Source organism: Malus domestica, chromosome 10 (genome assembly GCF_042453785.1).
Source record: "Malus domestica chromosome 10, GDT2T_hap1".
In the NCBI taxonomy this organism is placed as follows: domain Eukaryota; kingdom Viridiplantae; phylum Streptophyta; class Magnoliopsida; order Rosales; family Rosaceae; genus Malus; species Malus domestica.
Genome location: NC_091670.1, coordinates 24,662,032 through 24,734,120, shown reverse-complemented (window position 1 = coordinate 24,734,120; position 72,089 = coordinate 24,662,032). Strand labels below are relative to the sequence as shown.

At 39.3% G+C, this 72,089-nt stretch overlaps 4 protein-coding genes, 1 long non-coding RNA gene and 1 other non-coding gene across 10 annotated transcripts; 4 read left to right on the top strand and 2 right to left on the bottom strand.

Annotated features, from left to right (window-relative positions):
• The first annotated feature begins 9,170 nt into the window (after positions 1-9,170).
• Positions 9,171-9,701, top strand: LOC139188629 (uncharacterized). The gene is made up of 2 exons (XM_070806258.1): positions 9,171-9,519; positions 9,571-9,701. Exons 1-2 carry the CDS (start codon positions 9,171-9,173, stop codon positions 9,699-9,701), a joined length of 480 nt encoding a protein of 159 aa, XP_070662359.1.
• A 3,560-nt stretch (positions 9,702-13,261) lies between these two features.
• LOC139187714 (uncharacterized) lies at positions 13,262-28,083 on the bottom strand. Of its 5 annotated transcripts, none has more exons than XM_070807273.1 (12): positions 27,894-28,083; positions 21,269-21,951; positions 19,959-19,983; positions 19,761-19,785; positions 18,623-18,700; positions 18,321-18,392; positions 18,042-18,159; positions 15,916-16,070; positions 15,666-15,788; positions 15,410-15,536; positions 15,174-15,321; positions 13,262-14,022 (listed from the first exon to the last, which is right to left on the bottom strand). In XM_070807273.1, the coding sequence occupies exons 2-7, from the start codon at positions 21,326-21,328 to the stop codon at positions 18,105-18,107; spliced, it is 315 nt and encodes a 104-aa protein (XP_070663374.1). In that variant the 5' UTR covers positions 21,329-21,951; positions 27,894-28,083; the 3' UTR covers positions 13,262-14,022; positions 15,174-15,321; positions 15,410-15,536; positions 15,666-15,788; positions 15,916-16,070; positions 18,042-18,104. The 5 variants fall into 5 exon arrangements, with proteins under 5 accessions (XP_070663374.1, XP_070663370.1, XP_070663373.1 ...); XM_070807269.1 differs by having other exon boundaries at positions 15,666-15,729; positions 27,894-28,041; XM_070807272.1 differs by having other exon boundaries at positions 15,916-18,159.
• A 1,380-nt stretch (positions 28,084-29,463) lies between these two features.
• On the top strand, positions 29,464-29,618 carry LOC139189082 (U1 spliceosomal RNA). Its single transcript, XR_011572585.1, has one exon. It is a non-coding gene; the product is annotated as a U1 spliceosomal RNA (small nuclear RNA).
• Positions 29,619-34,604: 4,986 nt separating this feature from the next.
• LOC139188352 (uncharacterized) lies at positions 34,605-35,714 on the bottom strand. Its single transcript, XR_011571734.1, has 2 exons — positions 35,369-35,714; positions 34,605-35,188 (listed from the first exon to the last, which is right to left on the bottom strand). It is a non-coding gene; the product is annotated as an uncharacterized lncRNA (long non-coding RNA).
• A 591-nt stretch (positions 35,715-36,305) lies between these two features.
• Positions 36,306-36,749, top strand: LOC139188628 (uncharacterized). The gene has a single exon (XM_070806257.1). The coding sequence runs from the start codon at positions 36,306-36,308 to the stop codon at positions 36,747-36,749; it is 444 nt and encodes a 147-aa protein (XP_070662358.1).
• A 17,649-nt stretch (positions 36,750-54,398) lies between these two features.
• Positions 54,399-55,446, top strand: LOC103413484 (DEAD-box ATP-dependent RNA helicase 52A-like). The gene is made up of 2 exons (XM_070806256.1): positions 54,399-54,503; positions 54,781-55,446. Exons 1-2 carry the CDS (start codon positions 54,399-54,401, stop codon positions 55,444-55,446), a joined length of 771 nt encoding a protein of 256 aa, XP_070662357.1.
• The last annotated feature ends 16,643 nt before the right edge of the window (positions 55,447-72,089 follow it).

Genomic DNA, 72,089 nt, shown 5'->3' with positions numbered 1-72,089 from the left:
GTTTCCCTCCAACCAGGAGGCCAATCATAGTGTGACATGTGTCGACATCAGAAGCCAATCACAGCGCGACACGTGTCAACATCAGAAGCTAATCACAATACAACACGTGTCAATGTCTGAACAAAGCTAGAAACTCTTCTATAAAATGAGATCATTTTCCCACAATATTTTCTAATGTCATTTGTAGTAAATCATTCACTAGTACTCACTAAAGGAGAGCTTTAACCTATGTACTTGTGTAATCCTTTCACAATTAATGAGAATTCATCTACTTCGTGGACGTAGCCAATCTAGGTGAACCACGTACATCTTGTGTTTGCTTCCCTATCTCTATCCATTTACATACTTATCTACACTAGTGACCGGAGCAATCTAACGAAGGTCACAAACTTGACACTTTCTGTTGTACCAAAGTCCTCACTGATTTTGTGCATCAACAAGGAGCATACCTACAAGCATCAAACAAGCTTCTCAGTTGCATAGACTAAGCTTAGTCGGGTGCAACAACTTCAATCATTACCAGAGCTCCCAGTGCTATGTCATCTTCAAGCTCAAAGTTGCATGTCGCTGAAGACAATGTCAAGTTTAAGGACAGCACTCACACAAGGTTGGGATAAATACACATTTTTTGGGAAACGTAATTATTTTAATTGCCGAAATTTGGTTCGTAATGCAAGAAGCAACATAATGGATAAAACACAACTTAAATTTATGCGAGTGGCAACTAAGCCAAGAAAGGAATATTGGATGCATTGGTTTTAACATTGTATGTCTGGGAAAAGAAATTCCAAAGTGGTTCAGCTTCAGCTATCAAAGTGAGGGATCTTCAATCCATACCAAGCTTCCTCTAGATTAATTTTTAGCAGGTTTATTGGGTTTCGTTTTCTCTGTTGTTGGTTCTTGTGTTTCCAACTGCAACAATGTGTTTGTAATAAGAGTTAGGTGCAATGTCAAATCCTTGGGTGAAAGCCATGGACTGTTCACTTCTTCCTTAATTGTCGGACGATACAGCCCGATATTGAATGACTGTTGTGACAACCGACAAGATCACGTGTACATGTGGTATATGGCCTTTAGAAGTAGAGAGGTAGCAGAAATACGCTCCCCTAATGTTTAGAGCAACTCCAGAGTTGCAAAGGCCCCCTAGGGTAACTCACTATTGAATCCACTCAGTGAATATTAACTGTCTTTTACATCTCCATCCATAAAACTGAATAGCCATGGTAATAGACAATAAAATATTAATAATTTTTCCTCACCCAATCCATCAGACATCCCTATCACCCTTTCCTTTTTCCCCTCATTTGACCGGTTCTTCCTCTCTCTCTCTTTTTCTCTCTCTTTTCTTTCTATCTCTCTCTTCTTTTTTCTTTCTTTCTCTCCCTTTTTTCCAGCTCACTCTCGTGAGCTCTCTTCCTCTTCCCTCTTCAAACCTTCAACAAATCAAGCTCAAAAATAATATTTTTGGAATCCCTGGAACTCAAGGAACCCAACCATGGCCTTACATGCGACATCGGTGGAACTAAAGAACACATTTAGTTTTTGGCTTGACGCTTTAAAACCCTTTAACGCCAGCCTCTTAGCTCCCAACCTCAGCCATTCATAACCTCTGCAAAAAAAAAAAAAAAAAAACAAAGCACTTCCACCACAAATTTCAAAACCCCATCATTCCAAAAACAAAAGAGTAAGAGATAAGAAAATATAGAGAATTTCACGAAAATGGCTAGTTTTTGTTTTTGTGAAGAGGAAGTAGAGGAGGTTGAAGAGAAAATGATGTAGATGGAGCAGTCTCAGTCGGCGTCTCAGTCAGCGGCTCAACCGCAGCAGCGGGTGGTGCAAAACTCCGTCGGAAGTCTCAACTTCAACATCAACATGTCGAATGAGGACGAGGAGATGTCAAGGTCGGCACATGCACCGATGCCGCACATCAGCCACACGTTACACAACCCTCAGGCTCTCGGGCTGTCAATTCCCGCCTGGCCTCTCGCTCGGGCCTCCCCCGAGCCCTATTGCCCGCATGGGCTAGAGCTGCTAGCTGGGGCAGTTGGGTTGGAGCAACAGCTGGTCCACCGGGCTATTGAATACGGTGGAGCTGCTATAAGTAACTTCAACGTTGCAAAGGCCCCCTAGGGCAACTCACTATTGAATCCACCCAGTGAACAGTAACTACCTTTAATGAACAGTAACTGCCTTTTGCATCTCCACCCCTAAAACTTAATAGCCATGGCAATATGAAATAAAATATTAGTACTTTTTCCTCACCCAATCCATCAGACATCCCCATCACCCTTTCCCTTTTTCCCTTCATTTGACCATTTCTTCCTCTCTCTTTCTCTCTCTCTCTTCTTTCTCTCTCTCTTCCTTTTTCTTTCTTTCTCTCCCACTTTTCCAGCTCACTCTCGTGAGCTCTCTTCCTCATTCCTCTTCAAACCTTCAACAAATCAAGCTCAAAAATAATATTTTTAGAATCCCTGGAACTCAAGGAACCTAACGGCCTTGCATGCGACATCAGTGGAACTAAAGAACATAATTAGCTACTGCCTTGATGCTTTAAGACCCTTTAACGCTGACCTCAGCCATTCATAACCTCTGCAAAAAAAAAAAACATAGCACTTCCACCAGAAATTTCAAAACCCCATCATTCCAAAAGCAAAAGAGAAAAAGATAAGAAAATATAGAGAATTTCACGAAAATTGTTGGTTTTTGTTTTTGTGAAGAGGAAGTAGAGGAGGTTTAAGAAAAGATGATGCAGATGGAGTAGTCTCAGTCGGCGGCTCAGCCGCAGCAGCTGGTGGTGCAGAACTCCGCCAGAAGCCTCAGCTTCAATAACAACATGTCGAAGGAGGACGAGGAGATGTCAAGGTCGGCGCATGCACCGATGTCGCACATCAGCCACACGTCACACAACCCTCAGGCTCTCGGGCTGTCGATTCCCGCTTAACTTCTCGCTTTGGCCTCCCCGAGCCCTATCGCCCGCATGGGCTGGAGCTGCTAGCTGGCGCAATTGGGTTGGAGCAACAGCCGGTCCACTGGTCTATTGAATATGGTGGAGCTGCTCTTACAAACTTACAAATGGGGCCTTTGTTGAATTCCGCGTGGAGGATCTTAATTAGACTCCCATTTTCAGCGTGAATGTGAAAAAATGTGGTATATGCCCGTTGTATGCGGAAGATGTTGAGAAATTCAAACTCTTTCGTGTCTTCATATCTGGGGAACCAAAAATACTAGAAGAAACAAGAGAAGATGAAACTTGGGAAGCTAGTGGATCAAGTTATAAGCCACAACTATATGATAGTGGTAATGATTCATAAGCCAGTGAATCAAGTTATGATCATTTTGAGTTAAATGAAAGTGATGATGAGTCGGAAGCCAATGGATCCTTTTGGCTGAATGGGTCTTTTTGCCTGAATGGCATATCATTTTGAATTTGTCTATACCTTTTGGATATGTAGGCTTTATTGCCTAAGCCTGGTACAGGTTTGGGATTGCTTTAACTTTTTTATAAAAACAGCTACGAAAAAATCTGGAGTGTAAAATGTGTTTGGTAAATGCAAAAATAAGTGCTTCTTTTCAAAGTTCGAGCCATAATAATCAAATTTTAAGGCTCCACTTCCCGTGAATCCTAAATTTGGGAAAGTGGAGCTAAAATAAAGGAGCATGAATGTGAAACATGGAGAAATACAAGGAGAGTGGAACTTGAAGTCCAAGCATTTTATGCCTATAAAAAGACTAATAATCGCGCAAGAACGGGGGAAGAGAGTGGTAGGAGATCGCTCTATATTTTACAAGTATTTTGAACAAACACTAACTTGAGCGTTGAAGTGTTTTATTGCTAGTCCCCCTCCTTCCTCATTATGGCGAGCGAAGTTGGTGTATATAAAACTTCTCAATGTGTTCAAGATTACTTGTTGGCAGGGGCGGATCCACAGTGGGGTCGTCGGGGTCGCACGACCCCTTGGAAACCATGGAAACAACCTTGAAGCTCCCATATGCGACCTCTTGGAGCTGGGGTCGTCGGGGTCGTCAGGAAGAGGAAGAAGAAGACTCGGCAGGAAGAGGAAAGTGGAGAATATGGGTGGGAGGTTACTAGGAAAGTGGAGAATATGGGTGGGTGGGAGGTTACTGCTGTATGCTTTTTAATTATTTTTTATTTAGCCTTTTCAATATCTGGATTTTTAATTCTGTTTTTAATTTTGTTGATGTTTCACTCTGTCTAGGAGTTTGCTAGGTAGTGGTGTTAATGGAGTCGTGAACTTTGAGAAATTTAAGGGATAAGTCTTCCACTTTTCCTTTTAATAGAATCTTCCAAATGTGTTTTTTAAGTTGCGTCATAGTATTATTTTAGTAACATTTTTAATAAAAGAATGTCATTAAAAATTTTACCAAATGTCATTAAAATTTTTACCAAGTGTTAATAAAAGAGTTATAGACTATCACTGTAAAGAATATTTCTTTAGGGATGATGTTTTTTAAAGGTCCTTGAGTGATGGCTTATATCCATTTCAAGCATTCAACTCTGTAACTGATAGTCTTAAAGCTCTTGCTGCAATTACTAAAGTTTCAATGGATATTTGGCATCAAAGATTGGGCCTTCCATCTATTAAGATACTAAATAAATTGGTTTCTAACTCATGTATTTCAATATATAGTAGCTCAAATAAATCCTTTTGTTTAGATTTTGCCTTAAGGAAAAATTTTAGGCTTTCTTTTATATCTGCAACTTGTCATACAAGCAAGCCTTTAGAACTACTTCATACTGACCAACACCTATAGCCTTTGTCCATGGTTTTAGGTATTGTGTCATCTTTTGCGGATGATTACACCAAGGATTGTTGGTTCTTCCCTTTGCAATGTAAATCCGATGTGTTTTCAACATTTATGCAATTCAAAACCCTCATTAAGGATAAGTCGTGCACTAAGATAATTACTATTCGATCTGATTATGGTAGTGAATTCTTGAGTACTGGATTCTCTAATTACTTAGTTGAGCATGGAATTCAGCATCAACTTAGCTATCCTAATACTCCAAAATAGAATGGTTGTGCTAAGCGCAAACATATGCACCTAGTTGAAACTGTCATGAATATTGTTAAGGGTCCACTTAGGAACAAAATGGGAGATCAATGGTTGAGTGATAGCTTGCTTGTTTATATTGAGAGAGATATTTTTGCTTGTATTGAAAATGAAGCTATAATGCTTCGTTTTCAAAATATGAAACCTCGTCGTGGACAATTATAGTTTGTAATATTGTTTCCATTATGAATTATGAATGAAAGTACTATAATTTCATTTTCAATATGTTTTTCCATCCTAAATTTTTATTTGAACTTTTACACTGCGACCCCTTGGGGTAAGATTCCTGGATCCGCCACTGCTTGTTGGTAGAGAATTTGAGTACTTAAATCTTCTGCGCCAACATATGGATACTACTGTATGGTTCTTGGTGGTCAGCTTGACTTGCCCACTAAGCTTTTGCTAAGGCTGTTCATTTAGAGGCTCCCCATGCTTTCCTAGCTTTAAAATTTGATGCTCATGCTTTTCCGAGTATCCATAAAACCCTAATTTTTTCGGTGATCGTTAATCTGTAACTTTTCTGGCACTCAAGAGGAAGCTGCTAAGGCTTATGATGTAGTTGCGATTAAATTCCGAAGACTGAATGTTGTGACCAACTTTGACATAACACGGTATGATGTGATCGGATTATGTCAAGCAATACCTTAATGGTGATGGGGTGTGATGGAAGTTGCACTATAATTTTCTTTTTGATATAAAAGTACCAAAATGGTTACCCCGCACATGCCAATATGAAAGAATAGCTGAAAAAGAAATTATAATTATAAAATATGTGCAAGTATGGATTCCATTATTTGAACCCGTGCAAACGAAGATGAAAGGACCAGCGCTTGCCGAGCTACGACAACCTTGTTGATAATGTTCACATTTATGGTATATATGTAGTACATTACAAAGGTTATTACAATTTACAGTAAATTACATTTTACCCCATTTAGTTTCAGTGTAATTACAATCTCATATAACATCTTTAAAACATTTTAATTTTATACATTTATTATTATTTTATTTCAATTTCATACAACCATTACAAAGTCTGTTAAATTAACCGTTAAGTGATGACATGGCAAATATGAGATCCTCATTTGTGCTGACGTGGCTGCCATATTTGTGCCACATGGCTATACACTTAATAAAAAAATTTAGAATATTAAAATAATTAATTAAAAAATAAAAACCAAAAATCCCATTCGTCTCCCCCCCCCCAAGCCCACCCCCTTCTCCCATCCCCTTCACCCACCTTTTCCCCCATTCATTCTGAACTCCTCAAACCCAAAATTTGCAAAAAATTACTCACACAATGAAGACTTTCTTCAATTCGCGCATGGGTTAGCAGCGAGTTTAGATATAGGTGGAATTGGGTTCAGATTTGAGTTCTTCGAGTTGCAGGTCGGGTTGGCGGATCCAAATCAGGCAACGACGACATCGAGGGTTTACCGTGATGCTGGTGCGAGACTTCTGCGCTCCATCTCCATCAAATTCTTGAAGGCAAACGAGAGTTCTAGGGCTGGTTCGGTATGGGATACCAAATCGAAACCCTTGTCCCGATTCCCAAACCGAAGTTTTCGGGAATCCCAATTTCAAGATCTATCTCAAACCACATTTTTGGGAATCTCAAAATAATTTCGGGATTTCGGGACAAATCAGGAATCCCGAAATAAAATTCACACAAAATTGCAGGCAGACTGCTACAATTGTATCTAATATGCATCTGCAAAACTTAAGACACTCAAATTCCCAATCCAATTCAATCTGCAGAAACTAATTGCATCTGCATAATTCAATCATCTCAAAAGAAACTAAAGCATGAAACTTGCAACAATCACACAACAAATCATCATAAAACATTGCAGCCAACCAAGATGCTAACTTCTTTGAGAATAAAAATATAGACCATCCAAACATCCAAGTAAATGAAATTAAACCGCAAACCACATAATTTCACATCAATTTTCTTTGCAAAAACATCCACTAAAATCTGTTCAGCACAATTCGAGCCCCTAATTCAAAACCCTAAGCCCCAATTCAAAACCCTAAGCCCCAATTCAAAACCCTAACCTTATTCGAAACCCGAGCCCCCAATTCGAGACCCTAAGCCCTAAATCGAAATCCTAACCTTATTCGAAACCCAGATAGAGAATCGAAGGTGTGGATGAAGTCGTGAGGTGTGGTGGTGGCCGGAGCGGAGAGAGTTCGTCGGAGTGAGACACTGAGGGTGGTGGCTGCTGAGCTTCGAATTTGAATAGAGACAGAGAGAATCTGAGACTGAGTGAAGGGCCAAATATGAGAAATGAGAGAAAGTGAGTAGGGATGTGTCGGCTCTAGTTTGGATTGAGTTGAAGGAAGGTGGCTTCTGCCTTTCTAGGTTGCAGATAGAGATAATTCGAGAGAGAAAGAGAGAGTGAATGTTGAATTCTGTAGATAGCAATATTTTAAAGTATGAGACTGAGGGCTTGGTTCGGTACAAAAATTTTGGGGATTTTCGGTTTGGGTTTTTTTTTGTTTGGTTTCAGTATGGTTTGGGATTTTTGGTAATTTTTTCCACCCCTAGAGAGTTTTGTAAACAGTAACACTCTCGTCGGGGTCCCGATTAGTTTGACAGGTGCACATTTATTCGTCGGGGTCTCGGTTCTTGTCGACAAGGGCGTCCACGAGAACCCTAGAGAGGAATTTGGAATTTTGGGTTAGATGGAGTTGCAGAATTAATGGGTGAAGGGGTGGGTGATGGGGGAAGATGAAGGGGAATTTGGAATTTTGGGTTAGATGGAGGTGTAGAATTAATGGGGGAAGGGGTGGGTCATGGGGGATGGCAGAAGGGAGTGGGCTCGGGTGGGGAAGATGAAGGGGATTTTTGTTTTTGTTTTTTTTTAATAACTTTCCTTTAATTAATTATTTTAATATTCTAAATTTTTTATTAAGTGTTTAGCCACATGACACAAATGTAGCAGCCACGTCAACACAAATGAGGATCACATATTTGCCATGTCATCACTTAACGGTTAATTTGACAAACTTTGTAACGGTTGTATCAAATTGAAATAAAATAGTAAATGTATGACATTGAAATGTTTTAAAGATGTTGTATGAGGTTACAATTGCACCGAAATCTGAGGAGATAAAATATAATTTACACTAAAATTTAGGAGCCCAAAAAAAAAGGGGTCATGTGGGGTCACACACCTCGCACGACCTGCACACCCTATGGGCTGGCCCTGCCCTCGGGCTCTTAGACCAAAGCTAATGTCTAGCATGTTGAGTCATATCTAACCAAAGGAGGGCCAGAGGGCTCTCTTTGGCCCTATAGCCCTCCAAGAAATTAATATTTTAATGAACCGTATCAGACCATTTTTCTTACCATTTCCAACTGAGAGGCCAGAGGGCCATAGGCCAAACATGGTCCTGTGACAAAAAACCATCTCCAACCGAGGGGACCAAACATAATTTATTATTTTAATTGAATTAATGTGGTTATTTAAATTAAACTACCTTAATAATTTTTTGTTATGGATTGTCAATAATTTTACACCTTTTCGAGTGCCACGTGTAGATGTGTGAGTAACTTTGCATATTTCTTGTCGATAAGGAATTTCAATAATTTTACGTCTCGAGTTTCGAGTTTCACGTGTCGATGTGTAAATAACTTTGCAGATTTCTTGTCAATAAGGAATCTCAATCATTTTAGGTTTCAGATTTCGAGTGACACGTGTCGATTTGTGAGTAACTCTCCAAATTTCTTGTCAATATGTAATCTCAATGATTTTTTTATAGGATTTCGAGTGTCACGTGTCAAGATGTAATTGGTTGTGGGAAATTTTTGATAGGATTTTTATCTACGTGACACTTCTTATCTTCAGCTTCCAATGTCCATAAATATGGTGGATATTGGCCTATAACTCACACACCTTTAGCTTTGCCCTCTCCAATATCTCTTTCAATTCAAGTTTGCAATGAATTCCAACTTTGGATCCTCTTCGAGTTCCAACTGGGGGTCCTCTTCCAATTCCAAATTGGAAGATAAATAGGCACAGATGAGGCGAGAAGATAAGGAGTCCGATAAAGAAGATTAAGCATGGTGCAATACATCATATATGGCAGCCATGGCTGAGGTCATGGCTTGTCAGGCAACTGAAGAACAACCTCAATGGGGTGGCTTTATTGCTGGTCGTGGTTACAAGCCACGAAATAGAGAGATGGCGCATCAAAATCTGATGAACAACTACTTCAACCCCAACTCAGTGTACAACAAAGAAGATTTCAGACATCGTTTCCGGATGAGGCGTCATGTCTTTGAGCGTGTACTTCATGATGTCCAACATGTCAATCCATACTTTCGACAGAAACTGGACATAGCAGGTCGCCCTGGTTTCTCACCTCATCAGAAGGTTACTATTGCACTCCGAATGTTGGCCTATGTCTCCCCAGCTGATGCGATGGATGATACATTTGGTATGTTTAAGTCTACATGCCTTGATACTCTTGCTGAATTCTGTTAAACAGTTGTTCAGCTTTACAAAGAAGAGTACCTCCGTCAACCAAATCCAGCAGATCTAGATCGGCTCCTTCGCAAAGTTGAATACCGTGGCTTTCCAGGCATGATAGGGTCATTAGATTGCATGCATTGGCAGTAGAAGAACTGTCTCATCGGATGGCAATGAGGCTTTGGCGGAAGATCGAGAAAGCCAACAATTGTGTTAGAGGCGATTGCGTTATTTGACATATGGATCTAGCATGCTTACTTACTGTTATTTAATGTTGTTGAATATTATTTAATGTTGTTTAATGTTACTTAATGTTGTATAGTGTTGTTTAATGACTTAGGTAGTTATAAGAAAAAATAGAAATTTAAATTTTTTTTTAAAAAAAAATCAAATATAACGGCTAGCTAACATCAGCAACTAGCCGTTGGGATTCAAAAACCTAGACCGGCCGGGGCTGGCTGGATGGTTTAGGCCAGCTAGTTGGCCCGATTCTTCTGCTTTTGTGGATCGGTAGGGCCCACGAGCCTTTTGTATTAGCCTTCGGTTGGAGACGGTTTTCGTGTTATTTAGGGCTATTTTCGGCCCTATGGCCGGATCGATTGAAGATGGCCTTAGATGCTTGTTACTACACAAACGAAGAGATATTAAACTAATACATATATGATGCTTTATTCATGTGACTTGGTATGCTACTTTACTCAGAGCACTTCCACCCTTAACAAATGTGCTAGCCTAAAGTCTTTTTTTTTTTAGGCTAGCCCCTAATCTCCCCCCCCCCCAAAAAAAAAAAAAAAAAAAAACCACTCCACCCCACCCAATAGGCTGGCCCAAAGTGGAGGCCAGCATTGAGCCCAGCACATCATAAATTGAGTAAGGGACCGGCTTACATAACGCCAGCTAACGTCAGCCATGTGAATCTCTTTTTTTTTTTTTTTTTTTTTTTTGCAGCTAGTGTGTGGGCACAAGTTCTAGCATTTAGAAAGAAAAAAAAAATTCAGAATCTTATTGTGGGCCACGTGTCCACTTTTGGGCTATTGGATTTCATTTTTTTGAAATCCAACAGTTCAAAATAATTAACTTAATAAAAAATTATAAAAAATTATTTAAAAATACAGAAAAAAATAAAAGTTATATATATATATATATATATATATATATAAATACCTAACAATTTTCACAAAAATTTTACTTTCAGAAAATAACACGTGGCATGACAAAATTGATTAAAAAATTCTATCCGAAATTAAAAATAAAATTATTTTTTTATTATTTTATAAAAAAAATTAATAATATTTTAATACAAATTGACTAGACTCTTGCCCAGCTCATTTTTTTAGATGGAAATGCACTTGACCAATTACTGTTCATTAAAGACAATTACTATTTGAATGGATTAAATGGACGTTGAAAGTTTGAACTAGCTCAATTTTTGAAGGGTGAAGTTGCTTTCATGGTACTGTTTGTTTACTCCAATGATGGCCAGCTAGGAGGTCGCACTTGGTGCGATGACAAGTGCCTTCGGCCATGAGCGGTAGGTCTCAGGTTCGAGACTTAGAGCAGCCTCTCCATAAATGGAGGTAAGGCTAGCCGACATTCACCTCTCCCAGACCTTGCATAAAGTGAGAGTTTTGTGCACTGGATACGACCTTTTTTATCGATAGTGCTATCATCATGGTAGGCTATGTTGAGCAGAAACAGTGCAGGCAAAGACACGAGGGTGATGGATTTTTGAATGAAATGCAAAGGACGTTATTTTGTGCTGCTCAAGTAAAAGTTTCTTTTTGTGTGATACTTGTGTGTTGGATATTATATTCATGATAACTGACTGGTTAATATTACAAGGGGTATATATGGAGAGGAGAGCTCAGCACATGATGGTGCAAGAGAGCTGTCGAAACAATAAAGAAAGAAAAAGTTGTACACCACTACAGCACTACACTGGTTGCTAGACAACATGATAACATTACTTAATAGATAATAATAACAATATAAAAATGATTAAGGTGGGAAACATAGTCTTGGGTTTGAATTTTAATTCACTTATTTATTTTCTGTGCTTGTAATTATATTATATGCTTTTAGCTTGTTAGTTTTGGGTTTGAATTTAAAATGCTTTAAGCCAATTATTTTTGGGTTAGATTTAAGAGTATTATGCCTTTAGCTGGTTAAGCATTTAGCTACTTTAATGTGTACTTGATTGAAGGATATGTTATAATAAAGTCTATATGTTTTCAATTTTCATTTATACATTACAGATAATGAAAGAACGGAAGAAATTGAGATAAATTATCTCGTAAATAGTACATTGACTAGAGGACCATGACATGCGACTAGGCATTATCTATGAGATTCTTGAAGATGATCATTGTTGTCTTCACAAAGGAGCACAGATACGACATATGTCAAGCAATGAGGTATGCCATAGAGAGGCCACATAGAGTTTTGGGTGCAGAAGATTTAGACTCTTTACAAAGAGGTAGTTTAAAATATGAGTTTTAACTTTTATTATTATTATTATAGGCCACCAATTATAAATCTAACTTATTTGTAGTGATTAATTTTTAAATAGGTCACTACAGTTAAGTCATTATAGTTCAAAAGTGAACTTAGTGACCTTTTAGCAAAATGGTCAATAGATACATATTGTCAGTGACATTTTTTTCATACGGTCACTAAGAAATTGGTCACCACACGCCCGTTTTCTTGTAGTGAATCTCATTTTACATTTCATCATCCTATAAGAGCAAGTCCACCCCAAAGGACTTTGCGCCAGCATCCATCACATTTATCCACTCAAATGAACAGTAATAGACCCCAGTGAACAGTAATAGATCAAAGCATCTCCATCCCTAAAAATACGCTGGCACCCAGTCCATCTAATATTATATTATTTTATTCATATCAATTAATATTTTATCAATTCTTTTTTTTTTCTTTTTTCTTCCTTTCTCTCGAAGGGTCTTGCAGTTTTGTTTCCTTCCTACTGCTTCCATTCCCTCTCCGGTCCTTTCTATTCTTCTTCTTATTTTCCAACATCCAACTCTCTGCACTCGTACCCAACCTGCCATGATTTTCCCTTCGTAAAGAAGTAAGAGACCCATCAAAATCCCTTTTCCACCTAAAAAATCCCATCTCTAATCACCAAATTCCACGACTTTTTGGGGAAATCGAATTGGGTTTTTCCCCAAATATCCAAATTATGATTCTTTCCAGTCCAATCTTTCTTGTAGTTGTAACAATCTGTATATTTGTAGCAATCCGCGTGGCGCTGTACAAAACTAGGCTAGTTTACATCGTGAAAAAATGGTGGCGGCGGTTCAAGGATTGCTTCCATGTGTACCAATCGTTCTCCAGCTCGACCCCAATCAGATCGTCGAGGACGATTTCCGCGTGAAAGGCGCACGCCAGGCAAATAGCCCGGCTTCTTGGTCAATCAATTTTGGACTGGTCTGTTGACTGGCATGGGCTGTGTGCCAAGCAGCCCGACGGGCTGGAGTGAATTCCCTGGCCCTCAGCTTGTTATTTGGACAGGATGCTGGGCAAAAACCACTCCGGTGGACTTGCTCTAAGACTACGACAAGTACCACAGATACGACTCATGAAACCACAAAAAAAAAAAAGCTAGTGTTTTAACTTGAAATTTAACCTGCCTTTTTCCCATCAATATTCTTAACAATGATTAAAATATTGTGATAGACTATTTAATCATGTTTTCAAGAATCCGTCAATATTTGAAAAATGGGTGCAATACAGCACCCTCTATTGTCAATGTAAACACAAAAAGGATAATGCTTGCATTCTTTTTCTAGGAGATGGCTTATTTCTCCACTTGTAAATAACGTATCTTCACTGTAAAAATTTCATGATTGAAATCGTTTTGTAAATAACGTATCTTCATTGTAAAAATTTCAAAATCGAAACCATTCAATCTCAAAAGATCATCACTTCAAAAAAATCATTTGAATGGTATATTGTTTAGTCAACTAAATGTATCAAATAAGTCAACGGTTCATCATGAATATGTTACTTGGTACCTACACCGTTGAATCATTTAAAAAATTCGTATGACTAAACAATGTTTTTTTTCGAATGATTTTTTGGTAGGGATTATTTTCAAATGAAAATTAAGAGATTGAACAATTTCGATTATGAAATTTTTAGGGTAAAAATACATTATTTACAAGTGAGAGAATAAACTCATCCCCTAACCGATGAATGCAAGTATTATCCACACAAAAATAATATCGATCAACCATCCAAGACCTAATACCTAAACTAGAGTCCCCTTCAATGTGCAAGTAATTGAATTGAAGGCTGATAGTGGTGTGCTGGGAACAGAATCATTGAAAGTAAAAGGGCGGCTCTTCTGGGAAAAGCTACATCCTTGTGATGACCCAGTCCTGATAGGGTTGAGGCCGAACTCCCTAGGGTCAGAAAAGTAGGGATCCTTATTACTCTCCTGATCCATATCCTGCATCACACATGATTAAGAGCAATTACAGCACAATCCAGCATGCAAGTAATAACAACAAATATAAAACCGCAAAAACAGAAAGCTTGAAAGTGCTATGTAACCAACATGCTATTAGAAAAGAAAGTGGATTCATTGTGTTGATGCACAAAATCAGTGAGGAATTTGGTATAACAGAAAGTGTCAAGTTTATGACATTCGCTAGATTGCTCCGGTCACTAGTGTGGATAAATATGTAAATGGATAGAGACAGGGAAGCAAACACAAGGTGTACGTGGTTCACCCAGATTGGCTACGTCCACGGAGTAGAGGAGTTCTTATTAATTGTAAAGGGCTTACACAAGTACATAGGTTCAAGCTCCCCTCTAGTGAGTACTAGTGAATGATTTAGTACAAATGACATTCGAGATTATTTTAGGAGAATTATCTCCTTTTATAGAAGAGAATTTCTAGCTTTTTTCTGGCCTTGACACGTGTCATGTTGTGATTGGCCTCTTGGTGTTGACACGTGTTGAGCTGTGAGTAGCCTCCTGGTTGGAGGGAAACTCTTATGGATCTTTGACGGTATAACGTTGACCGGTGCTTGGTAGTTTCGGAATTGGTCAAGTATGGTACAAACACACTGAAACCTAGAATCCATGCCTACTTAAAAGGTTCCCATGTACAAGTGAAATGCAGCACCCTCGGTTGTCAAAGTAAACATAAAAATGATCTTGATTAACCAAAGACCTAACGCCAAAACCAGAGTCCCCTTCATTGTGCAATTAATTGCACCAAGAACAATTCCACAACCCCTTCTTTTTATATCTACAGTGAACCAAGACTGAAATCAGGATACTAGGTTTCGTCATCTTTGGTTGGAAGACCCGTACTACTAACTGATTTACATGATGAAACCATCATAACTGGAAACTTGGTGAAGATAGAAACTATCATTGCTTAAATTCTCAGAACCTTCTCTAATAACTAAACGCAGCAAGCATTAGGACACTTGAGGCTACTCTTGAAGCAAACGATACATGATCACCGCCACAAACAACTAGGTGACATTAACAGCAATCATGGAGCAAGATCCGGTCAGCATAAACACATGGTCAAAGAATTGAGTTCCATAAAATAATAAAGAATACTGAATGTACAAATCGGCTTACCTTGGTGGTACTAACTGCATTGAAACGCCACACCAAGTCAACGTCATCATTAGTGTCAAATGTCCCCCATGCTGGTTCATCGAAACCCTCGTCGCCAGAAAACAGAGACCCAGCACCTCGATGATCATAAGCACCCCAGTGATCATCACTGCACATGAAAGTTTAGAATTTAAACAATTTGGGCAGGTATCAGGGTGATCTTAAATATGTAGAAAACTACAGATCTAAAAGTATACCTTTGAGATTCTTGGGTGAGGCCTCTGTGCCTGTTGACCTTCCATAGTTAGAATCTGAAAATTCTGTAGATGGGTTTCCAACAATACTGCTGGCAAATGGACCGTTCGGAGCACTTTTTGCTGACTCCTTTTCATTTTTATCACATGCTCCATTTACCATAAGGTTAAAAGGAAAGAAAAAAAAAATCTAAATGCTACCAGAAATTTATTATCTCAGAGACAATACTGGACCTACAAAAACTCATTTTTGGCATACCTTCGTCTTCAAACTTATCCCAATTCTCATCCCAGTCAGCAGCTCCTTGGATGCCAGCCAACCTCTATGAAAACAAAATAAAATTTCAGTCAGCAGCTTCTTCTTGGATGCCAGGTTGGCAGCCTGTATGAAAACAAAATAAAACTTCAGATACAAAATGCAATGTTGTACAAATACCGCAGTAGTGAACAATAACAAAAAAGAAAATGACACACTCATGAAACCCTACGCAAAATTCAAATGGTCGTACCCAGTGCACAAGGCTCCCGCTTTACGCAGGGTCTGGAAGAGGTGAATGTCGGCTAGCCTTACCCCCATTTTATGGAGAGGCTGCTCCCAAGTCTCGAACCCGAGACCTACCGCTCATGGGCGAAGGCACTTGCCATCGCACCAAGTGCGACCTCTCTACGCAAAATTCAAATAAGGATAATAAAACAAATTAGAGTGATTGCAACGGTGAAAACAAGAGTTTCTGTGTAGGATTTTGATGATATAATGACTTTCCCCTTCTTGAAAGGCAATGCTATTCATAAACTGAAATAATTTGATTACCCAAAGCCAAAGTATATAAAATAAATAAAAAATAAAAAAGTGTTCTATTGTAAAATTGATAAGCTCATATTTATATATATTTTACATCAAATTCACTTGTCTTGTCTTAGTTAGTTCCTTATATTTTTGAGCTATTTACTTTGTTTTTGTGTTTTCTAAGATTTGTCAAGCAAAGAAAAGAAAAATAGCACAAGTGGGATTTTCAATAACAAATTCGCCAAAACTGCTTGTGCAGGTCAGCTGACTTAAGTTGCGAACAGCTCAGAATGAATTAGAGAATGAGCCTTATATGCTTGGAAGGTCACGGATGTCTATTTTCTGGAGCGTTTCGCGGATTGTTAATATCATTTGTCTAGAAGAAGTTATGGCCATTTTAACACTGAAGGGTTCCCAGGAGGCTGAGCAGTTTGTAACTGACAAGACTGCAATGAAAGCAATAAACCCAATAAATCTAACAGCCAAAACTGATGCAGCCAAGAACAAGTCAGCTGATACCTATTCAAATATCAGAGGAAATGGAAAAAAAGATGAGAATTAAGTGGGAGTAATTGGCATAAAGGCTACCCAAAGAGTTACAATTATTTTACAATTTCCTCACTTATTGTCATCACTAAATGGCTATTAGTGGGTGAGTTAAGGAGAAGAAAATGATGCACCAAGAATTGGTTTAAAAGCAGCGTTGGGGAAGGAAGGAAAGAGAGGAGGAGGCCTCGGTCGATTTCTTTCGGTTCTATCTTCTCAAACTCATGTCTATCTTTTGTTTTAACTTAAGGATTGCGTGTAACTAAATTTTTAGTAGTTAGGGGCTGCTTTGAAGCCCCTAATATGATTGCAAGTTTGTTATGACATTTTGTTTGAATTACTTTGAATGGATGAAATTTGGTTCACTACTTGTCTCATTGATGAATTCTTTATTTGTTTTCTATGGATGCATACTTAGCAAGTATATCTAGGATTCTAATGCTATGAATATGTATGTGCCTACCCTTGTCGAATGAGGACTTACATATGTTCTTTAGTAGTACTTGTTAATTGCGATTAACATGTGAACCAATTTCTAGGATAAGTAAGACAACGTCAGTACTTACGATGCCTTATGATGACTCAAACTCTTTTCGTTCTTAATGATTTCTACTTGTTAAATCTATGAACATGCCATTCTCGATTGCATGTTAAGGACTAAGTTAAGTTGAAAACGTCATTCTCTTAACATACTACATAAGAAAAGAGTAATAGGTTGAGTTCTAACATTGAGCCAACTTGAGCATCTTCATCCTGAAATACAAGGAATTTGAATGAAACATAACATGTTTACATGATTATTTGGTGGTGGATAGCAATTCCCCTAACTCGTTTTTCTTAATTTGTGAACTATTTAAATTTGTTTTCTGTCCTGTTTTTGTTCAATTTAATTTAAATCGCAAATCAACTCCAAAAATCCCAAAAATTTGTGTGAGTGTAGCTCTGTGTGTATAGTGTTTTCATATAAAATTTCGTAGACTTTAGATAAACGTAAGTCAGTCTAATAATTATTTTTCGGTGGCTGGTCAGTAGGGACAGCAACTAGTTTTTGTGACATTTTAAGTAGTTAGATAAAACAATCTTCTGGGGAAAGACCCTTATTTTCATATGCTACAATTGAAAAATCTTAGTGTTAATAAGGAAAATCAATAGGACATTTGTGTGCTACTTTGTGGTGTGCTTTTAATCCTATCAAAAATCCGTCACATAGTTTGATAACTAATAAGCTAATGGAAGTACTCTTATCAATATATATATAGGATTCTTAGATTCCTAATAAATTAGCTAAGGAAAGAGATCAACTTATCACAGGGAAGCTCAGCTAATGTTGTTAGCTTTCTGCGTAATCCGTCCTTCTTGCAGCGCTCATTGAGAGTTTTCACAAGCCAACGCGATCCAATTGGATGCGATCAACACGATCCTGAAAATTTCAGTTGGGATTAATCTTAGACAAGTTGAGCAAAGGTATTTTTTAGGGTTTAATTGGATGCGATCAACACGATCCTGAAAATTTCAGTTGGGATTAATCTTAGACAAGTTGAGCAAAGGTATTTTTTAAACAGCATGGCTGTGCAAAGGTACCTGAAGGGTGCCATCGGCATCATCTTCTTGCTCCATCTTGACAATTGCTCTGTACAGCTCCATTTTCTTTTCCTGCATATAAATCACATAAGATAATCAATCCGGTGATAATAAAAAGAATACACCACTACTAGGGGTATAACCATTCAACTGATTCTATCTATCCCACCAAGCCTAAAAACTAACATAAAATAATTTTTTCTTTGTTTCTCCAAAAAGTAAAACTTAAAAGTCCTACTCATACTTGATTTTGAATTTTGATTTGGCACTTATCTCATAAAAATAAAAGCACGCCATCTCACATGTACATGCAATTATGACTCAGATCTAACAAAACGAACAGCAAGCAGTTGGCACTTTGATCTCCGAATGAGCAAAACCTTTTACCAAAAAAGGAAAATAGATTAGAGCAAATATAGCAAGTTAGTCACATACATCATAGTTTCAACACCACACCATATATATGTGAGATCTAAAACAAAGCACTAGCATTCACAATGATGCATCAGCATTCAAAAACTGAAAGTTAAAAACATAATTTCCTTATGCTAGTAAGTAGATATAAAATTATTACATTTTTGAGTCAAATGCCTTTTAAAATATTCCAAGCCTACAATAACATAGTGAAGCCACCATGAAATACAGCATAAGCTGTCACCTTTTCTAAAACTGTATTCTAAATTTACAGTTTTACACACACGTGTAAATTCTCTGTTCAACGAAATTTGGATCTTTATTTCATCACCATTATGACGCATAAAAAAAATTAAGAATGAATGCTTTAGTTTCCTACCAAAGCTCCTCAACAAAATTTTATTCAATCAAACAGTGCATTTCTTTGGTTAAGTTGTCCCCACCTTAAAACGGACAACAATGAAAACTAGACTACAAGACCAATGCAATTTCTTCCTACCTACAGGACCTTCAACATAAATTAGAATATCCAAAAACAGCATCTTTCCAATCAAAGAATATGGCCAAGAAATATAGATCATGAAATTGAGAAATACGGAGCCAAAGTGGTGAACAATATCCAACTTTATTCCATAACTATTCCTCACCCAAATATAGTTTTCAAAAACCCTTGTGTTTCTCTCAAACCAAGAAACCCCAAAAACATTGCTGGCATATAGGACAATGATAAAACACATGATCTGCACTTTCTCCCAGTAATACTTGTGAATTCAAGAATCAATACTAATTCAGACCAGAAATATCCAAAGGTTAAATAAAAACATCTTACAACACTGCAAAAAGCAAATAATAAGAAGTCTGCGGATTTATTTAAAAGCAAAAAATGATTAGGATGTCCAAAAATCTATCACTCATAGAACAATTATATTCAAATGCAAAAAAGGAAAAAATTACTGAAGAATGTTCAATATGCACAACAAATGGCATACAAGAAAGAAAGGGCAGAAAAGAACACGAGACACTCACAAGTTCCTGCATTTTGTTCTTCTACCTGCAAAGAACAAACAGAATCACACCAAAAGGCTGAGGAAAGACAAGCTGAAAATGGAACAAAACTTCAATAAAGTATAATGAATGCTATATCAAAATTACTGAAGAATGTTCAATGTGCACAACAAATGGCATACAAGAAAGAAAGGGCAGAAAGGAACACGAGATACTCACAAGTTCCTGCATTTTGTTCTTCTACCTGCAAAGAACAAACGGAATCACACCAAAAGGCTAAGGAAAGACAAGCTGAAAATGGAACAAAACTTTAATAAAGTATAATGAATGCTATATCAAAAAGAAAGTTTAATGAATGTCATGTGCTAAAAACATGTCAAATGCCTATCATTAAAATTGCTAATATCAAAGAACTGTCATGAACTTCAAAACCCGAACAGCCTCCCTACTTAAACTTGATCAAAACCTTCTCAACGGAAATGAGCGATATTAAGATCAAAGCAAAATCCACAATCACAAGAATTCCAAGTCTTTGAGATATTTTGTTATGATTTGACACTTATAAGGAAGTAACAAGCACACATAACTTTGCTGCTCAAGCTGAAAAATTTGGGAAACATTAAAGGTGTAAGTACCCTTTTATCAGCTTTGGTTGCTTCTTTGAACTTTGAGTTCAGTGAGCTAATCTCCTCTGTACTCAGTTGATTTACAAGATGTTGCTCCAATTCTGGTACTCTGGGTTTCTGCTGATTGGCCTGCTGCCTTTCCTCAGCATGAGGGGAAGCAACTGGCTTCCGTGGCCTTCCTCCAGCTTTGGGTGCTATGTGCCGAGCACCGGGACCAGGCATCGGTTGCTGTTGTTGAAATCCTTTAAAAGTGAAAAATAAGAAACTATTCTCCATGAAAGAGAGACGTATGGTTAAAAATAAAAATAAATTGATTTGCTTCATGCTCGAAGAAGTGTACTATATGAGCTTTTAACGTGCCCTGAAATTTCATATGCAATAATGACATGTTCTCTTGCAAGATAATGTGGCATGATGGGTCATCATTCTATCAATCTAGACTGCACATTCAGACATGACTCAATTTTATAGTATTTATGGATGTTTGTATGTCAATTCTCCAGCAAAAAATTACTCCCAATTACAAATATTTTATATCTACAAAATGTCCATGGCGTAAAGTAAGTTTTTACATCAAATTACCAACACATTAAGCAAAGAATGAACATCCAGCAGCAAAGCATCTCGTAGAAAAATATGCTTGATCTAGCCTTTTATGTTCAGGAATTCAATCTAAACGCCACCAACTAAACATTGTGAGTCGGCCAGTGCCACCACCCAGAAGAGGAAAATTAAACAATAACTCCGGGATAGGGATAATACAAGTTTTGCAAGGATGCATGAGTTCAGTTACAAGCTAACATAGAAGAGAAACAAACAAAACAAAAGAGCTTCAATAAACCACGTGGCACCTGTGCCTATAAAACACAAGCCAAAAGATGAATTCGAAGAAATTATTCCTACCTCTTGGTAGTCCCCATTCCTGAAATAGGTCGCTAGCTTGTTCACCAGTGATTTTCCCATCTCTGTCTGTATCAACTTTCACAAAGATATTGGTGTACGTCTGAACATCAGTTTGAGTCATCCTAGGCCATGACACATGGGACTGACTAGAATTAGAGTTCCCAGCTCCAGGTGAAACTCCAGATGGGCTAGTCTGAGCTGAAACCTGTTGGTTTGGTTTCGCAAATCACTGGGCCTGCTGAGGCTGCTCACCAATCTGTGTGCTTGGGCTAGCTGAAGACTGGGTCCCATCAGATACTAGCACAATGGCTGATGAGACAGGTACGCTGCCAGGAGGAAAATTTTGGAGTTGCAGAAAACACATCATCTCCAAAAGAAGAGTCAGGAGCAAAGCCATTCCCAGATATATTTAATGGTTGGAATCCTTAGCCGGTGGTCCTGATGGTCTGATTCCAAAACCTCCCTGTGGCCTAGGTGGTAGGGAAGCTGTTGGTCGTGATGTTGCAAGCCCAAATACATCTTGTGTCGCAGAGGGAGTGATCCCTTTGTTTGCAACTTGTGAGGGTACCCTGGTCATTGCTCCACCTCCCCTTCCACCAACCCAAATCGTTTGACATGCTCAAGTTTTGTGGATGAAGCACAACCATTGAACCTCCCCTGGGAAAGCCGTGTGCAGCAACACCCTGTGTGGTTTAGGTATCCAAACTTCTGTTACAAGCATAATGAGAAAGTTCTTTCATTTAATCAGTATTTAGTATCTTATGCCCCCGGTTATCATCTTCTACGGAAACTCCTTCAGCAAACAAATATATTCAAAAACCTATTTTGTCATTATGATCATGACCCAAGAAAATTTCCCTTGTATGCTACAATCCTAAATATTCCGCAGTCGTCTTCTGCTGTTGGTTTTCACTACTGCATTATTGTAATGATAAAACCCAAGCCAATACCTAGCTGCAACCTTGACTGTGTGGTAATGGTGGGTACTGAGGAAAGGAATTGCACAGCAAGAAAAGGAAATTTCTAATTGTTTTTCATATATGCTTTTCAATCCACTAGCTGAGGCTTTTAACCCACAAGCCAGCCCTTACATTCGCGAGAGTGCCATCTGGCATAACAACAACTCAATTAAAACTAAAACCCACAATTAACAAGACTATTACAATCTAATCCTTACTCTAATACAATCTGACCCCCATTATTTAACTACTACTTCATAGTGATCCAAGGATTCACTAATAGGCCAATTGCAAGATCATAACATTTACTCCCGCCTTCGAAAAAACCTTGTCCACAAGGTTAAAGAGAGAAAGCAGGGAATCGAGCTTGGAAGTCTTGAAAGTCCTCCCATGTTGCAGAACTGGCATCTTGATCCTGCCACTGAACAAGCAATTGAATGCCGGCAGAATTACCCTTCTTATATATGCGCCTGGCAAGAATGGAGGCAGGAACCAACTGTTGAAGACCATCTTCTGTAACTTGGGGCAACAGGTTGTTGGCTACCACATTCGGCCCTAAGTGCTTCTTAAGACTGCTGACATGAAAAACAGGGTGGACTTTAGACATGGCAGGAAGTTCAAGTTTGTAAGCCACATCACCTACTCGGCTGAGAACCTTATAGGGACCATAGAACCTGGGTAACAGTTTATGATAACTGTGTGCAGCCAAGGATTGGAGTTGATAAGGAATAAGTTTTATATAAACCATATCGCCAACTGCAAAACTCCGTTCCGATCTCTTTTGATCAGCTTGTGACTTCATCCTTGTCTGAGCTAATTCAAGGTTCCTTTTCAGAATCTCCAAAACCTTGTCCCTCTCAACCAAACATTGCTCCACAGAAGCGAACTTTGTAGAACCAGGTTCATACGGTGTGATATGAGGTGGGGAATAACCATACACTAATTCGAAGGGTGTGAACTTAGAAGAAGTGTGGTATGAGGTATTGAAACACCATTCGGCCCACGATAACCATTGTACCCATTTTTTAGGTTGGCCTCCAACAAAACAGCGCAGGTAGGTTTCCAAGCAGCGGTTCATAACCTCAGTTTGACCGTCAGTTTGAGGATGGTAGCCCGAACTCATACACAACTTGGCATTGTGCAGTTTGAATAACTCTTTCCAGAAGGCGCTTATGAAGATCGGATCACGGTCACTGACTATAGAGTTGGGCATGCCATGGAGTTTGAAAATATGCTCAAGAAAAAGCTGTGCTACACTAGCCGCTGTATATGGATGTGCCATAGGAACAAAATGACTATATTTGGACAGCCGATCAACCACCACCATGATAACAGTCTTACCCTTGCAATTAGGAAGTCCGACAATAAAGTCCATGCTTATATCAGCCCAAATTCGTTCAGGAATTGGAAGAGGCATCAGTTTTCCAGGAGGTGCCACTGTTTCATACTTATGTTGTTGGCAGATGTGACACTCCGAAACGAAGAGTTTGACATCATTCTTCATACTTGGCCAATAAAAGTCCTTCTTAAGCTTGTGATAGGTTTTAATCACACCTTGATGACCTGCAGCAGGTATGGAATGATAAGCTTCGATAAGCTTGGTGCGCCAAGGAGAGGAAGGGCTTAACAATATCCGTGCCTTGTACCGTAAAAACCCATTCTGGAAAGAGTAAGTAGAAGATGTAGGGGTGGTAGCATTAGTCTCCTGTGCTTGGAAATACTCCTTAGCTTTACTCTGAATCCAAGAATCATGTTCATTATATTGTCGAAGTTCATCAAACCAACCAAAATGAGGATATGATATTGCTGCACATTCAGGAAGTAGAGGAGAGCCATGTACGCGAGAGAGAGCATCAGCTACATGGTTGTCACTGCCACTACGAAACTGGATCTCATAGTCATAGCCGAGAAGCTTAGAGACCCATTTTTGTTGGAAATGAGTATTGGCTTTCTGACTCAAGAAGTATTTGAGGCTGCAATGATCAGTTTTAATGGTGAAGTGCCTGCCTTGTAAGTAGGAGTGCCATTTCTTCACAGCATAAACGATGGCAATAAGCTCCCGTTCATAGGTTGAGAGAGATTGATTTTTTGGACCAAGTGCTTGACTGGTAAAGGCAATAGGTCTTCCTCCTTGTTGCAACACGGCTCCAATGCCATTACCTGAGGCATCACACTCCAGTTCAAAGGCTTTGGAGAAGTCAGGTAACGCTAAAACTGGTGGGGATGTCATAATATCTTTGAGCTGATTGAAAGTTTCTGTAGCTTCTTGAGTCCAATAGAATTTGTCCTTCTTGGTCAATTGATATAAGGGTTGGCAAATCTGACCATATCCAGCGATGAACTTACGATAATATCCCGTGAGACCCAAGAAACCCCGCAATTCTTTAAGAGTCTTAGGAATAGGCCAATCTCGGATGGCTTGTAATTTGGAAGGATCTGCAGCTACCCCTTCGCGGGACACGATATGGCCTAAGTACTCAACACACTGTTGACCAAAAGAGCACTTGGATTTCTTAAGGAACAAGCGATGTTGCTGTAAGATTTGGAAAACAGCCAACAAGTGGGACATGTGATCCGCCCAAGAGTGACTGTAGATGAGGATATCGTCAAAAAATACAAGCACACACTTCCTTAATAAAGGCCTAAAAATGTCGTTCATGAGTTGTTGAAATGTTGCCGGGGCATTAGTAAGCCCAAAAGGCATTACCAAGAACTCATAATGGCCTGCATGAGTTTTGAATGCTGTTTTTTCAACATCAGCAGGTTGCATCAAGATTTGGTGATAACCGGAGCGAAGATCTAACTTGGAAAAATAGGTGGCACCACAAAGTTCATCCAAGAGATCATCAATAAGAGGAATTGGATATTTGTTTTTGATTGTGAGAGCGTTAAGTTCCCTATAATCAATACACATACGCCAAGTGCCCTCTTTCTTCCTGACAAGAAGTACAGGGAAGGAAAAGGGACTATGACTGGGTCGGATAAAACCGGCATCCAATAAGTCCTTGACAGCTCGTTCAATCTCATCCTTTGCAAGAGGCCCATAGTGATAGGGCCGTATATTAGGTGGTTTGGCACCGGGCAACAATGGAATGTGGTGATCATGTGAGCGGGAGGGTGGAAGTTGAGATGGCAGCACAAAGAGGGACTCAAAGTCGGCCAATAACGCATGCAGTTGTGTAGATTGAGCTGAGGACAACTCACAGTCACGAACAAGCACCGGTCGTGTCTCCATAGAATACAACAAAAGGCCCAAGTTGGAATTAGCAACTTCCTTCTCAAGATGCTGTAAGGAGACTTCTTGAATAAGAGAAGGTGGAGCCGCAGAATGAAACAATTGGTAGTGCTGATTGTCCTTCGTGAATGCCATAGTCAAGTGATAGAAATCCCATAAGACAGGGCTAATGGAAGAGAGCCACTGAACCCCCAAGACTAAATCACAACCCCCGAGAGGCAATGAATACAAATCAACACTGCAAGTATAACCTCCTAAGGACAGTGCACCGGACCGCCAACAGCCTGAACTTTGGACTTTACCACCATCGGCAATCATGACCTCAAATGACTTAGTAGGATGAACTGGTTGGCCCCATTGTTTTAACAACCGAGTGTCGACAAAGTTGTGCGTGCTGCCGGAGTCTAACAAAATCCGCACAGAATGACCCTGGAGAGTGCCCTGCACTTTCATAGTTTGAGCTTTCGGGGTGGCGGTTGTCCCATAGAACGCACACTCACTGAGTTCCATGTGATGAACTTCAGGAGGGGAGTCCGGGGGAAACGCATCAAGCTCTGCTTGGTCAGCAACATCGAGCATAAGCAATTGCTTCAACCCACATTTATGACCCGGAACCCATTTGTCAGTGCAAAACCAACATTCGCCCTTATCCCGTTTTAATTGGATGTCAGCTGGAGAAAGCTTCTTAACAGGATAATTTTGGACCCGAGGAACATAGGGATTGATGGCAGTAGTAGTGTTTGGGTGGTGTTTAGGAACTGTGGGTGATGGTTTAGGGATACCGCCTTTGAGCTCTTGAAACTTAGTATCTAACTGAACCGCAATGGCAATAGCATCATGAACAGAATGAGGCTTCAACAATTTCACATCATACTTTAATTCCCGTTTAAGGCCACCAAGGAAACAACTCTTTAACAAGAGAGGACCAACATCACAAGTACGATTAGCCAGTTTTCTAAATTCAGCAATATAATCACGCAGGGTACCTGTTTGGCGAAGTTTGAAGAGTGCCTCAGTACTATCGTCAAACTCGGAAGGACCAAACTCCTTACACAGTGCTTGAGTGAAGTCCTCCCAACAGGGAGTAGTATTGGAACAATCCATCCATCGATACCACTGAAGGATCTCCCCCTCGAGGTGGAATGAAGCTGTGACCACGCGCTGAGAAGCAGGAATGCCATAATAAACAAAAAATTGTTCAGCCTTATAGATCCAGGATAACAAATCGTCACCATCGCCAAATCGGGGAAAGTCGATGCGCGGAGACCACGGTGGCTTGACCGTAGCACTGCCAGGGGTGACCGGACTGTGCGGCGCGTGGATGCGGTCCATGTCGCGATGTGGAGGAAGATCCGTGAAAGGAGGAGCAGAAGGACCCTCGCCGCCGCCGCGAGCAGCTTGCTCACGACGAAATTGCTCGAAATAGACAGGCAATCGTGTTTCAAAAGCATGATCAATGGCTTCAGCGAACTGATTGGGAAGGTTGGCTAAGATGGTTTCAATAGCAGCAACACGAGATTCCATGGCAGAGAGGCGGGCCGTGGTGGTGGAACGGGGCATATACAGAAGGGATACCAGAATCGGAGGGTGATACCAATGATAAAACCCAAGCCAATACCTAGCTGCAACCTTGACTGTGTGGTAATGGTGGGTACTGAGGAAAGGAATTGCACAGCAAGAAAAGGAAATTTCTAATTGTTTTTCATATATGCTTTTCAATCCACTAGCTGAGGCTTTTAACCCACAAGCCAGCCCTTACATTCGCGAGAGTGCCATCTGGCATAACAACAACTCAATTAAAACTAAAACCCACAATTAACAAGACTATTACAATCTAATCCTTACTCTAATACAATCTGACCCCCATTATTTAACTACTACTTCATAGTGATCCAAGGATTCACTAATAGGCCAATTGCAAGATCATAACATGTAATGTCATAAAAAATCCTTGGGTAGTCACATCTTACAGTCACTACCCATATAGCACCATTTCTAGAGTCTACTTACCACCTAAGATGGACCGGATAGACCAGAAAGTAAATTAACGACATGATAACATCCATCTCTTAACCCTCACAAACGGTAGCATAAATCCTTCATCTACCTAAAAAATTTCAACTAAATGAACATGAATTCCACATTTATAACAACACGAAATAAAAAGATCAGCTCCGATCAGAGAATTACGACATCCCCAGCTCACAATAATCACTTCACCAACAGTTAGACTTGAAATTCAAATCAATCTGATTAGGAGCACATTTCCACCGGCATCAAATCCCGATCAACCACTATATTCGCACAAATATAATCATACAAACCACGATACACATACAATTATACATATATATACAAGAATATACATATATACATATATATAGAGAGAGAGCGAGAGAGAGAGAGAGAGAGAGAGAGTGTGTGTGTGTACCTGCGCAAGGAGCTGTTTGGGGAGACCGGAGCCCTGGAAGAAAGTGACGGCTTCATTGCCACTATCCGGCCATCACGTTCCAAATTGGCTCGTCGGAAATACGCATCGAATAAAATTTGGGTGTAAAAGATAATTTAAAAAACTAATTTTGGGTGTAAAAAGTTAATTTAATAACTAATATTGGGTGTAAAATGTGTTACCTACAAATTACAAAGCCTACCGGTCGAGTAAGTATGAGCTTTAATAAATTTTTTCTGGTTATATAGGAAAACAGTTGTATTAGAGATTTTAAGTTTTAGTAAATTTCTTCATTAAAAAAAAGAGTAATTATGAGCTCTGAGTTGTCCTTTTAAGGGCTCAACATGTATAAATTCACGTTGTCATACAAGAACTTAACATATTTTTACCATTATAGCAAATGACCATTTTCGTTAAGTAACTATGAGCTAACTTCGTTTTTATTGCAAATACGACCATGTCAACTCATGACCAAAAGATGGTTGTATCGAGTAAAATACATTTGTTTGATTATTATTATTGGGCCGAGAACTATAACTTCTTCATTCTCAGCTTAAACTCTTATTTAAACACCGAACACATAGATAATAATAAATAAATAAATAATTTGCGTGTAGTGATACAAAGCGAGAACTATGCACCGACTCCAAGTTATTAGTATGAAGCCATCATTTTTAAAAGACAAGGTCCAACAAACCCATGTAATTGTTCACTAGTTTTTAAAACCTTATTTATAATTATTCACAAGTTCAATGGCATCTTGAAATTCGTCCTTATTTCATAAACTTGGACATTAATACACTACGGCTAAAGTAAAAAACTCACCAAGCGTGATAGTTTGAACAATTGACAGAAAAAAATGCAATAATTTGATGGCAAATACAAATATTATCTTTTCCTCTCAAATAAAATTTTAAAACTTACACCAAAGGCCAAAAAAAGAAAGGCGCAACCCCAATTTAATGATACAATCATCAAATTTGTAATAACGAAAGAATTATGGGAGTCTTCGCTTCAATAGGACAAAGAAAATTCCAAAAAGAAATAAATATATGTTGCACAACAAGCTACAAGAATAAAGAATAAAGAAAAGCAACATGCCTACACAAAAAGGGATGAAACATAAAAGAGACGTTGCAATCTCAGTGACGTCAAAACATAATACACAAAGCCCGACCCACGCCACGATAGAAAGTCTTTAAATTGCAACCTCCACATTTGCATGCTGTAACTTGAACAATATTACCAATTGGTTTGAGGCCAACCTCAAGCAGTAAATTAGCAATCACACACGATATCAATGCAATCACACGCGCACTCAGCATGAATGAAGTTAAAGTTGTTCATCTGCAATTAGGCTGCATCCACTTTTGCATTCATTTCACTGTGTAGGATGAATGTACAATTTAAATCAGAGAGACATGAGACTTCCTTTTGTAGGCAAAAAGGGGGATTATCATTAATTGAATGAATCCCAAATCAGCGGGGGTGAGAAAGGGTGGAGGGAAAGGAGTAATCGTATAAGTAAAAGGTCGAAAGCACGACAGAACATATACTTACCGGGACGGGGTCAATGGTTAATCAAGAAGGCACAAATATGGCCTGGTTGATGACCTTTGTTACACTTAGGAGGGGTGCCTGCCTATGGTCTCCCCAAGCGGGAGAGAGCCAACGTCATTTTTTGTGCTAGTTTGCGCCTGCGTTTTCATATCTGAGTTGAATGCTCCAAAATCTTAGTGAAGATTGCTAGCTTATGGCCTATATATTTTGCAGCTAACCTCAAGTGTGTTAATCCGGGTCCAAGAAACTTGGATTCAAACCTCATTACTTTTTGCTACAGCTTGCTGTCTCATTTTCGAAATGGACATGTGGGCTTGTCATAGATTGTATTGTTTAATATGCTCTAATTTATAGTCATATCTTAATTCTTCTACTAGGGAAACTCTCAAATTAGGGTGAGATGAAAAATACCAAGGGGTCTCATGAGGTTCTCTACTGATGGATGACTTTCACAACAGCATTACCATGGTGGCGTCTCGTTCGTGTCAATGGTACAATGTTTTCCTATATTGAATTATTTTGGCATGGAAGTTACTCTCGTACAGATGACGTGATTAGCCACCTCCACACAAGTTTTTCTAGCTTACTTTCAGGCCAAGTTATGGGCTTTCTTATGACCTCTCAATAGCCTCAGAAAGACAGATTCCAAATCTTTGGCAATCTCTAATAGTGAAGGACTATATTCTTAGCCCTCCATGATTTTGTGGTGTGAAATTGTCTTCACATAAAAAAATTGTATTTGGGCTGGGAGTTCCCTGCTTGATTCCTCATCCAATGGCCACGAGTTGTGGGCATTTCTGTAATTGGAGCTTATAAGAGGTGTTTCATCGGTCTCGCTCAGAGTTGTCACATCCCGACCCGGGTTCCACCACATCCCAAGCTCGCCTCCGTCGTAGCACAATATTTTCTGTTTTGGGCCCCGACCACACCCTTACGGTTTTGTTTCTGGGAACTCACACGAGAACTTCCCAGTAGGTCACCCATCTTGGGATTGCTCTCACGCGAACTCACTTAACTTCGGAGTTCCAATGGAACCCGAAACCAGTGAGCTCTCAAAAGGCTTCGTCCTAGGTAGAGATGAGAGTATACATATAAGGTTTACAAGATCCATTCCCCTGGGCGATGTGGGATGTTACAATCCACCCCCCTTAGGGACTCGTAGTCCTCGTCGGCACACCTCCGGCCAGGGATTGGCTTTGATACCAAATTGTCACATCCTGACCCGAGCTCCACCACATCACGGGCTCACCTCCGTTGTAGCACGATATTGTCCGCTTTGGGTCCCGACCACGCCCTCACCCGGGCTCGCCTCCGTCGTAGCACGATATTGTCCGCTTTGGGCCCCAACCACGCCCTCAAGGTTTTATTTCTGGGAACTCACATGAGAACTTCCCAATGGGTCACCCATTATGGGATTGCTCTCGCGCGAACTCGCTTAACTTCGGAGTTCTGATGGAACCCAAAGCCAGTGAGCTCCCAAAAAGCCTCGTGCTAGGTAGAGATGGGAATATACATATAAGGCTTACAAGATCCACTCCCCTGAGCGATGTGGGATGTTACAAGAGTGGGTTAAGGGCAGTTTGCAGAGTAACAGAGGGTGGTACAGAGAAAAGAGTGTCGATGGCTTTAATAAAAGGAAAACTAGGAAAAGAGCTTGAAAACTTTTAGTTTTAACGATAAGGACAAAATAAAGGGTAAAGTGAATAATACCAGGATTGACTTTTAGTGTAAAAATATGGTTTTTCGTTAAAATGAACAGTACCGGGAGCTTTTAATTAAAGTTCACTTTAATAAAAGGTATGAACTGATGATGATGTGCCCTTAATTTGTCTTTCTTCATGTGTGTGAACGCTATGAATTTTTGTTCGCCGAAGGTGCTTGAGTTGCATAATTTCATTTCCACTTTCTTTCCCTAATCTTTGATGATTTTCATGGTGATTCTGTATACACTCCATAGCACCATAGATCTTTTGGGAACTATGTGCAAGTCAAGTCAACTAGGACAGTTGCTGAACCAAAACTGATAGTCTTTGCAGGCAACTGCTCTCTCATCTCTTGTTTGCTTCCCAATTCCTGACTCTATCTCTATTTGCCTACTGCCTAGTGATAGGATTTTACCACCTGCAAAAATAGAGATAAAAACGCTTAAAATACTTGCAAGAGTACAAGGTAATCGTAGTATAATCGGCTCTAACAAGGTCGTTTACCATAAAGATTGAATGAATAATTTATATTAAACCAAATCTTAATTAATTATTTAAAACGAAGTTTGAGAAAATGTTGATTTTGTGATTTAAAATAATAAAAACAGGCAAAATAAAATAAACTAAAAGAAAACATTTTTTGAAAATTAAATTGTAAAATCACTAGGGTCCTGCCATCACCTTAATAATCTTATGTAGTTTTTCCAATTATTTACACATGCATATTTGAAGGTTAGGTTTTCCTAATATATGCCTACTTGGACCCCCAACATAGAGCTTATATCAAACATGCAACTCGTATGTGGTATTCAGATCAAATCTAAACATGCATGACTCGTTAAGCTTTGTGAAACCTTTTGAAAAACCATACAACCCTTAAGACGTGGTATTCATCCTAAGTGAACTTGTACATATTAACCATAAGAAGCCTTCGTCAATTTCAGGGACTGACCTTTGACCAAAATTGTGACGACCCGTCCCTAATTTTCCTATGTAATTTCTCCCCGAGTATGTGTATTGACTATTATGCCCTTATTGGCAAGTGACGTGGACGTATTCATATCGCTTTTATTTTAGTTCTCGCCATCGCATTTAAATTGTACACGTTGTTACAAGTGTACGTAAATTTTTATCAGTGTGAAAACACTATTCTGGATAGATTTTCGATACCCTTTTCTGTACAAAATCTAATCTCTATCCCTAGCCTTCTATTTAGCCCATCCCGTGCACTCCACCAATCCCATCCATTCCCTCATTTCTGTCCACCAATCAGAAAAGAGAAAAATGGACTCTCTCTATCTCTCTCTCTCTCTCTCTCTTCCTTTTTTCTCTCTCTCTCCCGTATACTCTCTTTCTCTTCAAACCCCTCAAACGAGCTTCAAAACTCACAAATCGAACCCAAAAACTACCCCATTGTGCTCATCTCAGTCCCACGATCACAACCATGTTCTTGAAACCCAGAATGGACGAGTTTTCAACGTCGAACTAGTGAGGTCCGAACTCAGTGATCTGAGTTCATCGGATTTCAGGCCGAGTTAAGGAGTTTTGAAGGTAGAGGAAACCTTCCCATAACTCCCCAAGGCCTCTAGGACATTTTTTAAGAAGCTTGGACATCGAAACAACCGAGTTTCGAGGAGTTCATTTTTGGCCGAAACTTTCGAGGTGTTTTCTAGCGACCTCCGTCCACTTTTGGACTCTAAACAAGTATAACACGATTCTACACTTCACTAGCTTCAAATCCATATAAAGTACGTCAAAAATGGTTGAGAAATGAAAGAGAATAGTGAGTTTGAAAATTTTCTAGAAAACTGGTGAAAAATCAAGTTACAGATGGCGGCGACGGCGAGGACAACAGAAGAAGAAGATGGAATATTCCTAACAGCATCAGGTAACGCCGTTAACTTTTGTTAGCATTTAATGGAATATTCCTGATGGCGTCAGGCTAGCTGACGGCACTGGCCTGCGCGTGGGGGCGCGTCTGGCCGTGCCATTGTCGGTGCGTGGGGCACGTGAGCTGTCCAAAAATTATTTTAAAATTTTGGGGATGTTCATGACGTCGAGTAGGTCACGATGGTATATTTAAACCCTATGTTTGAGTAAACTATAGGGGTTTTATTAGGTTTACGTATATATGTTTTAATTAATTTGAAATTAGTTATTTCACATATAGGGGACATGTATCCCGATAACGCTCGAGGCCAAGCTAGGCTCGGGGGCTACGACCCAACGACGTATTTGTGAGTGGGCAGTTTATTTTTATATCTATACGTATTTATAGTTTCCAGAATTGCATAAATACATCACTTTACGTATATATTGCCAAATAATTGATAACTGCTATATAATTGTGATAAATGCTGGCTATATGGTTGGGATATTACTGTCATGACATTCATATATATTTGTACATGCTCATCTTGCTGCACTGGTTTTAGTACTCGCCCCAGGGCCAGGGCCAGTCCTTCACATGTATGTTCACATCGCACCATTCGCTCGCCTTGGATTTAAGTTAGGTGTCAGTCATGTCGGGTAGATTGCATTAGGCAATCCGACTTGTATGTGACCGTGCTTCTACACCAGCCTTCACGTGATCGTAGTACTAGAGCATATTGATTACACCCAGTCCTGTTCATGTCAGAAATTATTTGTTCGAACTCGTGTGTCAGCTTAGATGGATGAGCACTTAGCTATACTTGATTATCACATGATTATATTATTGTGGCATTTGATACATCATGACTTGACATATTTCTGGTTATAATATTATTACAATGTTGTTGATTTAGTGTTTACATACCTACGTAGTATGTTTTAAGGAAACTATACTTGTTTTACGGTAAGGGGTTAGTAAATTCGAAAATAAAGGATTTCGTTTAAGCATTGTTTTGCTGACCCACTCAACTTTGATTTTCGCCCCTCCAGGACCTAGATAGATGTACTCTTTGTGGCACTCGAGGAATCTCGGCAGTTCTGACATTCTCTTCTGTTTAGACGTACGAACTTATCACTGTTGTGTAATAAGTGTACTTTAGTTACTTTGACTACTCTTCTATAGTCTCACTGTCTATTACGCTCTGAATAATTGTAGTGGGTTCAATCCCATGATTGCGCACTCTTTCACTGTTTAGTATAATTAGTTCTAATTAGTTTTAAATTTATTCACTTTTTCACATCACTTACCATTATGGTTACGTCACCTCACGGTGATGGCCAGCATGCTTCGACCTTCCCAGGTCAGGGTGTATAAAAAATTGTATTAAATTGATTTTCTAAATATCCTAATGGTGATCAAGCATCAAGACAAATGGATAGCTTAAACACGGTGATTAATAATTCAAACATGCATGCATAATATCATAAGTAAATGAAAAAAAAAACAACATATTCTTGCTAAGGCTCGTGGCCTCGCCCTAGCAAAGCAAATTAGTTACGAATAATCATAAAATAAAATATTATTAAAAACAATGATAGAAAACACATTGAAAGAAGAATACAAATCCTCAAAGCCGAGCTCCAAATTAATTTGTTCTTCTCCAAAAAAACCCTAATGGCTAAAAAGCCTTATTTATACTACACAATTAAAATCCTTAATAGAAAATATCTTCTAAAAACTAGGAAATATAATAGAATAAGATAAGTAGGAAATACATTCATATCCTAACTCTAGGAAATCTGCCCAGCCACAAAGAATCCCACGTTTCTAGATTTTCGTGGCTCCAAAACAGGCCCAAAACGGCTTAAATTTAAGCTTGAGATGTCCCGAACATAATTGTAGAAAGCCTCGAACCCAAAAGACATCATCTTGGATGCCAAAAAGCCCAAATAAGTCCAAAACGTCACTTTGACGGTACTGTGCGCTGCTCCTTTATTTCATCGCCATAGATAAACCGCTTGATAAAAAAATCTGAAACTCTGATACGAACAAGTTGAGAGACTCACGAATATCCTCCAATTAGAATCACTCCAAAATTCATCCATTTGACCATTTTTTTTCTCAAGAGGAAATCAAATGTCCTATATTGGAAATATAATTCAAAGTATCAAAAATTTTCACCAAAATAATTACTTAAATATGGTCAAATATATAATATAAAATCAACTCATTACAGAGAGAAAGAGAGAAAGAGAGAGAGAAAAATGACTCATCAGTAAATGTATGATGTGTTTATCAGTTTCAGAGGTGAGGACACTCACCTTGGTATTACTAGCCATCTTCATGCTGCCTTTTCCTTCTTCTGAAATCCATAGGACATTGCCATCACAACCAGAACTACTCCGTTCAGTTCTTGCAGCTGATTTAGTTGGGTAATAAATCATTACATTATGCACCAGTAATTAATTTTCTTTGAGGTTTACTTTGCTGGATAATCTAGAAATGTTGTTGCTAGACATTTGGCATATCTTTTGAATCTATCGAGCTCGGCTGTCTTTGAATCTATCATTGAGAAAGTATTTCATGTTTTCACTAACAAATGCATGCAATATCATGCCAAAACATATCCTTAATATATCAATACTAATTGGCAGAAACATTCTCTGTTGGAAGTCAAACAGTCTCCAGCAACATAAACAAGAAGCTAACGGCTAGTTTTGGGTAAATAGACTAACGGCTAGTTTTCTCAAGTTAAGGTCCAAGAGACAAATGAAGGGCTGAGATTGAAACTGTGTTGTAAGGCTTAGATTAGAGTAGTACAATGTTAGGTTGTGTTATTTGTCTTATTCCTCAATTGAGATAAGAATGTTGACTGTAAAACCCTACTACTCTGATGATATGTATATGAATGAATGATGCTGCAATGATATGCAGCCATCACTCTTACATTCTCATTCCCTCTTGCTCTAAATACCTCACTGAAATACTCACTGAAATTCCTTACAAAACTCTCAGAATACAAAACATTAACATTGCCTCAGAGCTTTAGATTGACTAAAAACCGTTGGGCATTGTGAAGCTATTCTTTCTGGGGAAATTTCGAATATTTGAAACTCCAGAAAGTGATTCAAGAACCAAGAGATGTATGGATCAAGTAGCAGTGGTAGTGAGCTTAGAACTCCCATTTTTAATGGAGAGAACTATGATTTCTAGAGGATAAGAAGGACCACCATTTTCAAGTTTCAAGACCTCTGAAAAATGGTTCAAGAAGGATATGAAGTCCCAGATTCAAATGATGAGTTAGAGGATGATGAAGAACTCACTGCAATTCGGAAAGCGTCTTTGAGAGAGAATGTGATGAAAGATGCTAAGGCGCTAGGGATAATACAAGGAGCAGTTTCAGATGCTGTTTTTCCCAGGATATCAAATGAAGAGACATCCAAAGCTGCTTGGGAAGTCCTTCAGAGAGAATACAAAGGTGACAAAAAGGTAACCAAAGCAACGCTTCAACCTTTAAGACGTGATTTTGAATATACACGCATGAAAAAAGATGAACCCCTTAAAGATTACTTTACTAGATTGTTTGATGTTGTGAATCAAATGAAAACTCTTGGTGAAGAACTACCTAGGGAAAGACTTGTGCAGAAATTGTTAAACAGTTTGACAAGACCTTGTGACTCTATAGTAAATATTATAGAGTAAACTAAGGACACTGACACGATGCACAAGAAGTTATAGCCTCAGTGAAAGCTTTTGAGCAAAGGCCAGAAAGACATGCTGATGTAGCCGCATAGAGGGCTTTTCAGTCACTTAGTGTCAATCCTAGAGAAGGCAGTTCAACTGGACAATACAACAGTTTCAAGCAACAAAAGAAACCATGGAAAGGAAAATCTAAGAAATGGGAAGGAAGGCCAAGTGTGTCTACCAGAAACAATGATGCTGGTGGGACAAAACCACTGTGTACAATTTGTGATAAGGCCCATTTTGGTGTTTGTTGGTTCAAAGGGAACCCAAATGCAGTAAATGTAATAAGTTTAGTCACTTGTCCAAAGATTGTGGTTCTAAAGGAAACCAACTAGTGAAATATGCACAAAAAACTAAAGATGAGACAAATGTGTTCTATGCTTGCAATGTCACAACTATTGAGAAAAACAAAGATATATGGTATATTGATAGTGGGTGCAATAATCATGTGACTGCACATGAGTCCTTACTTATCAATATTGACAGAGAATTCACTGGAAAGGTTAAGATGTACAATGGTCAATTTGTGGGTGCCACTGGTAGAGGCACCTTGGTGATTGAAACAAAGTAAGGAAGGAGATACATCAAAGAAGTTATGTTGGTACCTGGACTTGATGAAAACTTATTGAGTGTGGGTCAAATGATCATACATGGCTATTTCTTACTCTTTGGAGATTCAATGGTTGAAATCTTTGATGACGGGAGTTTGCAGAACATGGTTACAAGAGTATAGATGACAGAACAGGAGTTTCCCATTGTTACTTAACTATAATCAGGCTATGTCATTGAAAGTACTTGGTTGTGGCATAGGAGATATAGTCGCTTGAAATGGAGATGGTTCAAAGACTACCAAAACTGCAAGGAGAAAATGAAATCTATGAAGGGTGTGTTCTAGGCAAGCACCACAGAGAAAGTTTTGAAGCAGGAAAGTCTTAGAGGGCTACACAACCATTGGAAATCATCCACACAGATGTATGTGGTCCAATGCAAACTGCAATTGTGGCAATAAATACTTCCTAACTTCATAGATGACTATTCTAGAATGTGTTGGGTGTACTTCATGAGACAAAAATTTGAGGTATTTAGTATATTCAAGAAGTTCAAAATGATGGTTGAATTGCAATATGGTTACAAGATTAAGAAAATAAGAAGTGATAGGGGAGGTGAATATACCTCAATTGAATTTAACTGTTTTTGTGAAAGCATGGGATTGGAAAGACAGTTGATAGTGGCATATACCCCTCAACAAAATAAGGTTACTGAGAGGAAGAACATAACCATAATTGAAATGGCAAAGTACATGCTTCATGAGAAAGGGGTTCCTTATTTTTTACTTTATAAAATAATAAAAGATAACTTTATTTTTAATTTCGGATAATAATAAAGAAGTGATTAAAAGTATTTGAAAATATTGAAATGTAATGTAAAGTGGAAGAGCATAGTTAGGTATTTATAGGAAAAAAATTATAATTTTTTATATTTTTAATTAGTTATTATAATTTTTTATAATTTCTATAATTTTTTAATAATTTAAATTGTGGTTAACATGACATAGGCAGGGTTCTGGGTTAGGTGATTATTGTCTGACTTCTCTATCACGCTAGCCTTGGGTTGTTTTGAAGAGGAGAAAAGTGGATTGGGTTGCTTATCCTCAAGTCAATAAGAAGGAAAAAAATATATTTGGTTGCCAATCTTTAAGACAATAAGCAACAACACCTCTACCATGTTAGATGCTTGTTGCTACGCAAACGAAGAGATATTAAACTAATACATCTTTGCTGCTTTATTCATGTGACTTGGTCTACTCATGGGGACCTGGATTGTCTACCCTCCCATTTCGGTGCCCTCCCCGTGCCCTTCTATTTTGTGTAGTCACGGTTAAGCCACGTCAACATTTTATATTATTTTTTTATAAAAATAATAAAACAAAAAGAAATAATAATATAAAATGTTGATGTGGCTTAATCGTGACCACACAAACAGAAGGGCACGAAGAGGGCACCGAAATGGGAGGGCAGACAATCCAAGTCCTACTCATGGTGCCGTTTGTTTACTCCATTGACGGCCAGCTAGGATAGCCTTTCTTTATGTCTTAATTATTGATAGTGATATCATCAAGGTAGGCTTTGATATAAAAGTTTCTTCTTCTGTGATATTTGTGTGTTGGATATTGTAGAAAATTAATATAAGTTGTATATTCTTGATAACCGATTGGTTAAGATTACGAGGGGGTATATACGGAGAGGACAGCTCAGCGCATGGGATAAGAATTGTTTGCCCTCTATTTCCGGTGTCATCTCCGTGCCCTCCTGTTTGTGTGGTCACGGTTAAGTCACGTCAATATTTTATATTACTATTTATTTTTGTCTTATTATATATATAAAAAAATAATATAAAATGTTGACGTGGCTTAACCATGATCACACAGAACAAAATGGCACCGGAAATGGAACGCAAACAATCCTTATCCCAGTGCATGAGGGGGTGCAAGACAGCTGTCGAAACAATAAAGAAAGAAAAACCTGTGCACCACTACAAGACTACTCTGGTTGCCAGACAACATGATAACATCACTTACAAGATAACAATAACAATATAAAAATGATTAAGGCGGGAAACATAATGACAAGACAGTAGCTTGGCTTTACGTTCAATAGATATCTCTTTCTTTGGACTAATATATTTTTACTGTTCTTTTAATTCACTTATTTATTTTCTGTGCTTGTAATTATTGTATGCTTTTAGCCAATTATTTTTGGGTTTGATTTTAGCTGGTTAAGCATTTAGCTACTTTAATGTTTACTTGATTGAAAGATATGCTATATGAAAATTTGTATCTTTTTAATTTTCATTTATACATTAAGGGCATGTTTACTTACGTAAGGGTAATTGGTATCAAGAAACGGAATTGAATTCCGATTACAGAATACTCTGGTATTTACCAAATTTAAAGGAATCAAAATTTAATGGGTCCCACACAAATTTTGGAATCCAATTCCGAAATGTGGAGGAATTGGACTTCTAACAATTGGATGGTATTTGGATTCTAGATGATTGAGGAGATGCGGAATCCATTTTTCATACCCATTGTGCCCTCGCATAAAATTTGGATTCCAGAGAGAAACCCAAGCTCTCGTCCTTAGAGTTATCCCTATTCTTCTCCCTAACCACCGTCGCACATCCCTTGCCTTTCCCAGGACACAGACCCAGCCACCATAATCTTCCACAACAATTATACCACAAAAGTAGATCAAACCACAGACCAAGAAGAACCTTGCTGCAATTTTAGTAAGTAATCAAGGCTGGGATATGGAGGGAGGGATCATGAAAGGTTCTTCGCAAAGGTGGGGTGGATCTACAGCAGAGAAAAAGGAGGAAATTTTAGAATGGGTGGGCGGCAGTAGGTTGGCAGCAGAGAAAGATGGGATAAATTTTAGAAAGGGGGAGGGTCGGGAGAAAGATGGGGAAGAGAGGGGGAGAGAGAGAGAGGGTCACAAAAAAAAAAGAACAATGAAGAATGTTTATACCATATTTAGGGCCTCGTATTTAGATCTCGTACAAATACTCAGGGGACTTAAATGTAATCATGGGATAAAGGAAGGGGCAAATATGTAATAAGTGAGGAGTCCTTATTCTATAAAAGGACCCCTCACCCTCACAATTAGGGGAGGCCTCACTCTCAATCTCAGAGGCCATTTCTGGAGCCTTCTCACCCCTTTCAACGCTCTCACTTCTAGAGCTCTCTCTCCCCCTCACTTCTCAGAGAAATATAATACAATCAGTGTGGACGTAGCCCAAACCTTGGGGTGAACCACGATAACTCTTGTGTCATTTACATTTCATGCAGATTCACGGTTGGATTTACGTTGTACCAAGACCATCCGGTTTTGTGCATCAACAAAGAATAAAGAAGTTTTACTAAAAAATAAAAAAGAAATTTGTTCTCTCAACTAAAAATAAAAATAAAAGAAGGGTTTTGGCCTTTTTCATAAAAAAAATGAAAGATTAAAAGTTTTATTAAAAATAATTAGCATATAAAATAGATTAGTTCAACTAGGGGTATTTTAGTAATCATATTAATTTTCATTCCGATTTATAAGAATTAGTAAACAGTTTATATAGATCAATGTTTTTCTTACTCCGATTCTAGACAGTTTTAGTGAACAACTCTAACAGGAATTGATTCTGGCTCCACCTCATTCTAATTCCTCTTTAATCCAATTCCTCCTCAATATAATTCCTCTCAATTTGATTACGGATTAGTAAACGCGCCCTAAAGATAATGAAGGAATAAAAGAGGTTGGGAGGAAGATGATTGTGCAACTGAAAGGAGGAATGAAGAAGGAAGCAGTAAAATTCACTTGGGTCCTTGATGCACTTCCAAAGGACGGATTGAGAAGTATAAGTCATGTGTTTTTTGCTCAAATATGAAAAATAATTTGCATCTTTTTTACAGTATATTTTTTTATGTGATTTTGTTATAGAATTAGTGGGTGAATGCCCACTCAAAAGAATGCCCAAAGACTTAGTAATAGTGAGTAATAGTGTTTGATACTTTCAAAAGTATCATCATTGTATTTTGATGGTTGTAGTTACGGGAGTCGCTCTATAAATAGAGCACTCCATCTGTTATCAAATACACTGCAAAAGAAAGCAAGAGAAATAACATCAGTATCCCTCCCTCTCTTTATCTATCATCCTCTTTATGTTATAGCTACTAAAGTTATAGTGTGATATTTTGCACTTGCTTCGCTCATGTCCTTAAAAAGGTTATCTCTCTAACTTTTGCCTATTTATAACACGTTATCAGTACGACTCTCTAACCTTAAATAGTTCCCATCTCCCTTCACCGAAAGAAAGAAAGAAAAAAAGCTTCCTTTAAGGTTTTTCTTGTTTTTCTTCTTCCTCTGCTTCATCTGCATGATGCACCCTCGCGATGAATTGCTAGCACCATGCCTGCTTCTCGTTCTAAATTTAACAGTTACTTATATCTTTGATTTCTTGTTTGGTGCAGTTCCTGATTTTTAACCCAGTGTTTGTTTATGTAAATTTTACTGTAATCAAAAGATGGTGCGGTACAATCGCCCATCTTGAACTGGAAATTTAATTTTCACTGCGATCAAAGATGGTGCGGTACAATCGCCCATCTTGAGCTGCAGATTTAATTTTACTGCAATTTTAGATGGTGCGATATAATCGCCTACCCTAACCTGCATATTTAAATTGTTCTGCATATTTAAATTTTCTTGCTGTTTAAGTGGTGCGGAATAATCGCTCATCCTATGCTTGTTTCGATGAGAATGGTGCGGTACAATCACCCTTCTCATTAATCATGAAAATCTCAAGCTTGAAGTTTCGAGTGCTTATCATTTTTGGCCCAAAGATCAAAATGAAAAAATTGTAAGAACCAGAAGTTCTAACACTATATTCATCTAGGAATACATATTATTGCAAGTTCTTACACATCTCATTTTCTTTCAAAAAAGAAAATGGCGAACTTGGCAAAGCTTGATTTTGCTGCCCTGAACATTACTGGGAAGAATTACCTTACCTGGGTACTGGATACCAAGATCCATCTAGAAGCAGGGAATCTTGGAGATACCATTAGGGAAGAAAACAACTCATCCTTTCAAGATCGGGCGAAGGCCATGATCTTTATTCGTCACCATCTTGATGAGGGACAAAAGAGCGAGTACTTAACGGTTGAAGAACTGTTAGCTCTCTCTAATGCATTGAGAAACAGATACAATCACTAGACAACGATGATTCTTCCAAGGGCTCGCTATGAGTGGACTCACCGAAGGATCCAAGATTTCAAGTCAGTAGCTGAGTACAATTCTACGTTGTTCAGAATTACCTCTCAGATGAAGCTTTGTGGGGATACCATTACTGAGGAAGATATGCTGGAAAAGACTTTTAGCACATTTCATGCCTTTAACGTGCTCCTGTAGCAGCAGTATAGAGCGCGAGGCTTCACTGAATACAACCAGCTGATATCTGTGCTCATGGTAGCTGAACAAAACAATGAGCTCCTGATGAAAATTCATCAGTCCTGACCTACTGGATCTGCATCATTCCTAGAAGTGAATGTTGCTTCCCTCGAAGTGAACGCCACATCCTCTGGTGGCGATAATCATAAACGAGGAAGAATCATGGTGGTCAGTCTCACAACTAGATTCCAAGGCAAAATTCAGGCCCGAGCTTTAAAAATGGAAATCGCCACAAAGGCAAAGCTCGTATGAACAATGCTCCTAGAAACTTTGATAGAGCATGCCATAGGTGTGGTGGCGATAGGCAATGGGCGCGTACCTGTCGTACCCCAAAACATCTGGTGGATCTATATCAAGCCTCCATCGAGGAGAAGGGTGTCGAGATTAATTTCCTCGACCAGGCTAGACCAATGGATATACCTGATCTAGTGTGCGACTTATCATGACAGTTAAACACAACCCACCTAGATGTCTTGGACTTCATTGTGGAAAGGGGGAATGAAGTGTATCGGTTTGACTGAATCATTTATGTACTTTTATTATTCTGAACTTGTAGTTTAAAACTAGCATTTCAATTCAATAAAAGTGACATTTAAATTTCCTGTTATAAGTTGTTTTTAATCGTGATCCCCTTTACTTAGAAAGCATGGATAAAAACTATGGTTATTCTCAGAACATGAGAAATGGCGGAGATATTTATCTTGCAGACAGCGTAACCACACATACAATACTTCGTGATCGAAAGTATTTCTTAAGCTTGATGCTTACAAGAATAAGGGTAACAACAATATCAGGCCAATCATATGTAATTGAAGGCTCAGGGAAAACCTAGATTATGTTACCAAATGGAACAATATTGTCCATACAAAATGTGTTGTATGCTACTCGATCAACTCCAAATTTGTTGAGTTTCAAAGACATACGTTTAAATGGATACCACATTGAAACGAAAAGTGCAAAAAATGTGGAGTATTTATGCATTACCTCCAATGATACCTAGAAGCGTATATTGGAGAAGTTTGGTGGTTTGTCGAATGGATTGTATTATACATACATAAGGACAATTGAATCACATACTGTCATGAACCAGAAGTTCATTGATTCAAAAGTTTACATGCTTTGGCATAACCGTTTGGGTCATCCAGGATCCACCATGATGCGTAGGATTATTACCAACTCTAATGGACATCCATTATTGAGCAGAGACATTGCCATCTCAAATGATAACTCTTGCAAGGCTTGTTCTCAAGGGAAGTTGGTAATTAGACCATCACAACTAAAGGTTGATGCGGAATCCCCATCATTTTTGCAAAGAATTCAAAGGGATATTTGTGGACCTATTCAACCATCTTGTGGACCATTTCGATATTTTATGGTTTTCATTGATGCATCTACCAGATGGTCACATGTTTGTCTCTTGTCTACTAGAAATGTAGCTTTTGCGAGACTACTTGCTCAGATAATTAAGTTATGATCACAGTTCCCAGATTACCCCATTAAGTCAATCTGACTGGATAATGCTGGTGAATTTACGTCTCAAATATTTGATGATTACTGCATGACACTGGGCATTGATGTTGAACAACATGTTCCTCATGTCCATACTCAAAATGGTTTAGCAGAAGCATTGATCAAGCAGCTTCAGTTAATAGCTCGCACTCTGCTCATGAAAACAAAATTGCCAGTTTCTGCATGGGGATATGCCATCTTACATGCTGCATCATTGGTTCGATTGAGACTTATAGCCAACCACCAATACTCCTCAGTACAACTCGTGTTTGGGCATTAGCTAAACATTTCACATTTACGAGTTTTTGGTTGTGCTGTTTATGTGCCTATTACACTACCGCAACGTACTAAAATGGGACCTCAGCGTAGACTGAGAATTTATGTGGGTTTTGATTCACCATCTATCATTAGATATTTGGAACCCCTGACATGTGATATGTTTACAGCTCGTTTTGCTGATTGTCACTTTGATGTGACAGTCTTCCCGTTGTTAAGGGGAGAAAATACCGTTCTAGAAGAATGGCAGAAGCTGACTTAGGTTGTACCCATCTTGTCTCATTTTGATCCACGTAACACTCAATGCGAAAATGAAGTGAAAAAGATCTTTCATCTTCAAAGTATTACCAATCAAATGCCAGATGCATTTAATGATGTTATGAAAGTGAAAAAAAATCGCATATACCAGCTGCAAATGCACCAGCAAGAATTGATGTCCCTGTTGGACAAAATAAAGTTGCAGCGAATGATTCATCTGGTGCACGCTTGAAGTGTGGTAGACCCCCAGGTTCAAAAGATTTAGCCCCTCGAAAGAGAAAGACAAGAGCACATCTGAATCCAAATGAAATCATTCAGGAAGAGAAAATGAATGAAAAATCCGCAATTCATGATTCTGTACTTCCAGAAAAAGAAAATGTCCTTGATGAGACATATGTCCCTGAAGAGACAGCAGTACATAAAAGCAAAGAAATATCCATAAATTATGCATGTACAATTGAATTATGGGATTGGAATGAAATAATCATCAATGATATGTTCGCATTCGCAGTAGCCACTAAAATCATATTAAGTGATGATATTGGGTCTCGCTTTGTTGATGAATGTAAATAGAGACAAGATTGGCCTAAGTGGAAAGATGCAATCCAGGCAGAATTAAATTCTTTGGAAAGGCGAAATGTTTTTGGACCGGTAGTCCAAACTCCGCCTGATGTAAATCCCGTGGGTTATGGATATTCACAAGAAAACGCAATGAGAAAAACGAGATTGCAAGATACAAAGCACGACTAGTTGCACAAGGATTTTCACAAAGACCTGTAATTGATTATGAGGAGACATATTCTCCTATAATGGACACAATTACGTTCCGTTACTTAATAAGTTTAGTGGTTTCAGAAAAGCTTGACATGCGACTTATGGATGTCATCACTGCGTATCTATATGGAGAATTAGATACTAACATATACATGAAGGTCCCAGAATGACTTAAGTTGCCTGAAACAAATAATAAACCACGAGGTATGCTCTCGATCAAATTAAGGCGATCACTGTATGGACTGAAACAATCTGGACAAATGTGGTATAATCGTCTCAGTGAATATTTGATCAACGAAGGATATATCAACAATGTTATTTGCCCTTGTGTGTTCATTAAGAAATCCAATTCTGGATTTGCTATAATGGCAGTATATGTTAATGATATGAACCTAGTTGGAACTCCTGAAGAGCTCAATAAAATTGCTGAATATCCGAAAAGCGAATTTGAAATGAAAGACCTCGGGAAAACAAAATATTGTCTTGGCCTGCAGATCGAGCATTGTGCTAATGGAATTTTGGTCCACCAATCAGCTTACATTGAAAAAATCTTGAAGCGATTTGGCATGGACAAGGCTTATCCACTAAGCACGCCAATGGTCGTTCGTTCTTTAAACATAAAGAAAGATCCATTCTGTCCAAAAGAAGATGATGAAATAGTCATTGGTCCAGAAATACCGTATTTGAGTGCAATATGTACTTTATTGTATTTAGCACAATGTACGAGACCAGATATAGTTTTTTCAGTTAGCTTGTTGTTAGCAAGGTGTAACTCTGCTCCAACACTTCGTCATTGGAAAGGAGTCAAAGATGTTTTGCGATACCTCCGTGGGATATCAGACATGGATCTCTTCTACTCAGAGAAATCCACAAAAGACCAGATCCTTGCTGGATATGCAGATGTTGGTTTCCTCTCTAATCCACATAAAGCCCACTCACAAACTGGATATGTGTTCACTAATGGAGATACAACAATCTCATGGCGCTCAACAAAGCAAACACTAGTTGCTACATCTTCCAATCACTCAGAAATACTTGCTTTACATGAAGCAAGTCGTGAATGTTCTTGGTTAAGATCAATGATCCATCATATTCGGAATTCATGTGGTCTACCTTCAAAGACAAACAATTCAACTGTCATCCATGAAGATAATGTAGCCTATGTTGCCCAAATGAAGGAAGGATTCATTAAGGGCAATAAAACTAAACACATATCTCCAAAGTTTTTCAATGCACATGAGCTTCAGAAGGCTAAAGTACAAATCCGTTCCAATGAAAATCTGGGAGACCTGTTCACCAAGTCTCTACGAAAGTGCACATTTTAGAAGTTAGTGAGAGTATCAGATTACATCGACTTACCAATCAGCTAAATTTGAAGAACGCGAAATCAGGGGAGATAAATATCAGGGGGAGCATCATGATACATGCTTGTTGTACTCTTTTTCCTTCGACTAGGATTTTTCCCACTGGATTTTTCCTATCAAGGTTTTAATGAGGCAAAATAAGCATATTTAACCCTATATCAACAATCCAGGTAAAGTTGTACTCTTTTTCCTTCGCTTTGGTTTTTTTCCCACTGGGTTTTTCTGAACAAAGTTTTAACGAAGCAACTGATGTTGATATGTGGGCATCCAAGGGGGAGTGTTATAGAATTAGTGGGTGAATGCCCACTCAAAAGAATGCCCAAAGACTTAGTAATAGTGAGTAATAGTGTTTGATACTTTCAAAAGTATCATCATTGTATTTTGATGGTTGTAGTTACGGGAGTCGCTCTATAAATAGAGCACTCCGTCTGTTATCAAATACACTGCGAAAGAAAGCAAGAGAAATAATATCAATATCCCTCCCTCTCTTTATCTGTCATCCTCTTTGTGTTATAGCTACTAAAGTTATAGTATGATATTTTGCACTTGTTTCGCTCTTGTCCTTAAAAAGGTTATCTCTCTAACTTTTGCCTATTTATAACATATTTATATTTGTTGCATTGTTAATTTACTTAATTGTTTCACGATGCTGAGAGTTTGAGAAAGTGGAAGGAGCAGCTTCTTATAGCTGTGGATTATGAGAATGATGGAGGTGTCCATCATCTGAGCTTTCTGATTTTACTAAGACCTAGTTTGGGAGTGAGGTGCTTAAAAAAAAGCACCCATGAAAAAAAAAGATGTGAGGGTTTTAGGTGTTTAGTAAACTGAAAAAAAAAAGGTTTATTTTAGAAGCTGTTGTGAGAATAAGCTGAAATCAAAGGAAAAAGCTGAAGCTACTATTTGTAGCTTTGGAAAACTGGTTTTTTTTCAAAGCACACAGAGCTACAGTACTTCTTTAATGAAAAGACCCACTATCAGACTGTTTTTTTTTTTTTCCAAAAGCACTTTTACAAAAAAGTTTACCAAACACTCTGTTGATTTATTTCACAGCCGCTTATTCTCACAGCACAGCCGCTTATTCTCACAGCAGCTTTTTTTCAAAGCACAGCAATACCAAACCAGCCCTAAACCTATCCATCATCTCGGCTTTCTGGTTTTACTAGAATTTTTAATTAAATTCTAGAATATTTGAATTTTATGTCAATTTCCTTTGACTTTAATTACTCACTGTTGATAACCAATGACCAAAGTGATCAATCACTAATTGGAAATATTTAAAGTGTAGTTTTCTTTAACCCTTCTTATTGGTTACATTATCAGTTTTCTGCTTAATTATATGATTTCTTATCTTAAGAATGTATGCATGTTAATATTTACGTTAAATATATTAATACGTCCCTTCATCTAGAATTTTGTGCAATGCGAATGTACGTTATTCTCAATCACGCGGGCATCATCATGCAAGCATCCGTTTATGCAATGTTTTTATAATTCATTTACCATCCTCCAGCAATGTGCAGGCTAAATCTCAAGTGTAATTGCTAAAGGTAAATTGAAATCATATGGATTTTTTTTTTAAATCCGAAACGTAACCTTAAATCCTAAATCAGCCTCCAATCCAAATCAAAATGTAACTAAGTAGAATGAAATTTGAAAGTAGAAATTCGAACTCAAAATCGAGCTCAAATCAAGATCAAAAGAAAAATCAATTTAGAAATAAAAAACAGATAAAGATAGAGAGTGGGGTTCCCACTTCAAAATTCAATAAAACCACAACTACTCCTTACTCAAGTTCCCAAAGAAGATCAAGCAACATTTCTTTGATTCATTCTTCATTTTATTAAATAACACACCTGAAGAATACCAGAGAAACTGCCGTTGTAAATTAGGTGAGTTCGAGAAAGACCGATGAAGAGATAGAGGTGCACGACAGGATGCAGTGTAGATAGGTAAAGATAGAGAATGACGGAGAGAGTGATCCGACGTAGAGAGATCGCCATGTAAGCAGCTCGAACTCAAGTTTGTTTTGTTTTTGGAAAATAAATAATTGTGGATAATGATACGACGTGGTTATTGATGGTTGGATTATTATTAACATGTTTATTTTTTCTTGGTGACATATCATATAATTTGCAAATATGATGTAGACAATTGATCTTTCTAACACTAGAATCTCTAAACTTCACAATTACAAGGGAATAAATTCTCTCGTAAATAGTACATTGACTAGAGGACCACGACATGCGACTAGGCATTGTCTATGAGATTCTCGAAGACGATCATTGTTGTCTTCACAAAAGAGCACAGATACAACATGTGTCAATTAATGAGGTAAGCCACAGAGAGGCCACATAGAGTTTTGGGTACATGGACTCTTCACAAAGAGGTAGATTGAAATATGAGTTTTAATTTGTTCAAAAAAGAGAGAGTTTTAAATATGATAAAATAATTAGAAGAGTCTAATTCATTTCACACCCCGTCCCGAAGGAGGGCGTGCTGGCCGTCACGTGAGAGTGACGTAACCATTTACACAGTTTGGAGGCTTAAAAAATACAATTACTAAGATGAAACACCCGAGGGTGAGTCCTACTTTTGTGAATTCTGTCAGAACACCGTTGGATTCCTCGTGGCCACCAAAGCTCTGCTATCTTAAACCTGGAGGGGCGCAAAACAAAATTGAGTGGGTCAGTAAAACAAAGTTTTTCGAAAACATTTCCTTTAATAACATTTATAACCCCTCACCGTAAAACCTGTATACTTTCCCAGAAAATAGCCGTATAAACATATATATATATCTGTAGACATCGAAATTTCGGTAAATAAATGTTGACCGATAAATCAAAGTGTCAACGCTCATGTATTACATAAATTTTACACGTACCGTGTGACTCAACGAAAATTGAAATGAGTTGGAAAAGTCATCAAATAGGACACGTGTCAACACCTGGCAGAAACGACTTATTTCATCTGGAATATTATATTCAAAATTAGGCCTTGGAAAATTCTATAAATACAAGCCCAATTTCATTCATTTGAGAACTGGAACCAATTCATATTACACCTTGAAGCTCTGAAGCTTTGAAACTCCGAAGCTCTCAAGCATCCAGGTTCTCGAAGAATCAAGAAAGCCTTCTTCGTTCTTCGTTCATCGTTCTTCCAAGATCAAGCCCCGACGGCCCTTGAAGAAAGTGTTCTTCGTTCATCGTTCTTCCAAGATCAAGCCCCAACGGCCATTTGGATCAACAATCATCCACCAATTCAAGATCAAGCCCCGACGACCCTTGAAGAAAGTGTTCTTCGTTCTTCGTTCATCGTTCTTCCAAGATCAAGCCCCGACGGCCCCTTGGATCAACCATCCACCAATTCAAGATCAAGCCCCGACGGCCCTTGAAGAAAGCACCATCGTTCATCATCCGTTCATCCAAGATCAAGCCCCAACGGCCCTTTGGATCAACAACGTTGACAAATCCACAAATCCAACCGTTCTTCAAGATCAAGCCCAAAACTCCTTGAAGATCCGTTCATCACTGTTCTTCAAGATCAAGCCCAAAAGCCCTTGGAGATCCGTTTATCATTGTTCTTCAAAGATCAAGCCCAAAAGCCCCTTTGAAGATCCGCTCAAATCCACCTTCAAGATCAAGTCCACGGCCCTTGAAGAACGTTCATCCTTAGATCAAGCCCAACGACCCTTTGGATTAATCACACATCGGCAAATACACACCTTACGGAGATCGAATCAGAGGATCAAAATAGAGAGAGATTGTAACCCAAAATCATCAAATACTTAATATTTGTTTGTGCGCGTTGTTCTTGTCTCTTTCGTTTCAGGAATTTTCCGTGTTCACAAATTGGCACGCTCGGTGGGATAATCTCTGCCTCTCATCTCTTTCTCTGTTCAAGAAATTCAAGCGCGCTTCCAAAATTAATGGCATCAAGGAAGGCTCAAACTGTTCCCGCAACCGGCGCAAAGAACAAAAGCGTCCTCGTCGCAACTGGTGTCACTTTGGGCATCACGATTCGAAGCATGGCAAGAGCTACTTCTGCCGCCTCTTTCACCTCTGCATCAACTCTGCCAAGGGAACAAAAGCACCCAAGGCACGAGCCTTTGATCACCTTAGCCTCACTAAGGGCACCAAGGGGGGAAAGCCCAAGGAAATACTCTGAATCCATGATCTCTGATGCCGATTCAAGCGACAGTTCAGCCATGCAAGTCATGACCATTGGAGCAACTTCAATCGATGAGCAGCTGGCTCAAATGAATGAAGCAATCGCAAGGCTAACCCGAACTGTGGAAGAAAAAGACTTGCAAATTGCAGCACTAGTCAACTGACTGGAGGCGCAGGACGACGATAAACCTGACCCAGAGGATGATCCACTAAAGGGAAGAGCTGGCGGAGACGAAGAACCCCCGGTGAAGAAAATCGATGGGAAGCCGGAGCCGGACCAAGCAGCGGCACTCATGGGATCTCTTTCTATCCAGCAGCTGCAGGAGATGATCACCAACACCATCAAGGCACAGTACGAAGGGAGCTCACATACCTCATTGTTCTACTTGAAGCCCTATTCCAAGAAGATTGATGCCCTAAAGATGCCGAGGGGATATCAACCACCAAAGTTCATGCAGTTTGATGGAAAAGGAAACCCAAAGCAGCACGTTGCACATTTCGTCGAAACTTGCAACAACGCGGGGACGGAGGGAGACTACCTCGCCAAGCAGTTTGTGCGCTCGCTGAAAGGAAACGCCTTTGAGTGGTACACAGACCTAGAGCCTGAGTCCATCAACAGCTGGGAACAGTTGGAAAGGGAATTCCTCAACCGTTTCTACAGCACCCGCCGCACTGTGAGCATGCTAGAGCTAACGAGCACAAAGCAGTGGAAGGACGAGCCAGTCATTGACTACATCAACAGGTGGCGCACTCTAAGCCTCGACTGTAAAGACAGGCTCTCGGAAACCTCTTCAATCGAGATGTGCATCCAAGGCATGCAATGGGGTTTGCAATACATCCTTCAAGGCATCAAACCACGGACCTTCGAAGAGCTAGCCACCCGCGCCCATGACATGGAGTTGAGCATCGCCCATCATGGGAAGAAAGAACCGATCGCCGACTACAAGAACGACAAAGTTCTTGAGCCAAAGTTGGAGAAGACTACGTGGAAATCCACCAAAGAAGCAATGACAGTCAACACAGCTCCCGTCAAGATCCCTACACGAGGCAAGGCGATTCAAGCCGAAGGCTTTCGTGATCAAGAGATGCGTAGACGCACTTTGAAGGAGCTTGAGGAGAAAACTTATCCATTCCCCGACTCTGATGTGGTTGCCATGTTAGAAGACTTGCTGGAAAATAAGGTGATTAGTTTGCCTGAGTGCAGACGGCCAGAAGAGATGAATCGCACTGACAGTCCAAGGTACTGTAAATTCCACCGCTTCATCAGTCATCCGACAGAAAAATGTTTCGTGCTAAAAGATCTCATCATGAAGCTGGCTCAGAAAGGAATCATCGAGCTAGATCTTGACGATGTGGTGAAGTCAAACTATACCACCTTCACTTCTGGCTCTTCCGACTCAAAGCTTTCACCTCAACCGCTGGGGGCATCCTCCAAGACAAGCAAAGTTGAAGGATGGACTCAAGTCACTCCTAAGAAATTGCACAAGAAGCATACGTCTCCTCCACAAGTCCGCCAATCGGAAAGGGGGCAAAGCAGCTCTTGTCAACCTTCAAAACAACGTGAACGTGTTGAAGATGATGAAACTTCGACACGAAGATCGTCCGTCCCCATCACGATGCGCGACTTCTTGCCCGAAGACTTCTTCAATCACGCGGTCAAAGCTCATTGCTATGAAAATTGTGAGGAACGCCTCTCCCGGATTGCTTGACAAAATTCACAAATTTTCCTCGCTCGCACGAGTCTAAACTGCATGGCACAAAGCTTCTGGTCTACACGAGCATAAAAAGCAACACCAACGCTCCTTGCCTGCACGAGCTGAAACTGCAACACGGCACCAAATGCTCCTTATCTGCACGAGTTAAAACTGCAAACAACACCAACGCTCCTTGCCTGCACGAGTTAAAACTACAAACGACACCAACGCTCCTGGTCCGCAAGAGCACAAAAGGCGGCACCAAATCGCTCCTTGCCTGCACGAGTTGAAACTGCAAACGGCACCACCAAAAGAAAATACAAAAAAAATATGTATGTATTTGAACTACGTTTTGACTTGATCTCTTTCTTTGGAAGGGTACGTAGGCAGCTCGAGCATTCAAAATTTTGAGTTCAGTCACATCAAAATATAAATAAATGTTTTATTAAAGAAAGTCAATTTTATTAAAAAAAATGATGAATACATATGTTTATGTATTTTAAAAAAAAAATTCCTTATACATACATACATATATATATGTCTTCTATCTAGCAGCAATAAACCCATCAAAAGGAGGTTGGCCAAGCCCAAAGCCTATTGTCCAAATCCAGCTCCAAGAAGAAGAAACCCAAATCAAACCAGGCCCATCTCCTTCCTTGTCCACCAATTTCAAAACCGGGCCCAGCTCTCAAAGCCCATCTTCACAAGTCTCACTCTCTCTGCTAAAATGGCTGCGGGGAATGTGAAACCGAGCGAATCGATGGTCTCGACGATCGTCCTTCCTTCTCCACCGTTCCGCCGCCTACTCTCGTCTTCTCACGGTCGGAGCTCCACAAAGCCTTCAGATGCAATGGTTCAGGATTAGGGTTCAAAGGTGCTGGGATCAAATAGATTTGCAAAGCTTCAGAGAAAATGGTAGATCTGCTCTCGTCTTCTCTCGTCAGCCCTCATCTCCCCCATCTCTTTTTCAAAACTTCTGGTGGCAGAATTGGTTGGTGAATTGTTAGAGTCCATCAATCCCTACCTACGACCATTCTCACCAAAACCCCCAACTTTCCCTTCGCCAAAATGTCTGCTTCTTCTTCTTCCAGGCCCAGGCCTCCCTCCATTTCACAGGCCCGGATGCCAAGAGCCCAACTCTCGTGGCCCGCCCGAGCAGCAGCTAAAAGAGCACCAACCGACAATGGCATCGCACGCCGTCCCATACACTGGCGGTGATGTGAAGAAATCTGGAGGGCACATGCTTACCCTGACCGGAAAAGATACCAAGCCCTCAGGCTCGCACCCTTACATCTCCCAGAGAAATCAAAGAAAAGAAAAGCCAGCTAGTTTCGCAGAGAGAAACCCAAAGGGCAAGGATTTGAGCGATGACTAAGTATCGTTGACGGAGCAGAAGTTCACGCTATTCGACATTGACAACGGCTCGTAGAGCATTTTCCGGGTCGATTTCCATTTTCCCAAGGGTCTGGAGTCATCTTCTGAGTTCCCGATCACTCCCACTCGAGTCACTCCATCGGGGCTCCACCGGCGACCCTTCGACGGCCGGCGGCTCCAGAGATCGGTGCCCAACGCCCACATGAGGCTCTATGACGATCTCCTCGCCAACGGGTACTACACGACGCGGCTGTGGATTGGGACGCCGCCGCAGCAATTCGCGCTGATTGTGGATACGGGAAGTACGGTGACTTATGTGCCTTGCTTTGACTGTGAGCAGTGAACTTTTCATCTGTGTTTTTTTCCAATTTGTCTAATTTCTGAGATCTGCTAGAGAATTGGATCGATTTGGGTTTATTTTCAATTGGGTTTCCTGGATTTGAAGAATTGGCGATAAAGATCGGTTCTTTTGATCTTAAGATCTTGGGATTTTGGAGTGGAAAAAGTTACTGCGATCTTAGACATGCATAGATCTTGTTGAGATTGAACAAGAATTTTGAGCCATTGTACACATCTGAGCAAAGGAGAAGGTTCCTGAGAGTGAGAAGACTGATCAGCTATTGGCTTTGCTCGTAGCAGAGGCATCTCGGGTTGAAGGAACTGGCCATCCCTTTCCCTTAACGATTGTGTTTGTTGAAAGGAAGACGAGATGTGACGAAGTTGCTGAAGCTTTGGTAGCACAAGGGTTGCATGCAGTTGCTCTTCATGGTGGTCGTACACAAACTGAAAGAGAGGCTGCTCTACGTGATTTTAGAAAAGGCACTACCAGTATTTTGGTTGCCACTGATGTTGCGTCTCACGGTTTGGATGTCTCAGGAGTTGCACATGTTATCAATTTGGATCTTCCAAAGAGCATGGAAGATTATGTACACCGGATTGGAAGGACGGGAAGAGCAGGATCAATGGGACAATCTACGTCCTTTTACACAGATCGTGATATGTTCCTCGTGGCAAATATAAAGAAAGCGATATCAGATGCTGGATCTGGGAATGCTGTGGCTTTCGCAACTGGGAAGACTGCAAGAAGGAAAGAAAAAGAAGCAGCAGCTGCTGAAAAGCAAGCCAAGGTTGCTTCCAGAAGTTCAATAGCAGGACCAACATCAGTAAACATTGAGGACAAGTATCGGTTCATATTTGCGGATTCGAACAATAAAAAAGAAGGGGCAGCAGATAGTGCTTGGGACGATTGATGAAGTCTACCCTCGGTGGGTTTTTTAAAAAAAAAACCACAGTAGAAAATATCAATAATATCGGCGAAATATCGCCGATATTATCGTTTTTTTGGGACCCCGATATTTTAGTAACTATCCAACTTGTTTTCGGCAGAATATCGCGATATTATCGATAATATCGATAATATCGCGATATTTTCGAAACTATCGCGATATTTGGTATGGACTCATCAGAGAACACGGCCGGAGCAAATAATCCGAAACCCTAAATCCCCAAATGCTAAATCAAAGCAAATGAACTGAATCTACAATACAGGATTCCGAGAAGAACGATTTCAGTACAAAAATTAACATGTTTACAAGCCGAGAAGAACGATTTCAGTACAAAATTCAAAGCAAATGAACCGATTCCCTAAATCCCCAAATTCGGATTCAAAGCAACTGAACTGAATCCCTAATTCCTAAATCCCTAAAATCTATTTCAGTATAAAAATCAAGCAACATGCAGATAAATCGCAATCTGTACAAAAATAGAAACCCTAATTCCTAAATCCCTAAAATCAATTTCAGTACAACAAAGGTGCAACATGCAGAAAAATTGAAATCTGTACAAAAATTTAAAGTAATAGAGGGGAAGAAGAGAAGTAGGAGCCTGGAACATCGTCTTCCTCACGAATCCAAGACGGCTGGGACAAGTTCGTGCTCCTCAGTGGTGTCGACGGCTTGGACTACGAAGACAGAGGGAGACAGGGAGACACGGAGACACGGACGGTTATGGAGTGGTGTCGACGGCTGGGTTTAGGACGGGTGAGATGGGAGGAGCAGAGGGAGACAGGGAGACACGGAGACACGGACGAGGAGGATCGAGATTCGAGAGATGATGTCTCTGTGTGTGTGTGGAAGAACTGGAGAAGGGGGAAGGGAGGGAGAAGACTGAGAACTTCTCGGTGAGAACGAAGGCTCAGACCGACCTCAGAGAGAGAAGAGAGAAGAGAGAGACTGAAAGGATTCGAGAATATGGTAGTGGAGTGGGAAATGAAAGATCGAGAGAGAGACCTCCGTGTGTGGTGTGCGTGTGTGGTGTGGTGGGGGGGTCTCGAAGTGTGTGTGTGGTGGAGTGTGAGTTCTTCAGTCTTTTTGACTGTCTGAGTGATGGTGTCTAAGAAAAAAAAGCATCCAATGCTCCAAATTATTCAAAACCAAATCATTCCAAACCTATGTCTACCTCTCTGATCCAATGATCCAAAGAACTTTTTGCAATTTCAGAACATGCACAACAAATACTACTGCTTTAATAATGAAAGCGTGTGACAGTCTTTCACATGCAAAACAGTGTCAATGTCTGTTATATACTTACATTCTTTCATCATCAGAGGCATTCACCGAATTTTAACTTACATTCTTCTTCCCATACCATTTTCAAAACCATTCCAGATCCTTTCCAAAGCCAAGCAACACAAAGGCTTCCATATTTAAGGTAAGTTTACAAACTTAAATTTATATTATTGTAATTTATACAAAAACAAATAAATTTGTGTGCACTCGTATGTTAATTTTTTTAAGTAATTACTTGCATGTTAATTATGTTAATTTTTGTAAGTAATTAAGTAATGTTAATATTAATTGTTTTAAGTAATTAAGTAATGTTGTATAATTATTCCCTAGGATAATTTTAATATGTTTAATGTTATTTATTATTTTATTTTCCTTACCATTTTCAAAGTCATTCCAGATCCATTCCAAAGCTTGAACACAAAGACTTCAATATTTAAGGTAAGTTTACAAACTTAAATTTATATTATTGTAATTTATACAACAACAAATAAATTTGTGTGGACTCGTATGTGAATCTTTTTAAGTAATTAATACTTGCATGTTAATTTTTGTAAGCAATTAAGTAATGTTAATATTAATTGTTTTAAGTAATTAAGTAATGTTGTATAATTATTCCCTAGGATAATTTTAATATGTTTAATATTATTTATTATTTTATTTCTCTTACCATCTTCATTATCAAATTGGATTATTATTCATTAATATGAGGTTTTTTTATTATCAAATTGGATTATTATTCTTTAATATTAGATTTTTTTATTATCAAATTGGATTATTATTCTTTTATATTAGGTTTTTTTATTATCAAATTGGATTATTATTCTTTTATATTAGGAATTTTTTTTATCAAATTGGTGGATTATTCATTAAATTTGATTATTATCAAATTGGATTATTATTCATCACCATGTTTTATATTAGGATAATTTTTTTATCAAATTGGTGGATTATTCATTAAATTGGATTATTATCAAATTGGATTATTATTCATCACCATGTTTTATATTAGGATAATTTTTTTATCAAATTGGTGGATTATTCATTAAATTGGATTATTATCAAATTGGATTATTATTATCAAATTGGATTATTATTCATCACCATGTTTTAATTTAGGATAATTTTTTTATCAAATTGGTGGATTATTCATTAAATTGGATTATTATCAAATTGGATTATTATTATCAAATTGGATTATTATTCATCACCATGTTTTAATTTAGGAATTTTTTTTTATCAAATTGGTGGATTATTCATTAAATTGGATTATTATCAAATTGGATTATTATTATCAAATTGGATTATTATTCATCACCATGTTTTATATTAGGATTTTTTTTTATCAAATTGGATTATTATTCATTAAATTGAATTATTATCAAATTGGATTATTATTCATTAATATTAGGTTTTATTATTCCATATTATTTGTATAATTACTTAACTTTTTACAATCATTTTCTTTACTTTGTATTTAATTCTTCTGTAGAATAACTTTATTATTTAGGTTCTCTTATTTTTATCAAAAAATAATTGTCTAATTTTAATGAAAAATAAATATAGGTACATTTAAGATGTCAAGTAAACGTGATCCAGCTTGGGAACATGGAGACCCAATAGACGGAAACAAACATGGCACAATTTGCAAATATTGTGGTCGGGTAATGAAGAGTGGCGGAGTGACACGACTGAAGTATCATCTTAGTGGATTAGATCCATCAAAAAATGTCCAACGATGCGATAATGTCCCCCCAGAAGTGAAGGCATTCATCAGCACATTATTAAAAAATAAAAAACAGCAGAAGGAAAATATGACACAAGGAATGGAAAATATTCGAGCTGAGCTACGGGGAGAAGTCTATGGCCAAGCGGTTGACAGTGATGATGATGACGATGAGGACGAATGTGATGATGACATGGGACCTGAAGAACGACGCAGTTTGAAACAAGCATTACGTGCCTCCAAACAGTCAGCATGGGAAAGAGAACACCTTCATAAAATTCCTAATAGGGGACAAGGTTCCGGGACAAGTGGTGGTGCACAAATGAGACGGGGAGGCAGTCTTAGAGAATCACAACCAACACCACTAATAGCCCCAAGTTTATATAAGTCATCCAACGCACGTCAAAAGAGTGTTTGGAGTTATTTCAAGGGAGGTAATGTGAAGGAGGGAATGGGGCGTCTAATTAGCAAGTTCTTTATCTATGAAAATGTCCCTGCTGCGAAGGCTTCATCACATCATTTCAAAAATATGGTAGTGGGATGTCAACAGGCCGGTGTTGGAGTACAACCTCCCACTCCCTATGAGATAAGAAACAAATATTTGGATATGGAGTATAAAGACATTGGCGAGTATGTTAACAAGTTGAGGTCAAAGTGGGAAACTAATGGTTGCACAATCATGTGTGACGGATGGACCGGCCCGACCAGATTATCTATCATCAACTTCATGGTATATTCCAAGGGCAAGACAATTTTTTTGAAGTCTGTTGATGCTTCAGACCATATAAAGAATTACAAATATATTTACAAATTATTGAGGGATGTAATCATGGAGGTGGGAGAGCATAATGTTGTCCAAGTCGTGACCGACAACGGTTTTGCATTTGTCAAAGCTGGAAAAAAGTTAATGAAGCATCATAATGTGTTTTGGACATCATGTGCAGCACATTGTATTGATCTTATGTTTGAGGCAATGGGGAAGAGAGAGAATGTTGCTACTGTGGTCAAAAGAGCTAGAACGATCACTAATTATATTTACAATCACGGTTGGTTGTTGGCAAAGATGCGTGAATTTTGCAGAGGAGAAATTATTCGTCCAGCTACCACTCGATTCGCCACCAACTATATCGCATTAAACAGCCTACTCAAGAAGAAAGCAGGGTTGAAGCAACTATTCACCAGTGATGATTGGGCCAACCACAATTTTAGCCGCTCAAATACATGTCGTTTGGTGGAAAGTATAGTGCTTGATCATGCTTTTTGGAGTCAAACAGAACATGTGTGTCAAGTGTTTGAACCTCTTTACAAAGTTTTACGGATCGTTGACACAGAAGTGTATCCTACTATGGGGGCTGTATATGAGTTGATGCGTGTAGTGAAGGATGAATTGGAAAGAAAACATGGTGCAAGGTGGGTCGTAAAAATAATTGAAGACCGATGGTATAAAACATTATACCACGATTTGCATGCAGCAGGTATAAATTATGTCATAATTTGCAATTCATTTCTTTAGTTGCATAAGTATTATTTATCTTATTAGAGTATGTGTTTCTTTGAACAGCATATTATTTGAATCCCCGATACCAATACAGACCCGGTGTTGGAGATGATGGTACCCTTATACGTGCTGTACATAATGTATACTCTAAATTAGACCCTGCATCACCAGCAGTTGGCCAATTTGGAAATGAGGTACACAATTACTTAAATTATAATAATTACTTTGTTGGATTAAACTAACACAATTTATTGTATTCAGCTAACATGGTTTAAAGATGCAAGAAGAACATTTGGAGAACCAACATCAGTTGCTGCTCGAACAAATATGTCTCCTAGTGAGTATAAACATATTTCACTATAAGTTTATAATAGAATTTGTTGGAGTTATTAGGCTTATCAACATTATTTTTCATTGTAGCTGAATGGTGGATCATGTATGGGACCGATGCACCAACTGTGAGAAAGTTAGCAATAAAAGTATTATCACAAACAGCTTCCTCATCAGCTTGTGAAAGAAATTGGAGCACATTTGCACTCATCCATACAAAGCAAAGAAATAAGTTGGCTCATAGTAGCTTGGAAAAATTAGTTTATTGCTACTACAACATGAAGCTTCAAATTCGAGATAAGGAAGCAGAAATCGATCATGTCGACCGTGGTGACCCACTAGATGTGTTTGATATTGTTGGTGAAGATGATGATACGGAGGGTAACCAACTTTTTCAATGGATTAGACCTCTTCATTTAGATGATGATGAAGGCAACCCAGCTCCTAGAGTTGCTGAAGAAGCACGTAATGAAGGGATAAATGTAGAAAGAGTATTAGAGGAGGAGGTGGGATCTAGCAGCGCTGACTCTTTCGAAGAACTTTTGCACCCAATGCCAAGCAACACTGGAATTCCACCTTTTTCCAATCCTACACAACCACAACATCGTGCTGATACTAATGATAGCTCTAGTACAAGATCAGGAGACTCACCTACCACCGGAGGTGGGAATGATGAAGGAAATAGTGGAGCTGGAGGTAGTGGAGCTGGAGGTAGTGGTGGTGGATATGGAAACTATTATGGACCACCACCTCCCGGATATATAAGCCCCTTCACTGGTGAGGCAAACTTCACGCATGCAACACAAGATGATGACCATGGCAGTAGGCGGGCAGGACCAGGAATTGGTGCCATAGGGAAGGACTATACTCGCAGAGAAAGAGGCAAAGGGATTTTGTCAAGTCAAGAAGATGACTCGTTATCTAGAACTTCAGACTCTTTTGGATTGGGAAGTAGTAACTATGGTTATACTCATAACCAACCATTTCCCTACCCTTCATATCCCATTCCTGTTGGGATGGAATCGAGCGACTCATGGAATCAATCCCAGCCTCAATCTTCAAATGATTTTTCTTATGGACAACCTCAACCAATCTCGGATCCATATGGGTGGCATATTAACAATTACATGCAAAACTATTTTGGGGATTTATCATTTGATAACTACTCTTCATAATACACTCATTCTACACATAGAGATGATGAAGATAGTGACAAATTTGAACCTCATAGGAACTCTATGTGGTACTAAAGTGTAAAATATTGTACTAATTCATTATATATAAATGATTATGGTGTGTTTAGACTTCTTTCATTAATTACTACATATTTTCTACACTTATAATGTTTGTCAGATCGCTATATAATCAACTTGATAATGTTAAATCCATCATGCAATGCATTTCCTTCCAATTTTTTGTGATAAACTAATAGATAATTGACTAAATAAACATCCTACAAAGTTTCAATACAAATTTCCAAGTTTTTCTTACAATTTCCGTGGTTTCCATGTAATTTTTATCGATATCGATATTTTACCGATATTTCCATCGATATTTCCGTGTTTTCGGACTACCGATATTTCCGATATCACCGATATTTTCTTCCTTGAAAAAAACAAGCAAAGATTCGCTCTTGGGGATTCGAGATTGACGCTGGTAAGTAGTTTTGTGGAAGCTAGAATAGAAGTGCCCCGACTCTCTCTACCCCTCCTTCGTTCCCTCGCAGTCTCCCTTTTTGCCCATCCACACCTCGTGGCCTCTGTCGACCGGAAACATGCCTGTGCTGCTTTACGCATGCTTGTCTTGCCACCTCTGTAAAATGATAGAGGCATGTTGCTTCTGACTTGAGGCTCGGACTACAAAGGTGTTGAATACGAGCAGTTCCTTGTACGTGCCTGTGTTTCAGCTCTGTCGTTTTACATTGTTTGTGTACCCAGTATCTGTACCAAGGATGAACGATTCGACAATTTTAGAGATCGTAGGGTTGGCTCATAGGTTTTGCATTGTATAATCTTAAACATGATGTTTACCTGAGACGTCTGTAGCAGAATCAAATTTACAATGTCACGGTTTCGGTCCCATCATTGTCTGCCGCAAAAGGAGCTCCATTTCGTCAAAACTTTCCGCGGCTGCTTCTAGCTTTGGTCAGACTCTCAAAGGAGATGAGAAGAAGAAAGCAGCAACTCCGGCGAAGCCTAAAGTTGCAGCGAAAGAACAAGTGTTAAGGCTATGAACACTTGGTGGTTTTCGTTGGCGGCGGTGACGTCCTCCTCTGTTCTCCTCACCACTGCGCCGCTGCCTACAACTCCAGCTCTGCCACGACCGGCAACCATCGTCACAACAGCTGCGGTAGTCGCGAGCAGGACTCTTCATCACCATCTCTGCAGCTCTCCCCTTCTGCCCATCAGTTCCAAGCAGCAACGGCGACGGCAAAGTCTCCGACATCAAGGCTGCACCGCTCATCTCTTGCACCCTCCTCCGTCTCTTGCCTCGCAGCTGCCAACAACTTCAAAGATCGCTGTCAAACGACTAGCCGGCCGAGAAGCGCTTCCTCAAACTCCAGCTCTCCGTCCGTCTTCGTCCGCTCCCTGTAAATTCCTCTACCCACCACCCAAATTTATACAGAAAGAAATACAAAAAAAAAAAAAAAAGGGTGGTGGTGCATCTGGCACCACGTGAAAAAAAGAAGAATGGTGGATCAAAGATGGGGTACAGCCCCATGGCAGATCAAAAGTTTCTGATGGGGTACAGCCCCATGGCAGATCAAAAGTTTCTGATGGTGCATGGGCACCATGTGCAGAAAGAAAAAAAAATTGTAAAAAAATAAAATAAAATTAAAAAAATTAAAAAAATAATAATAAAAAAAATGATGGAACTTGGTGCATCCAGCAAAAAAAAAAAAAAAAAAAAAAATCAAATCAAATCAAATTTACAACAGGGGATATTCAAGGACGATCATATGCCGCATCACCACTCGGTAGAGCTCCAGAAATGAGAGGCGCCGGAGGTTGATTGTTTGAAGCCACACCACTCGGCGGAACTCCAGGAAGAGGAGGCACCAAAGGTTGATCATTTGGAGCTTCATTACGCGGAACAGCCCCAGAAGACGAAGGCAAATGTTGTTGGAACAAACCCACAAACCTCCGATGATCAAGTAAAATCTGACCATCAGATTCCTGCATCTGGTCAATTTTCCTCTTCATATTTGTGGCATAGTTGTGTGCGAGCTTGTGCAACTGTTTATTCTCATGCTTAAGCCCTCTAATCTCCTGTTTGAGACTCATCACTTCAGCCGCCAACGATTCAACTTGACGGGTTCGAGCAAATAGGCGTTGGGCCATGTTGGACACAGAACCCGCACACTGCACACTAAGAGCCAGAGACTCCTTAACAGCCAACTCATCAGACCGCCTGGAAAGTAGTCTGTTATCTTTGGGAGTGACAAGGTTCCGGGCCACCACCGCAGCGGTCATATCATTCTTCATCACCGAATCCCCAACGGTAAGAGGACCAGTAGATGATATGAAGGATGGGCGCCATATGTTATCTGGAGAAGACGGGACTACCTCTTCATCAAGGTTCAAATCAAAACGACGGTCGGAGGGTCCAGACATTTTCAAAGTGTTGAAGAAAGAAGAGGTCGGACGAATCAAGATCTTAGAAGTGCAAGAGATGAGTTTTCACAAGCGAAAATTCAAGTGTGCTTTGAAACGAACTGCATGCCTCTATAAAAAAATCAGCACTCGACGGGATTTCAGAGATCGAAGAGGCGAGCTCAGAATTCGAAGAGGCCATTCAAAAATCGAAGAGGCAAGCTCAGAAATCAGAGAAGCATCTTGCTTTTCCAGACGCGTCGGCACCCGTCATACTCAAACTCAGCTTTGCGGAAATCACGGGTAATTTGTCGAAGCGCCAATCCCAGATATCGAAGAGGCGCCAGTCTTTTTCAGCCGCGTCATCACCTGTCATATGCACACTCAACTTTGCGCAAATCACGGGCAATTTGTCGAAGATTTTCAGGGAAGGAGAAAGCACGTGAAGTTTACTGTTCAATCACGCGTTAGTTGCCGACACGAGTGAAAGAATAGTACCTCTACAGGTATTAAGGGACCTCCTATAACTGTCCACCTTCACCTTCCATAGCAAGGCAGACATACAGAGTCTTTCTTCATCTCCAAATATGCTTTCTCAACGAAGGCTCTCGAGTCATTCAGTGTTCCTTATTCCTTGGGGTACCTCAGCAAACAAATGACACCAAAGCAAAAGTATCTCATATCACCAGGGTAGAAAGCAAGAGTATCTCATATCATGCGTCTTCCTTGTCCTTTCCTTTGTCCTTGTTCTTACCTACAAAGACAAGGATAAAGAAAACAATATGCCGGAAACTCCACTCAAACTCGGGTAAGGAACTGACTGCTTGGAACCCTTCCCTGATTGCCTACTTAGCACTGCTCTCGAATACTCGCCTTCCACTGCTGCTGTACTTTCAAAGAAGCTGCCACATCTGCTCGGAGGACAGATAAGGCAAGTGAAAATGATACCTTGCAGCATGTGGAGACAAGGTGCAGAAGGAACAAGCAGAGAAGAATGCGGTCTGCACGATCAACTCAGCAGAAGGAGTCCGAACTGAGGAACTCGAGAAGCTGCCACATCTGCCTGAAGAAACAAGCAGAGAAGAATGCAGTATGCACAGTCAACTCAGCAGAAGGAGTCTGAGATGAAGAACTCGAGAAGATGCCGCATCTGCCTGAGGACGGTGAACTCGTTTTGACCCTCAAATTCTTAGGTCGACTTACTAGGCGTTGTGGGCTGCACGGGCCAATTCACCACCCTTGAATCAAATCCTTAAAGATCAAGTCACCAACTGGAAGAAGAGCCCATCAATCTTGAAGATCATATTGTTGACCAAACTGCTCAGGTGTGAATTAGAAAGATTGAACAAAGCAACAAGTCGTCACCTTCACCTCGTGCCTGCTTGCCATGTGTTCGAGTCAACCTTCAAGAATCAAGCCTCAACAGCCCTTGAAGAAGTTTCCGGCCAAATTCAAGATCAAGCCTCGACGGCCCTTGAGAAAATCACAAGTCCGATTCAAGATTAAGTGTCTACCACCCTTGAATCAAAACCTAGTTCAAGAATAAGCTGTGGAAAATCAACAATTGGAGGAATCCAGAAAATCCTCCAACCCAGTTCAAGATCAAAGCTGTGGAAAGTCAACAAAGCGCAAAAACAAATACGTGCCGATTCATCCACTACCAAAGCCAAGGATCATCTACCACATAAAGCTCCTTGTGGTCCAATTTCAACCTTCAAGATCAAGCCTCGACGGCCCTTGAAGAAATTTCAAACAAAAGTTCAAGAACAAGCCTCAACGGCCCTTGAAGAAATCTCAAGCCCAATTCAAGATCAAGCCTCAACGGCCCTTGAAGAAATCTCCAGCCCAATTCAAGATCAAGCCTCGACGGCCCTTGGATCGACATCTACATTAAGGGACTTCAAAACGCATCTCCTACACGTGACAAGCACATGTATACGACGCGTCTTGAAGTGGGGGCATTTGTAGACATCGAAATTTCGGTAAATAAATGTTGACCGATAAATCAAAGTGTCAACGCTCATGTATTACATAAATTTTACACGTAGCGTGTGACTCAACGAAAATTGAAATGAGTTGGAAAAGTCATCAAATAGGACACGTGTCAACACCTGGCAGAAACGACTTATTTCATCTGGAATATTATATTCAAAATTAGGCCTTGGAAAATTCTATAAATACAAGCCCAATTTCATTCATTTGAGAACTGGAACCAATTCATATTACACCTTGAAGCTCTGAAGCTCTGAAACTCCGAAGCTCTCAAGCATCCAGGTTCCCGAAAAATCAAGAAAGCCTTCTTCGTTCTTCGTTCATCGTTCTTCCAAGATCAAGCCCCGACGACCCTTGAAGAAAGTGTTCTTCGTTCATCGTTCTTCCAAGATCAAGCCCCAACGGCCCTTTGGATCAACAATCATCCACCAATTTAAGATCAAGCCCCGACGACCCTTGAAGAAAGTGTTCTTCGTTCTTCGTTCATCGTTCTTCCAAGATCAAGCCCCGACGGCCCCTTGGATCAACCATCCACCAATTCAAGATCAAGCCCCGACGGCCCTTGAAGAAAGCACCATCGTTCATCATCCGTTCATCCAAGATCAAGCCCCAACGGCCCTTTGGATCAACAACGTCGACAAATCCACAAATCCAACCGTTCTTCAAGATCAAGCCCAAAACTCCTTGAAGATCCGTTCATCACTGTTCTTCAAGATCAAGCCCAAAAGCCCTTGGAGATCCGTTCATCACTGTTCTTCAAAGATCAAGCCCAAAAGCCCCTTTGAAGATCCGCTCAAATCCACCTTCAAGATCAAGTCCACGGCCCTTGAAGAACGTTCATCCTTAGATCAAGCCCAACGGCCCTTTGGATCAATCACACATCGGCAAATACACACCTTACGGAGATCGAATCAGAGGATCAAAATAGAGAGAGATTGTAACCCAAAATCATCAAATACTTAATATTTGTTTGTGCGCGTTGTTCTTGTCTCTTTCGTTTCAGGAATTTTCCGTGTTCACAATATCATCAAAAGCTCAACTCACCATTCTTCAACGCTTTTCAGAAAGAATACGCCGTGCCATACCATATGCCAAAATATAATATGAATGCATCAATATAAATAAGGTGAAATAATAAATCAACCGGAGACCCTACAATGGTCCTGTACGGCTGATTCATAGCTCAATATCCCATCCAGCCGGAGTCACCAACTGTGACCTGTACAGCCTTGCCGGAGTCACCAACTGTGACCTGTACGGTACTACACTGCACATAAGTCGGAACTACCTATAGTAGTTTGTACGACTATGATAGTGAATTAATATGCTCTAGTGCTTCTCTCATCAATGATCTGTGCATATAATAGAAAGTCACCTATTAGTCGGAACCACCTCTAGTGGTCTGTACGACTAGCATGTTGGAACCCTCACATGGTTTGTACGACATGCACCTACTTGGATCCAAGGTGAGCGTGCAGTGCGGTGAATAATATGAGCACTAACATCAAGGGTGCAGATTATGAGTTCTCAACACAATTCACATTATCGATGATTCACATGATTTCCATAAAACTCACCTGATACTCACATGTGCGTCCACAACACCAATTCACACATATATATGCATGAACATCAATCCATAATATTCATAATATGCATGCATGGCAATTGAAACATACTTTCATGTAAATTAAATTTCTGGGAGAATTAATAGTATATAGGCAATACGAAAAACAAAACTGCCCACTCACCTGGAGATCGCCCAACAACTCCCTAGCACCACACATCAAGGCATCATGACGATCGGTGCCTAGAACAATAATCAAATCCAACCTCATAAGTCATATTGATAGAATATATAACTTATATAAAACACGTCACTACGTAGTTCAATCTAGAAGATCTGCAACTCAGATTTCAAATCCATAACTTTCAGAGGTCCACAATATACCTCTAGGACAACATCCTAAAATTTCATCACCATCCAACGGTCGGATCTCCGTTAATTTCCAAAACCAAGTGACGGTTAACATTCTATTTTATGAACTTACAACTCCAATTCCGAAAGATCCGTAATTTGGATTCCTGATCCGTAAGTTCCTATAATCCCCAAATATTACGTATTACAACGTATCAATGTTTGGTGACGATCCAACGGTCGGGTCGTCAATTCACATTTTTACCTAACCACGAATCGAAACGAACTTGGGTAATAACTTCTCATACATTGCTTAAACTGGGCATATGAATATACCACAGTAATCTACACAACCTCATGAGCATCGTAATAATTTTAGAATAATTTTTTAGTGTCGCACGCGCCCCCACGCGCCATGGGTGGCACGGACCTACGCGCCCCCACGTGCGTCTTCTTCTTCCTCATGTCGCCGACACCGGAAACCTACAACTCGTCCGTTCTCACTCGTTTCTTCACCATTTTTCATGAAATTTTCACCTACGAGCTCTAAATTAAGAGGGGAAGGAATCTATACCTTCAAAAACCTTTGAAAACTTCTGAAATTTCGTTAGGAAAATCCTCCAAAATCGGCCAACTTCGAATGGCGTGATCCCGACGTCCAAAAACCTCCAACTTGGTCATCCGAGCTTCACAAGATCATTTTAAGAACTCCTATGATCTTAGATTGGTCCAAAAACCCCTAGATTAAAACATCATGAACAGTACCCCGTTGTTAACTTTCGGAAAACCCTTGATTTCATGAGTTTCAGGCCAAACCAAAAGCGTGACTAGGTTTGTGAACTTACCAGGGTTCCAAATCTGTTAAGAACAAGTTCGATCTGTGCCTCAAACGTCTAAAACCACGACGTCCGTACGTTCGAGGCTAAACGAAAGAAAAACTGAGAGAGAGAAGGGAGAGGAAATCCACGGGGGAGAGAGATAAGGCAGGTTTGTGTGTGTGGTCCACATAAATCCCTTAGGAATCGATAAGGGCAATTCTGTCATTTCATATCAATGAATATGAAATTCCGGAACGGGATGTGACTCTTCACAACCTCATCAGTGAGAATCTAAGAGTTCGCACACCCTATTCTAAGATTAAGGTAAAGAAAATAATTAATTTGGGAAAATAAATTTTGAGGTATATTTTGTGAAATTGGTACTAGGTGAAATACACTACAATAAAAACTTAGAAGCAATTGTACTGACTTTTAGTGGTATCAGAGCTTAGTTATTAGGTCCTTGTCCCTTACCTTAGTGTAGGAACGACTTTTGGGTAACGTCATTTGTAACTTTGATGGGACGCTACTTAAGCGTTTGATATTGTTGGTTTGAAGCCTTGTGTTGCTTATCTAACATTGCTCTTGGTTGGTATCGATGTGTTGAGCTCATGTATTGTGCTAATTTATTCTGAAGCAGAGTTTTTGTCGGTGAATGTTTATAGTACGTTGAATAAGTGGTTCAGTTAATTTTTATTTAATCCTAGAAAATGTGGTGTGAAATTCACATGCATCATTATTACTTCAAATAGTAGTTAGAATGCCTTTCATTTAAATATGGATATGGATGATTGTGAAATGGTTGTGTTCGTATGATTGAATGGGAGAAGAAAAATTTTAAAATATCATATTTCATGTTATAGCTTCAAAGATGAGCGTTTGATTAAAGTCTTGAATTAATCTTGAATTGGGTTGATATTATGTTATGCGATATGAAAATTTTGAACGTTAAGATGATTGTGCAATTGTGATAAGTATATAAAAAAGTCGTATTATACATGTGCAATTGAGAAATGTTGAATAGGGCGGAAAATGCCATGGATGTTGATTCGGGCGGAAAGGCCGTGGAATGTGAAGGAATGTTGGAATGGGTAAAAATGACCCGTGGAATGTGAGCAATGGATGAGTGGGCACAAAGACCCAATGTTTCCGGGGAGAAGCTCCATGTGTGAGCTGCGAAAATGAATTATTGAAGTGATATATATGCGTGATGTGTATTGGCCTGGTATATTACAATCTTTTCTAGTCTACTAGTTACTTATGGGGATAAAAGAAAAAGGTGATGAAATCATTGTTTTGCCAATGATGATTATGACTAGAAATTTTAAAATCTTATGGCCATGATAATTATGGTTGGAAATTTTAATATTTTTGAAAGTCACGATGATTTTACGAACGAGAATGAAATCACAACCCAAGGCTATGATTGGTTCAATATATAGTGGTGAGTAATTGTGATTTGAAATTCCAATGCTTTTGGTCGAAATTTATGATATTTGATTTGCCAATTCTGATGGTTTGGCTTGAAATTCTGATATTTATTTGGCCAATGAAGGTTACGAGTGGAATTTATGATATTTGTTTTGCTAATGATGAATATGGCAAAAAAAAAAATTATGATGTTGGTATCGCTAGTGAGTGTGGCTAGAAAATTTGAGAAAGAATCGTGGTAACAGCTGTGTATAGTTAATGATGGTAAGTGGTTTTACCAATGATTGGGGTTATTATGCTAGTATTTATCTAGCCAATGGTAGATGTGACTTGATAATCTGATATTTATTTAGCCAATGAGGATTGCAGCTTGATGTTTGATAATTATTTTGTCAATGTGTATGGCTAGAATTTCCTATAATTATTTTGCCAATAAATGTTTCTAGGAATCTAAGTATAGGGGTGAGAATCACGATGATTTTTGTTGATTTATTTATTTTGAGCTTGAATAAACTCATAGGCTGAGGTTATGACTTTATTCACTATAAATGGAATGATGGGGAAAGTTTGTAATTACAAATTTGGTTGGTTTGGTTGCCAGAATCATGAGTAAATTGATGAATTCTTGTTAATAGTGGCATTCTTTGTGATTGTGCAAAGATCGATGTTGAAGTCGTGCTGGGACGACGATGATTGTATTTGTGAGTTGAGGTACAATGTGGTTAAACTTAAGTTAGCTCAATCTGGTTATAGCCGAAATGTGAATGTGTTTGTGCATCACTATTTTCTTGAAGTGTTGCATTCGTGGATAGTGATTTGATGTTGGAAATTCCGAGGACGAAATTTTTTTAAGGGGGGAAGAACGTGAAATCTCGTTCCCGGATTTCACTATTATAATCTACATAATTGTATTATTAAGATTTTTTATTTTTCGGGAATTTATATTAATTTATTTGAATTTAGATTTTAATTAAACTAGAGTGCAGTTTCGAAACTAATTATTTAAAATATGTAGATCGTTCGATGTCACAATTTATATTTTCTAATAAAGCTTTATCTCACGAACACGTAGGCGCAAACTGTTCGTGAAACGAAACTATAACAAAGGAGTTATTAACGTTTAAAGTTAATGATATTTCGGTAATTTTACCTCAATCAAGAAAGCTTCAGATTTTCTGGAGCACTGAGATTATGTCACGTGTGTGGCTGAGATAAAAAGAAAAGAAGAGAAAGGAAGAGATGGACGTATAGGATGGAAAGGAAAGGAGAAAGGATTGCCCAATGAGGAAATAAAGAAAGGAAAGGAGAGAAAAAAAAAGGGAAAGAAAGAAAAAAAAAACAGGGCGGGGAAGAACCGGGTCTCCCTGGACCCGTGCAAACCGGTCGGCGGGAACCATGGAAATTGATGGTTTCCAGGCCAAATTTCGGCAAACTAAGACAAGACATCACCTGGAAATTTCTCGGGCGTCCCTCCTCAGTTCTCACCCCAAAATGGATGAAAATGAGCCTCGGTTTGGTGAAACCCACACCGATGGGTGCGGTGATACCTTGCCATTGATCCACCATTTCTGAAACGTGTACCCTCGATCACCACCACCTTTAGCATCCTCTTGATCCTAGGAACAAAGCCTAAACAAGTTTGGGGGCGGTGGAGCTACGATTTCGACGAAGTGAGGAACACCGAAATTCTAGGGTTCCGGCGGGTCCGAGGTGATTCTAAGCACTTCTCAGCCGAATTGAACTTCGTCCCAGGTATGAAGTCGTTCCTCACATTGAACTCTACTTGCTTGTAAAATTTGGTATTTTAAAAAAAAAATGGTATGTGATAGGGCGGCGAGTGGCCAGTGGGCCGACGATGGCTTTCTAAGTTCAATTAGATACCTTGATTTCATAATTGATATCCGTATGTTGTGGTTTGATTGATTGAACGTAGTTCCATTACGATACATCACTTGACCGTTGTATGAAATGATGATCCGACCGTTGGATCGTCACCAAACTTTGATACATTATAGTACATAAT

Coding starts and splice junctions, on each gene's coding strand:
- LOC139188629 (XM_070806258.1), top strand. CDS start 9,171: ATGGCTGAGGTCATGGCTTGTCAGGCAACTGAAGAACAACCTCAATGG. Junction 9,520..9,570: donor TGCGATGGATGATACATTTG/GTATGTTTAAGT, acceptor TCTGTTAAACAG/TTGTTCAGCTTTACAAAGAA.
- LOC103413484 (XM_070806256.1), top strand. CDS start 54,399: ATGAGGCTCTATGACGATCTCCTCGCCAACGGGTACTACACGACGCGG. Junction 54,504..54,780: donor TTGTGGATACGGGAAGTACG/GTGACTTATGTG, acceptor ATCTGAGCAAAG/GAGAAGGTTCCTGAGAGTGA.
- LOC139187714 (XM_070807270.1), bottom strand. CDS start 15,983: ATGGGGGTAAGGCTAGCCGACATTCACCTCTTCCAGACCCTGCGTAAA. Junction 15,730..15,915: donor GCGGGAGCCTTGTGCACTGG/GTACGACCATTT, acceptor TTGTTTTCATAG/AGGTTGGCTGGCATCCAAGG. Junction 15,322..15,409: donor CTCACCCAAGAATCTCAAAG/GTATACTTTTAG, acceptor TTTCATGTGCAG/TGATGATCACTGGGGTGCTT.
- LOC139188628 (XM_070806257.1), top strand. CDS start 36,306: ATGGTTCAAGAAGGATATGAAGTCCCAGATTCAAATGATGAGTTAGAG.